Raw genomic sequence first — 71559 nt, forward strand, 5'->3', positions numbered from 1 at the left:
CATGGGAATCATTTCTTGCACAAACACTTTTATACGAGTATAATACTTGATCATGTTTGGTTTCTAGTAGCAATATTTGAAATTACTATAAGTTTTGGGGTTTATAGGTGGTTTTGCACCTAGGTTCCAAAAAATCCAGTTCCTGATGTTGGTCGCTAGAACATGCCATTTTTGATGTCAGAATTTATTTTAGATTATTTTGAATAATATGGATGTGTGCATTCACGATATATGGCTTCATGCAAAGCTTGAGTCATGTCGACAAACTTCCCATCTAACATTGTGTGCGCGCCCTTCTAATTTGTGACGCTACTTTTGGATTCCTTGCCGCAATATGATATGAAATGGAAAAATAATGCAAAATTTGGGCGTAGTGGACGGATCTAGAATCTGCTGGATTTCCACATCAAGTAAAAGCTGGTCCGAAAATGATTTTCAGCAGTACACAAACGAAGAATGCGGCTTGAATCTTGATTGCTTCAATCGGGCGGACCAACAAAAGTATTTATGCAATATACCAGTGGCCCCACTGACCAGCGACTGGAGGCCAGACAGACAGGGCACTACGTGGCGAGGACCTTTCAAATCTTTGTGCCGGAGACCATTCGCCCAAATGGGCACGCGCGCGCGCACGAGCTCTTAAGTGCGCACGAGCTGACGAGCCAGCGGCGGCGGGCGGCAACCGAACTCACCATCGCCGAACCTTCTCTCCCACAGGAAGCTCACCGGAAAGCCCGCGAAAATCCGCCGAGGAATTACGAGCTCGCAACAAACCAGCGCCCTGGTGCCAGTACAAATCCACCAGCCAAATCCCCACTCCCCCAGCATCCATGCAGCGGCACCGCACCGGCGATTTGGGGACACTTATAAATACGCAGCGCGCGCGGCGGTCTTGCACCCAGTCATGGCGGCAGTCGGAGCTGCACCACTGCTCTACCAACAGTCGGCGCCGGTGGCGGGCGACGCCTCCTGCTTCTTCTCCTCCCCTTCGATGTCATCCTACTTCTCGCATGGGGGCAGCTCCAGCACGTCCAGCCCTGCGTCAAGCTTCTCCGCCGCGCTCGACACCGCCCCGGTGCAGCCAGCGGCTCCGCTGCTCCAGCCAGCGATCCCGGATGCCGCGCCGCACTTCGACATCTCCGAGTACTTCCTCGACGACGGAGCCTTCGGCGCGCAGCCGTCGGTAGTCGCTGTGCCGGATGGCGGCGCTGCCGGTGCGAGAGCGGCGACCAACACTCAAGCTAGGAGCGCGGCCGAGCCAGCGGCGATGGAGCGCCCGCGGACGGAGCGAATCGCGTTCCGGACGAAGACGGAGACCGAGATCCTGGACGACGGGTACAAGTGGCGGAAGTACGGCAAGAAGTCCGTCAAGAACAGCCCCAACCCAAGGTAAGCAGAGCTCCCTCCTCAGTACAATCACCGCCGCAAAATTAAGCAAGATTCGACCCAAATTTATGGAAATTCATCACAAAATGTTAATGAAGAATCTCTAGCAATCACACAGACACATTGCGATTGGGCGATCCGACGAGACAGAGGGAGATTCAGAACTGAATTGTGTTCCTCTGTGCAGGAACTACTACAGGTGTTCGACGGAAGGGTGCAACGTGAAGAAGAGGGTGGAGCGGGACAAGGACGACCCGGCGTACGTGGTGACGACATACGAGGGGACGCACACCCACGTCAGCCCCAGCACCGTCTACTACGCCACCCAGGACGCCGCCTCCGGCCGCTTCTTCGTCGCCGGCACGCACCCGCCGCCAGGCTCGCTCGACTAGCCGTCAGCACCGGCGACGGGGCACGCACGTCGAGATCAGCACGGGGCTTCTCGGTAGCGTACGTCCAAGCTTAGCTAGGCAGCCACTTGTTGGTAATGGTACTAGTGTACTAGTGGATGGATCATCAGGTTCAGGATCGGTTTCTCGAGACGCAAGGGAGTTTTTTGGGATCTTGTTCGATCTTTTATCCTCTCCTCGTCTTGTAGTGATCGATCATGTGTTGTACTGCAGTGTCGGCTTGATCACGAGGTTTGATTCGGATTATTGATGTTAGGATGATCTCCTCGCGTCCGAGCCCAACGGCTCGAACTCGAACCCTTGACCTCGTCCGCGCCCTGATCGGGGGCGCCCAACCGCATCTGGTTGGTGGGCCCCTGTCGCCTGTGCTATAAATACAGTGGTGGGGGCGGTGGCACAAATCACGAGGTGATCTGGAGCTGCCACTCGCCCCACTTACAGACCCACCGATTAGGGTTTTGCGCAGTGCCGACGGGAAGCTCCGCCACCACAACCTCCTCACGGATCCGCCGCCGTCACCACGTCAACGTCGACGGGTTCGTCTTCCTCCAAGGGATAAGGTAAATGCTCACGACCCACAGTACATCTTTCTACCGGCACAGATCCTACACCTATCGATCTAGCTATATTAACATTGGTATCAGAGCAAGGTAGTGTGTAGATCTTGTGTTTTTCGGGTAGAAAAGTATGAACAGTATAGATCTTGTGAAGATCCCCGCAACCAAACCCTAACCCCAATAGTGAGAAGGGAAAGGCAGAGAAAAGAAAAGTCACCGGCACCTTGCCGGTAGAGCTGCGCCGCCATCTGGCCGCCAAAGAAAGGAAATTGATACCGGCCGAGGCCCTCAGGGCACGCTGGCAAAGCTAACCCTACGGGGTAAAAGACGTGTTGTCCGTCGCCGCTGGTGCCGCTGCTGCGGCAGCTGCTGCTGGCCACCGACGAATGGCGCCGCCACTGAGCCGCTCGACGGCGGTGCGTTCACCCGTGAGTGCACGCACGCGCCGGCGAGAGGGCCAGAGGGGCGCCGCTGCTTCTCCACATGGTCGTGGCCGTCGTGTTTTTGGTGGTAGAACAGGCAGAGCACAAAGAAAAGGGGAGGAGCTCATCGCCGGCCACCTGCTGGGCGTGCGCGCGAACGGCTATCTCCCAGGCGCCAGAGAGTAAAGAGAGGCGCGGGAGAGCCCCGCAGCCGCCGGACCCGAGCGCGCGGGCGGGAGGTGAAGCCTCCGCGCCGCCGCCGGCTCTGTCCCCGGCCAGCTATCGCGGGCGCGGGCGAGCGACCGCCTCCCGGCCGCCGAGAGAAGAACAGAGAAAGCTACCGGGGGAAAATGGCCCTAGGGTTAGGTTTTGGCCGTTGGCCACCGTTTTTATACCGCCCGAAAGAGAAGGCCAGCCGTCGGATGGATCCGACGGCCGAAAGCGTTGCCGCGTGGGCACCGGTGGCCGGGCCGCGTCGGCGCCTGTGCACCCCGCGTGGGCTCCGCTGGCCAGGCCGCAGGCGGGCCGTCGGCAGGCCACTGACGGGTCGTAGGCCGCGTCCGACACGCCGAAAGGTACCGCGTCCCGAGCGGCGCGCAAGGTTTTCTCGCTCGCGTGGGCTGTGGGCTGCGCAGTGAGTTTTGAGCCTAAACAGTCTGCACAGGTTTTACAATTTTTTCTGTTTATTATTATTTACACAGGCATTTAGGCAGTTTTGGGTCATTTGTTTGGCCAAATTCTGTCTAGTTTTTTCTGAATAAATAGGACCAACGAAATATTTGTTCAGAAATTAAAAAGTAAAGGATATGCCTCTGAAAAGTTCAAAAGATAAATAGTGTAAATTCACAGTTTTCGCTGCATATAGTAAAAGAAGCATTTTTGTCAAGTTTTTTCCTGAGCAAATTGAACCAACGAGATATTTGTTTTTTTGGAAATTAAAAAGTAACAGAGATGCTTCTGAAAAGTTTAAAGTTTAAAGTTTGACTTCAAAGTTTCCGCTGCAAATAGTTAAGATGCATTTTCAATTTGGAAAAATGCAAAAGTGATGATTAAAATTTAAAAAGTTGCTTAAAAGTGATTGTTGAAACAATTATGATATGTCATTTTATGACCAACGTTATTGATGGCATGATCATGTTTTTGTTGCAATAATATGTGCAAAAGTGACAGTTAAAATGTTAAAGAGATGATTAAAGTGATTATCGTGACAATTATGATTCTGTTATTTTTTAACCAACGTTATTAATGACATGATCATGATTTGTTGCAATAAGGTGTGCATTTATCTCTATTTTCTGCCCAACGGTGATATAGATTTAATTGCACAAACAGTTGTATGCTCTAATTTTGACCAACGTTGGATTATTGCATGCAATTGTTGTTATGATCTCATTTCATTATGGTTTAAAGGAAGGTACTACTTGATGAGCTGCATCAAGGATGTTCCAACCCTCAAAGGTGACAACTACACTGAATGGAGAAAAGAAGGTCGCGATTTGTGCTGAGGTGGACTGGGTTCCCACAGCCGGTCAGACCAAAAGATCCAGTCAGAAATGACAAGGATGATGCTGCATGGCAGTATAAAAGGTGGCTAAGTGCCATTTGTAAAGAATACAATTGAGAACGCTATTGTGGGCTCAATTGCAGAGTGTGCTTCCGTAGGGGAGTATCTTGAAAGAATAAAGAGCTAGTTCACTGGTTCTTCAAAGATATGTGCGACCCAGCTGCTGAAGCAACTGGTGACAGAAAAGTACACATGGACAGGAAGGACATGGCAAGTGTGCCATATGTTGTAATAATGCTTATATGGGTGTTGTCTGTGTGTAATTTGAGTGAAAGAATGTTGTCCGCGTCAGACAAAGAACAAAAGAAAAGAAAAAGAACTGATGAATCATCGAAATTATGGCATTGTCGCTTAGGCCATATTTCGAGGGGGAGAATAGAAAGACTCGTTAAAAATGATATTCTTCCTCCATTAGAATTCTCAGACATAGAACAGTGCATCGATTGCATTAAAAGAGAATTTGTAAAGCAAATTAAAAAGGGTGCAAATCGAAGCACATCAACAGTAGAAATAATTCACACCGATATATGTGGACCATTTCCTGTGAAAAGTGTGGATGGCTATGATTCGTTCGTAGCATTCACGGATGATTACTCCCGATATGGTTATATTTATCCAATAAAAGAAAGAACAGAAGTGTTGGATAAATTCAATATTCAAAGCTGAAGTTGAAAATCAGCATGATATAAGAATAAAGATAGTCAGGTATGATCGTGGAGGGGAGTACTACGGTCGACATACTCCATATGGCCAAGTCCCTGGACCTTTTGCAAGGTTCCTACAGGAGACTGGAATAGTCGCCTAGTACTCGATGTCGGGCGAACCTCAGCAGAATGGGGTAGCTGAAAGGCGCAACCGTACCCTTATGGATATGGTGCGCAGTATGATGAGATATTCCACCCTACCATTGGGATTGTGGATTGAGGCGTTAAAAACCGCTATTCACATTCTAAACAGAGTAACAAGCAAATCGGTGCCCAAAACGCCGTATGAGCTATGGACAGGGAGAGTGCCTTCTCTAAACCACCTGAAAGTGTGGGGGAGCCCTGCTGAGGCCAAAGTATTCAATCCAAATATCGCAAAGTTAGATACCAAAACAGTCAGCTGTCATTTTATTGGCTAGCCTGAAAAGTCAAAAGGTTATCGTTTCTACTATCTAGAGAAATACACAAAGTTTGTGGAAACGAGACATGTTGTCTTCTTAGAAGACGAAATGATGAGGGGGAGCATGGTAGCTCGGAAAATTGATCTTGAGGAGAAGAGGGTGCATGCACCAAATCCGATGACTCAGGAGCCATTTTTTGCGCTACCATGTGCACCTGTACCGACGATCCCTGCGATTGTGGTGCAAGCGCCTGTTGTGACTCCACCCATGACTACGATGAGTGAAAGTTCGGAACCTATCCGTCAGGAGCCGAATGAACCATTTGTTGAGCATGAAAGGGAGCAACAACAGCCATCTCCTGAAAAGTACAAAGCACGACTTGTGGCGAAAGGATTTACACGAAGAGAAGGGATAGATTACAATGAGACATTTTCTTCGGTCTCATGTAAGGATTCCTTCAGAATCATAATGGCACTAGTTGCACATTTTGATTTAGAGTTGCATCAAATGGATGTAAAGACGACATTTCTAAATGGGGATTTAGAAGAAAATATCTACATGAAACAACCTAAGGGTTTTATCATGGAAGGTAAGGAAGAAATGGGATGCCTCCTAAAGAAATACATTTATGGATTAAAGCAAGCCTCCAGACAGTGGTATCTAAAGTTCAATGAGACAATTAAGAGATTTGGATTTAAAGAAAATATTGAGGACAATTGCGTTTATGCAAAGTTTAAAAGTGGGAAATATATTTTCCTAATCTTGTATGTGGATGATATTACGCTTGCAGCCAGTGATGTTAGTCTACTGCAAGAGACAAAGAAGTTCTTGTCCTCAAATTTTGATATGAAAGATCTTGGTGAAGCGTCATATGTTTTGGGCATAGAAATTCACCGAGATAGGAACAATGGAGTATTAGGACTATCGCAAAAGGATTATTTAGAAAAGATTCTAAGTAAGTATAATATACATAAGTGCAGTGCCACACCTGCCCCTATAGTAAAGGCGACAGTTTTGGGAAACATCAAAGTCCCCAAAATCAATACGAGCTCGATCAAATGAAAGCGGTTCCATATGCTTCGGCCATTGGAAGCCTACAGTATGCACAAGTGTGCACTCGCCCTGACTTAGCATTTATCACCGGAGTACTCGGTAGATATCAAGAAAATCCAGGTTTTGAACACTGGAAAATGGTAAAGAAGGCATTGCGTTATGTGAAAGGCACAAAGAATTACATGCTAACATATAGAAGATCTGATTCCCTAGAAATAAAAGGTATTCAGATGCAGATTTTGCGGGGGATAAAGATGATAGAAAATCCACATCTATACATGTATTCACCCTCGCAGGGGGAGCTATTTCGTGGAGAAGCTCCAAACAGACGATAGTTGCATCATCCACGATGTATGCAGAATTTATAGGGGGAGCTATTTCGTGGAGAAGCTCCAAACAGACGATAGTTGCATCATCCACGATGTATGCAGAATTTATAGCATGTTATGAAGCCACGGGGCAGGCATTATGGTTAAAGAAATTTATACCCGACTTGAAAGTGGTAGATTGTATTGACAAACCACTAAAGATGTACTGCGACAATGAGCCTGCAGTATTTTATGCTCACAACAACAAGTCGAGTACAGGTACGAAACCAATTGAGGTTAAGTATTATGTTGTGAAACACAAGGTCCAGGATCAAACTATAAGTCTCGAGCATATAAGGACAAAAGATATGCTTGCGGATCCGCTAACGAAAGGCTTACCACCTAGCGTGTTCAAGGAGCACGTAGCCGGCATGGGTTTAAGGGAAAGTCTTACCTATCCTGGATCATAAGAGGCCCAAAAGTAAAAGAATTTGTTTCAAAACAGAGAAGTGCATTGTGGCTGTCCGATTCTATCGGCAATAGAGCTGTGACGAAGAAACATGCCCCATGTACTGATCTAAAATGAAACGAATAAAATGAAAGTATAAAGTTAAAAGAAAAGTTGAGATCAAGGGGGAGAATGTTAGGATGATCTCCTCGCGTCCGAGCCCAACGGCTCGAACTCGAACCCTTGACCTCGTCCGCGCCCTGATCGGGGGCGCCCAACCGCATCTGGTTGGTGGGCCCCTGTCGCCTGTGCTATAAATACAGTGGTGGGGGCGGTGGCACAAATCACGAGGTGATCTGGAGCTGCCACTCGCCCCACTTACAGACCCACCGATTAGGGTTTTGCGCAGTGCCGACGGGAAGCTCCGCCACCACAACCTCCTCACGGATCCGCCGCCGTCACCACGTCAACGTCGACGGGTTCGTCTTCCTCCAAGGGATAAGGTAAATGCTCACGACCCACAGTACATCTTTCTACCGGCACAGATCCTACACCTATCGATCTAGCTATATTAACAATTGAACCTCGAGCTTAATTGGCTGAAAGAGCCCGGCCGGGGGAAGTGTAACATACAGATACATCACTAGTACTACTACTACATGACCGTGCAATAAAAATGTACAGGGCACTGCCGTTTCTTCAGTCCGTCCATCCGTCCCAAGGGGTCGATCTCTTGAGGGCACCACGATCCTGATTGACAGTCCCTCGAGCGGTCGCATCGCGTGAAAATTTATAGGAGGCGTCCCTTTCGCGGAACTTGAACATGGCAGCTTGCAAAACGTCCCAACAGTTCAGAGCCCCGCGTGTAAATGTTTGTCAGAAAGTGTGAGATTATCATCGTCTTGTTTGCTGCTTAACATGGGCAGTCTTAACTTTAGAGCACCTCCGGCCATCTCTCCGACGAGGCAGACCCCCGGTAGCTCTTTTTTTAAGGAGAATGATTCGTATCCTTCGGAGGTTGCGTTGCTAGCAACCTCCGACTCCTGCGCCGTACGATCGATTCCACGCGAGTGAACCATCCACCTGAGACAGCTCCACATGTGTGGGCCCCACACCATGTGTTTTTTCTCTCTCTTCTATCCCAATCTTATCTTCTCTACGGGAGTTCCTCCGTTGCCGGCCGGCTACCGCCGCGCCCTCGTCGCCGGCCGTCTCCCCTGTAGCTCCCGCGCCCTAGTCCGCTACAACGCAAAGCTCCGCCTCCCCTTGCTCAGCCGTTGTCTCCCCTGACCTTCTCCTGCAGTAGTCGCCAAGCCTCTCGACGTCCCCAAATCACCATTGCTCCTGCGCGGCCAAGCTTCGTCGCCCCCAAGCTCGGCTCTATCTGCGCGCCCCCGTGGCCCCGCTGCTTAGCCTCGCCACCGGCCGACAACCGCCGCCGCCAGCACCTCCCGCCGTTGTAGTGCTTGCACAACACCGTCGTTAACAAACTACGCGGGGGAACCGGCATGCTCCTCCCTGCGATGGAAGGTCGGCACTGCTCGGGCGGCAGGAGCAAGTGCTACAAGGGGCGGGCGGCCGTGCTACTAGGAGTGGGCGATGGAGCTGCAAGTGAGGGGTACTACTGCAAGCCGGAGTCGACATCGCCGACGACATGGTAGTGTTGCTACAAGGATGTTGGCCTGTAGGCGGGCGGTGATGCTGCAAAGGTGCGTCGGCATAGCTACCAATGGCGGACGATGTCGCTACAAAGGTTTGGCGGCGATGCTACCGGAGTGTTGAAAGGTGGGTGCTGCCACAACACTGCAGTCTTTGCTACCAAGGTGGCATGGTGGTGCTGTCATGGCACGGTGATGATGGTGGCACGGTGATGATGCTCCAAGGTGGCACGGCGGTGCTGCTGGCGGCGCTGCAAACTATTGGGACTCAATCAGAGACTGATACACCACACGCCCGTATTCGTTAGCACGCCGTCGAACACCACACATCTAAGCCGGATGCGCCCCTTCTGCCGCACACCACTCATCGGCGCCACCGCACCCTCGTCCGCCCAGCGCGAGCTCCATCGGCGCGTCGAGCTCCGCAACACCCTCCTCTGTGGTGATGGTGCGCCGCCGCCACGCTAGCCACCCGCCACCGCTGCCGACGCCATGGATGTCGGCCTTGTTTCTAGCGGCCGACTAGCCTCGTTCCCCGCACACCGCCGGCCCAAGCCTACCCACGGTGCGGAGCGCTCGTCTAGATAGAGCTCGGCAACGCTGCTCCCACTGAGCCATACCGTCGTTGGAAGCCATGATAGGGAGTGGCTGAAGCAGGGCGTTTTGGAGTGGCGGTTACTGGTGCTAGGCCTCGACGGGAAGTACCAGGGCTACCGCCTAACAACCTCCACTGCAGCATGCTTCCGTTGGTGGTTGCCGATGCTCCCATAAGTGACCGATGATGCTCCCATGAGTGTTGCAAGGAACAACTTCACCAACGGTGCTTCGTCGCATTTAGCACGATGGCGTTGTGTCGAGCGCCAGTCGTCGGTGCAAAGGCACGGTGGGAAAAGATGCAAAGGCTGGCCGCCAGAGCTGCAAAGGCCGGTATCGGGTGCTGCAAAGGCCACTCATGAATGCTGCTTGCGAGGGCGATGATGTTGCCCGTGAAGCGGTGCTGCCATAGGTGGATGATGGAGCTTCTACCGGTACGCGGCAGTGCTGCCATAGGCGGACGATGGCGCATCCACCGGTGCGCAGTGGTGCTACTAGCCATGGCCGGCGGTGCTGCTATGGTCTAGCAGAGATGCTTCCATAGGTGGGTGTTGGTGCTACCATGGGCGTTCGACGGCGCTGCAAGGAGCGCGGCGGTCATGGTGGACGGAGTAGACATGCTATTTGGTGCTGCTACAATTGCTACGAGGTCTCTGGCAATGTCTCCGGCGAGGTCCATGTCTACCGAGTCTCTAGCGAGTACTCGGTGAAGTCTGTCGCCGGCAAGTTTTTTCTTTTTTATTCTAAACGAACCATTTTTTTGCTTCAATGATGGTATGCCATCCTACCACCGGAGTTGCAAGGCATCGACGGCGGAGCTGCAACCGGTCAACACGGGAGCTGCAAGCCGCCGCCACTGGAGCTGCAAGGAGCATCGTCGATTGCTGCGAGGGCCCAGCGCCGGGGCTGCAAAGGGCAGGAGCTGCAAGGCCTTGGAGGCGGAGCTGCAACCAATCAGCACGGGAGCTACAAGCCGCCGTCAGCGCTGCTGGAAGGCGGATGCTGCGATCGGCGACGGCGGTGCTGCAAAGCGGCGCGACAGGAGGCGACGTTGTGACCGGCGGCAGTGGTGCTGCAAGGCTGCGCGACCGGTAATGGCGTTGCTGCAAGGCGGCGTGCCCGACCGCGGCGGTGGTGCTGCAAGGCGGCGCGACCGGCGACGGTGCTGCCGTAGGAAAGCAACGACGCTACTATCAGGTGGAGGCGGTGCCGCTATGGTTAGCGCGATGGTGCTACCACCAGTCACTGGCGGAGCTGCAAGAAAGTGATGGTGCTACCATCCGGAGTTAGAATATTGCTGGTGGTGCGCCGGCGAGGAGTTTCACGGTGCTATAGTTGTTTATTTTTGTGATACAAATGTTACGTGGTACTGATACTTTCATATAATTTTTTGCTACGAGGGTCTCCTGTAGGGTATGTCTCTGGCTAGTTTTCTTTTTTATTTCTAAACGAATCGTTTTTTGCTTCAATGATGCAAGCGAAAGGTTTTTGCTGCAACGAAGCAAAGTCTGAACAAGTCTTCGGTTTTTAGTCGAACCGTTTTTTGCTTCAATGAAGCAAAAGCGGGGTTTTTTTTTGCTTCAATGAAGCAAAAGTGGGATTTTGAGACAAAACTGAGCTCTTCTTCTATTTTTAGTCGAACCGTAAGCGGGACTTTTTTTGCTTCAATGAAGCAAAAGTGGGATTTTGAGACAAAACTAAACACAGAAGTTGATCTAACGGTTCAAATTTGTTTGATCCAATGGTGGAGGATCCGGAGGCTAGGGAGTTTGCAGCCTCCGGAGGATCCTCAGCACTCTCCTTTTTTTAATCTGAACGGCGAAAAATGGCAAGTCGCCCTCTTGGATCTTCGTTTTCGTCTAGATTTGGACTTTCATCCATCCGGCGAGCCCATGTCGTCCCTGGCCCTCGGGGCACGCTCAGGAAGTCCGGAGGAAACAAAAGAGCGGGAAACGTCGAGGAAAGTTCCCGCGCGCCAGGTGACCCCAACTTGTCGGCGAGAAAGACCGATCGTCGTCCTTGTCGCATCGTCTTCCGCACGCTGTAAAAGCCTTCCACCGATCAGTCTTCGTCGCGACGCGTAGCTTCCATGCGGCGTGTGCCGTCTCCTCGAATTCACGCGCTGCTTCCCACTATTTATCGCGGAGCTACCGCGTCTGGCCGCATTCACCACCGTCGTCCCCCTTCTCTCCACTCTTCTCTCCCCGAAAACTCCTCCAACAATGGCGGACTGCTTCCTAGGCGATGATGCGATGAACAACGGCTTCGGCCGGCGGTCTCTGCACCAGTGGGAGGCGAGGTTGCTGCACATGGCGGGCTACCCGCCGCCCGGAGGCTGGCGCCTGAGAGCGGTGGGGGGGGGGGGGCGTCCGATTTCGCTGCCGCCAGTGGGAGGCGATGCCCTCGACGCCGAGATCGACACGGTGATCGCCACTCTCAGCGAATAGCAGCGCGCCGAGCCGCGCTTCTTCCCCGACAACTACGTTGTGTGGAACGATTTCTTCCGACGAAGGTGCTAGCGTGAACTCGCCACCTACGATGGCCCTCCCCTCCTCCCGCGCGCAACAACGCCACCGATCGCCACCGCTGGTGGAGTTCGCCGGGCCGCACCCTCAAGAACGTGCTCGTGCACATCGAGGGCGGCAACTACCCCGTACTGGGGATGCCGCCGGCGGCGGCGGTGCCTTCCGTGTCCCGCTGATGCGGAAACTCGTGGATGCCACGGCGGATGGCATCGTCGTCGTCGTCTGGGTCGGCGTCGAGGTAGGCATCCCTCTCATGTGGGCCAGCTCCTCCACCAGCGATGCCGAGGACGGTGAAGAAGGAGCCAGCATCGCCACCGTCGACCAGAGGGCGCAGCAGCGGCGCCCTAGTCATCTGCGAGGGGGCACACGCCTCATAATCTCCGTCGCATGGCCACAAGAGGAAGCCAAGAAGGAGGATGTAGCGGACGCATCTGCGTCTGACCTCGCCGCCGAGGAGGTCGCGCGTGCCGAGGATGCGGCGGTCCGCGAGGCCATCGCGAGGTTGCTCGACAACCTCGTCCCCGCCGAGAACGCCCTGCCGATGGACGCGACGCTCGCCTGGTCTAGGCAGGACTGGGAGAGGGAGGAGGCGAGCAGCAACGGCGGCTCCTGGAACTAGCGGCCACGTGGCGTCGCCCGCGCCGCACCCGCCAGTGGCGCGAGCTGGAGGACTCCAGCGAGGATGAGTGGTACCGGCCGACGCCGTCGCCGCCACGCCTCGGCGACCCTGGGCAGGGCAGCAGCCAGCAGGCACCGCCACCCCAGGACGGCGGCTACTCCAGCGACGACGATGACGGTGGCGACTACACGACGTTCTACCACCATTTCGGCATTTAGAACACCGTGTTTAGTTTAGTTTAGTTTATATTTCTCTCTGGTGAATTTAAATATATTACGAATTTGGCCTATATATGTACGAACTCGCATATATATACTAAATATCTCTAAATTTTGTCCATACAGCGGTAAATAGCACCAAATTTCGGCCTTGGGAGCCCAACACCTGAGATGCTCTTAGATGAGAATTTGCAGGTGACTATAATACTCCCTTACCTACCTCCATACCACTTCTAGCAAGTGATTAAGGCCGAGCTTCTAGAGTTGTTTGGTCATATGCACCTCTGCACGCCGGACACTTGGAGTTGTTTATACTAAAATTTCGCATAGACTATATTATTTCTTTTGCGGGAAATGGACTATATTGTTGTTACCTAAGGGCATCTGTAGCGACCCGCCCGATAGAAACAGGCCAAAAGTATTTGTTTTGGTCAGGCGTATAGAATTAGGAAAACCCAATTTCTATTTCATGTCAGGGCACTCACGTGTCTTCCACGGTGCCCACGGGTCGCGCGCGTTAGATCACGATCCAGCGGCCTAGAACTACCGCATGCGTACATGTGTGACGTAATGGTTTTTTTGCAGGGACCACAAGGACGTGGCGACCGCAACCGCACAAATGCGAGCCGTCGCTTATCCATCTCGATTCTCCTCTCCTCTCGTTCCCATCCCCATACCCAACTCGATGAAATTGAGCACCCCATCGAGAGGATCCCCATGCCAGCACCTCTGCGGGCTCCGTCTTGACCGCCTCCCGGCCTGCCTTCGCCGTCGCGGCGACGACACCTCCCTGCTACCCCTACCTCGCCCCAATCGCCGACCAGCTCGGCGCGCTGCAGCGGTACCTCGGCCCCGTCGCCGAGAGGCTCAGGGTGGTCCCCGTCCTTCACGGCGCCGGCGCGGACGCCCTCGTCAAGTTCCCCGGCGGCGAGGCGTTGACGGCGGCCTCCATGCTTGAGGCGTCTGGGGAGGCACGGCCGAGGCACCCTGCTGCCCTACCGCGCGACATTCGCCGACCAGCTCGGCGCGCTGCAGCTGTACCTCGGCCCATCGCCGAGCGTCTCGGGGTGGTCTCCATCTCTCATGGCGCCGGCGTGGACGCGCTTGTCAAGTTCCCCGGCGGCGAGGCGTTGACGGTGGCCGCCATGCTCAAGGCGCCTGTGGAGGCGGTGGCCAAGTCCTCGCACAGCACACTGCGCCGCGATGCGCTCCGGGGAGGCAGCCGCGATGCTCAGGTTTGGAATCCCCTCTTCAGTTATCTATCACACATCAAGTAGCCCCCAGTTCTGGTAGTAATTTTTGCAGCAAAGGATGTATTTCTTTCCTTTTTCTACATCTAGTATCTTGATTATTAGGTTCCTGGAGGATTTTAGATGTAAGAAATAATATGTTATTCTCAATCTGAATGTATTTTTTTCATTTTTTACATTTAGGATCCTGATTAGTAGGTTTCTGAACGACTTTGGATGTAACAAATGGTGAATGTAATTTTGCTTCCTTTCTACATCCAATCTGGTTCAGGCTAGTTTTGGATGTAAAAATATTAGGTTCACCCTAATTTTTTTACATCTGGAACGATGACAATTTAAGATGTTTTCTTGTTTCTTTTTTCTACAAATCCTGAACCATTACTTGTTTTCATCTTGGAGTAGAAAAAACAAGTAGATGACAAATGCGGTTTTTTGGCGTGAGTTTGCGAACGATTTAGTATGTTTTTTGTCATGGATTTGGGACGGAACCCACTGATTTGCACGTCCCATGATTCGTGCCGCAGCCATCCCAGTATCCCACACGGAAAGAAGAAACGTGTAGGATTAAAACTTTATATTTTTAAAAGAAGAAAGTCCAATTTTCATCCTTGAACTCTTGGGAAAGTTTACTTTCAGTCCCAAAATTTATTTTTAGTCTAGAATGAACCTTGAACTCTCATAATAATTCATTTTTCATCCCTTTGCAGTTAAGTTGAGCAAATTACTGGCGTGGAAAGAAAAAAATAGGGAACCAACCAAATTGGTTTAGAACCAGATCAAGCCCAAACTAGCTGAGATGTTAAACCAAACGACACAATGCAAAAAGAAAAAATGAAATCTTTGGGTCCCTGAACCAGTCTCTCGCTTGATTTCTCTCCCTCTAATTCACGTAAAGAGTTGCGCCACAAAGGTCTCCTTGTTTTCTTATCAACATCGTTCCATCTCTCTACCCTTGCACCGTTACCTTGAGTTTTGGGCACCTATGGAAGATATTTGCCTATCTCAATCGGGGTAAGGACTAAAAGTGAATGATTCTGAAAGTTCAAGGTTCATTTTAAACCAGACAGAAGTTCTAGGACCAAAAGTGAACTTTCACTAGAATTCAAGGATCAAAAGTGGACTTTCTTCTTTTTAGAACTAGAGAGATGTTAGATTAGTTTATTTCTATTTTTTGGGTGGGGCACTTCCTAAGACTAATCGGTGCTAGGGCACTGTGTAGCAACATCCTTAGGAAAAACCCCAGCCTAGAGGGTCAACTCAAAATGATCACTATGTCCACGCTGCTGCATTCACGGTCCAAATTTTAGGAGAGAATGCATTGACACGGACATCAAACGAGTCGGTGTGCGGCCTCCTCTGGTCCATGTTGGCCCGCTCGCCAGGGAAAGCAAACCCATGTCGCCCATTCGCATCCCTTCGCTCCCTCTTGCAACCCTACAACTAGGCCGTTACGGGCATTACCGCTCGCCATTGCACGTACCATTTTTGTTCCACCCGCACCTTGCAGGAAGAATTTTTGGGGTGGTGGCGTGGAGTGCCATTGCAGGACTCGTCATAGCGTCGACTCGTCGCCATCTTGGTCAGAACCGGATGCTATTCACGGCGCCCACGACCCGTTCAGCCAATTTTCCAGTAAAAATCTTGGACTATTTTTTAGCCGTTTGCTTGAAGATGGCCTGCCACTTACCTCTAATTGTTGCTCTGCAGATGGATCTGATCTTAGGTAGTCGATCAACTTCTTCATCAAGGGCATCCTCGATAGCTCGTCAGAAGAAGAATCGGACGCCTCTTCAGGGCTCATGGTTGCTACGGCCGCCCTCATCCACGAGCACACTAAGACACATGTATTTGAAACGTTGTTCGGTGTAATAAATTATACTTAACATTATTGTATTGCAAGACTATTATTATTTAGTACATGTGTTGAGGGTACTCCTCGGCAATGCTCTCCGATTGGGGCTTAGGGTTGATGGAATTCTGTAGGCTGACACGAGACATCGGTGAATAGGGCTGGACAAAAAGCTCAAAGCTCGGCGAGTTAAATGAGTGCTCGTTTGCTCGACTCGTTTGAGCTCGGCTCGTTTTGTTAACAAGCCGAGCTGAGCATCAGATTTTGCTCGTTAACGAGCTAAACAATCGAGCCGACTATGTTCATGAGCTACTCGTTAAGATCGGTAACAAGCTAGGATTCACCAATTTTGACTGCAAGTCACTTTAGTCATCTTAAATATTTGGCAGGAAGGGGCCAAGCTTTAACCATGCTTGAAACTCCTACATTAGGATCTAAAAACCTATTGTTCCTCCCTTCCTCACCAGGCAATGCACACATGTTTGTTTTCCATTACCTTCTTAACGATCCTTAACGAGCTGCTCGCGAGCGCTCGCAAGAACATAACGAGTCGAGCCGAACAATGATTTCAGCTCGTTATTCTTAACGAGCTTAATGATTCGAGCCTTAACGATCACGAGCTTAACGAGTCGAGCCTTAACGATCCAAGCAGCTCGTTAGTCCACCCCTATCGGTGAACAGACAAGCGGGGAAAGCGATTTACCCAGGTTCGGGGCCCTCGATGAGGTAAAACCCTTACGTCCTGCCTGTTTGATCTTAATTATGAGAATATCGGGTTACAATGGGGTGCCAAAGGTTTCGGCTATGATCTCGTCGAGAAGCTAAGTGCTGCGGCGACCTAGCTCTAGACTTCTGGTGGCTAAAGTTGTCTAGATTGATTGTGCCCTCGGCAGCCCCTCTCCTGGCCTTTATATAGGAGGCCAGGTCTCGAGAGATCTGTCCGGGTACAACTAGTTTTACAAAAGGTCTAGCTCTAAACTTTCCTTGTCCGGCTTCCCTCTTGCCTTGTTCTTCAAGGGATCTTCTCATGCACCGTCCTAGTGGCCCACCTTGTCGTCGAGTATCTTCATGGGCCTCCAGTTGGGCCGCACAGGATAGGGCAATATCGGTTACCCGAAGGGTAATGCCCACGTCAGTAGTTCCCGAGTGTCTAGCCGAAGATTTTTCGGGTAGAGACTAAAGCATGCCTCCTCCTAATGATCTTCTCCTTGGTTGTTCTTGTCCATCTTGTAACAGCATCATCTTCTTCTATCGGGTGCGCGTCCAGCGCTCCCGATGGGAGTAGCCCCCGAGTCTAGGTACGGATGCTTGCAATCCGTGCGTAGACTCAAGTTGTGCCACTCGAACATCTTCTTCTACCGAAATCTTTCGGCAAGTCTTCATGGGTCATCCGATAAGTTTGCGCCTGGGCTCGTATTCTTCAGTAAGGTTTCAACGCGTAAGGGATAATGAGTAACGTGCCCAGCTTTGCTGGTTAACTGCCGATGGCAAAACAACGTTACCCTACGTAGAATCAAGTCCCCGGGCATGATCCTGGAGTGCAAAAAAGTTTTTATCGGGTGCGCGCTCAGCGCTCCCGATGGGAGTAGCCCCCGAGTCTGGGCGCGGGTGCTTGCGGCCGGGTGCAGATTCGAGCTGAACATTCCACCTTTTGGTTTCTTCAAATATTTCTTCAAAGAGGCATCTTTGATATCACGTTTTATCGGGTGCGCACTTAATGCTTCTGATGTTTTCGTGTTTCATCGGATGCTTCTGGAAGGCTTCATGACGTCATTGATGACGTTACCACTGCTGCGGTCTGATTGACAAGACTTGACCTGGCGGACCCACCCTAGTTCTGCGCGGGCAGTTTTTAGGAAATGACCGGTGCGTGCATGCTGACCGAGGCGTCCCCTCGATTTCCGCACATCGTGGGAATACTGGGCCGCCGATTTCGTTCTCTTCTTGGGTGACACGTGTACGACCGATCTGATCCTTCCCCCACGATGTTTATGGAGTTATGGCAAGGATTTCCCATAAATCCTGTGGTATAAATAGGGAGCCTTCCCATTGTTTTTTTACTTTTTACCTTTCCACACTGCTCATCTTCTTCCCCAACCTTTCGTTTCACCCCTGTTCTCCTCTCTCGAGACTCCATGGGCAAGAAGAAGAGCACCAGTGCCTCAAACGCGGCCAAAGTCAGCCGTGACTGGAGCGCATCCGCCATATCCAACCGTGATGTGAACAAGCTGCGAGCTCTCGGTCTCATCTCCTCATCTGAGGACGACATTCGTCTCCTAGGTCCAATTTCTCGCCCAAAGCCCCCGAAGGGCTTTACTGTTATGTTTGTCGCCTTTCTATTTCATGGCCTCTCTCTTCCTGCCCACAAGTTTCTCCACTCCCTTCTTTTCTTCTACGGGATTCAGCTCTGGCAGCTGACCCCAAACTCCATTCTCCATCTCTCCATCTCTCCATCTTCATCACCGTCTGTGAAGCCTTCCTCGGCATTGATCCCCACTGGGTTCTTTGGAGGAAAATCTTCTATGTCAAGCGCGACAATGACAACAATGGCCCCCCCGTCGTTGGTGGCATTGGCTTCGTTGTCAGGAAAGAGGTTGATTACTTCGACTACCCGATGAAGGAGTCCGTCCAAGGCTGGCGCAACAAATGGTTTTATCTGCGGGATACTCCGGTGTCTGGGAGGCGCTCCAACCTCCCTCCATTCGAGGACGTTCTGTAGCTCAGCCGAAGAAGTCCTGGCGAAACGCCCTTTCTCCCGAAGAGAAGGTGACTGCCGACAAGCTGTTCGACCAGGTCGTAGATCTGAAGAACACGGGAGGCTTGACGATGTGCGGCACCGAGGTAGTCTCAGTGTTCTTACAATGTCGGGTGCAACCGCTGATGTCCCGGCCCCACCAGTTGTGACTATATTCTGGCAAGAACGACAAGTCGAGGGTCAGCTCAGCCGACCTGTCGGCCGATGAACTTCGCGAAGAGGTGCGTTGATAACGCGTGAAGCACACGTCCGTTGGGAACCCCAAGAGGAAGGTGTGATGCGTACAACAGCAAGTTTTCCCTCAGTAAGAAACCAAGGTTATCGAACCAGTAGAAGATGAAGGCCACGTGAAGGTTGTTGGTGAAGGAGTGTAGTGCGGCGCAACACCAGGGATTCCAGCGCCAACGTGGAACCTGCACAACACAATCAAAATACTTTGCCCCAACTTAACAATGAGGTTGTCAATCTCACCGGCTTGCTGTAAACAAAGGATTAAACGTATGGTGTGGAAAATGATGTTTGTTTGCAAAGAACAGCAGAGAACAATGATTGCAGTAGATTGTATTCAGATGTAAAAGAATGGACCGGGGTCCACAGTTCACTAGTGGTGTCTCCCCAATAAGATAAATAGCATGTTGGGTGAACAAATTACAGTTGGGCAATTGAAAAATAGAGAGGGCATAACAATGCACATACATATCATGATGACTAATATGAGATTTACTTAGGGCATTACAACAAATTACATAGACCGCTATCCAGCATGCATCTATGGCTAAAAAGTCCACCTTCGGGTTAGCATCCGCACCCCTTCCAGTATTAAGTTGCAAACAACAGACAATTGCATTAAGTATGGTGCGTAATGTAATCAACACAAATATCCTTAGACAAAGCATTGATGTTTTATCCCTAGTGGCAACAGCACATCCACAACCTTAGAACTTTCTGCCACTGTCCCAGGTTCAATGGAGGCATGAACCCACTATCGAGCATAAATACTCCCTCTTGGAGTCACAAGTATCAACTTGGCCAGAGCCTCTACTAGCAACGGAGAGCATGCAAGATCATAAACAACACATATATGATAGATTGATAATCAACTTGACATAGTATTCCATATTCATCGGATCCCAACAAACACAACATGTAGCATTACAAATAAATGATCTTGATCATGATAGGCAACTCACAAGATCTAAACATGATAGCACATGAGGAGAAGACAACCATCTAGCTACTGCTATGGACCCATAGTCCAAGGATGAACTACTCACACATCAGTCCGGAGGCGATCATGGTGATGTAGAGTCCTCCGGGTAATGATTCCCCTCTCCGGCAGGGTGCCGGAGGCGATCTCCTGAATCCCCCGAGATGGGATTGGCGGCGGCGGCGTCACAGTATGTTTTCTCGTATCGTGGCTCTCGGTAATAGGGTTTTCGCGACGGAGAGTATAAGTAGGCGGAAGGGCAGAGTCGAGGGAGGCACGAGGGCCCCACCCCATAGGCCGACGCGGGCCCCTCCTTGGCCGCGCCGCCCTATGGTGTCGGCGCCTCGTGGCCCCACTTCGTATCTCCTTCGGTCTTCTGGAAACTCCGTGGAAAAATAAGACCGTGGGCTTTTGTTTCGTCCAATTCCGAAGATATTTCCTATGTAGGATTTCTGAAACCAAAAACAGCAGAAAACAGGAACTGGCGCTTCGGCATCTTGTTAATAGGTTAGTGCCGGAAAATGCGTAATAATGACACAAAGTGTATATAAAACATGTGAGTATTGTCATAAAACTAGCATGGAACATAAGAAATTATAGATACGTTTGAGACGTATCAAGCATCCCCAAGCTTAGTTCCTACTCGCCCTCGAGTAGGTAAACGATAACAAGGATAATTTCTGAAGTGACATGCTATCATAATCTTGATCAATACTATTTTAAAGCATATGAGATGAATGAAGTGATTCGAAGCAATGGTAAAGACAATGACTAAACAACTGAAACATATAGCAAAGACTTTTCATGAATAATACTTTCAAGACAAGCATCAATAAGACTTGCATAGGAGTTAACTCATAAAGCAATAAATTTAGAAAGTTTTGAAGCAACACAAAGGAAGATATAAGTTTCAGCAGTTGCTTTCAACTTCAACATGTATATCTCATGGATGTATATCTCATGGATGACTGTTAACACACAGTAATATGATGAATGCAAATAAGCAAGTATGTAGGAATCAATGCACGCAGTTGACACAAGTGTTTGCTTCTAAGATAGAAATAAGTAGGTAAACTGACTCAACATAAAGTAAAAAGAAAGGCCCTTCGCAGAGGGAAGCATGGATTACTATTTTTGTGCTAGAGCTTTTATTTTGAAAACATAGAAACAATTTTGTCAACGGTAGTAATAATTCATATGTGTTATGCATAAGACATCCTATAAGTTGCAAGCCTCATGCATAGAATACCAATAGTGCTCGCACCTTGTCCTAATTAGCTTGGATTTACATGGATTATCATTGCATTACATATGTTTCAACCAAGTGCCACAAAGGGGTACCTCTATGCCGCCTGTACAAAGGTCCAAGGAGATAGATCGCATTTGATTTCTCGTTTTTGATAGATCTCAACTAAGGACATCCATATCGGGACAACATAGAAAACAGATAATGGACTCCTCTTTAATGCATAAGCATTCAACAACAGATAATACTCTCATAAGAGATTGAGGATTGATGTCCAAACTGAAACTTCCACCATGATACATGGCTTTAGTTGGCGGCTCAAAGTTCTTCTCTAACAATATGCATACTCAAACCATTTGATCATAACAAATCACCCTTACTTCAGACAAGACGAACATGCATAGCAACTCACATGATATTCAACAAAGGTGTAATAGTTGATGGCGTCCCCAGAAACATGGTTACCGCTCAACAAGCAACTTATAAGAAATAAGATATATACATAAGCTACATATACTTTACCACAATAGTTTTTAAGGCTATTTTCCCATGAGCTATATATTGCAAAGACAAGGAATTAAATTTTAAAGGTAGCACTCAAGCAATTTACTTTGGAATGGCAGACAAATACCACATAGTAAGTAGGTATGGTGGACACAAATGGCATAGATTTTGGCTCAAGGATTTGGATGCACGAGAAGTATTCCCTCTCAGTACAAGGCTTTGGCTAGCAAGGTTGTTTGAAGCAAACACAAGTATGAACCGGTACAGCAAAACTTACATAAGAACATATTGCAAGAATTATAAGACTCTACACTGTCTTCCTTGTTGTTCAAACACTTCACCAGAAAATATCTAGACTTAAGAGAGACCAATCATGCAAACCAAATCTTAATAAGCTCTATGGTAGTTCTTCATTAATGGGTGTAAAGTACATGATGCAAGAGCTTAAACATGATCTATTTGAGCAAAACAATTGCCAAGTATCAAATTATTCAAGACAATCTACCAATTACCACATGAAGCATTTTCTGTTTCCAACCAAATAACAATGAACGAAGCAGTTTCAACCTTCGCCATGAACATTAAAAGTAAAGCTAAGAACACCAGTGTTCATATGAACGAGCGGAGCGTGTCTCTCTCCCACACAAAGAATGCTTGGATCCGATTTTATTCAAATAAAAACAAAAATAAAAACATACAGACGCTCCAAGTAAAGCACATAAGATGTGACGGAATAAAAATATAGTTTCACTAGAGGTGACCTGATAAGTTGTCGATGAAGAAGGGGATGCCTTGGGCATCCCCAAGCTTAGATGCTTGAGTCTTCTTCAAATATGCAGGGATGAACCACGGGGGTATCCCCAAGCTTAGACTTTTCACTCTTCTTGATCATATTGTATCATCCTCCTCTCTTGACCCTTGAAAACTTCCTCCACACCAAACTCAAAACAAACTCATTAGAGGGTTAGTACATAATCAAAAATTCACATGTTCAGAGGTGACACAATCATTTTTAACACTTCTGAACATTGCTCAAAGCTACTGAAAGTTAATGGAACAAAGAAATCCATTCAACATAGCAAAAGAGGCAATGTGAAATAAAAGGCAGAATCTGTCAAAACAGAACAGTCCGTAAAGATGAATTTTTTAGAGACACTTAACATGCTCAGATAAAGAAGCTCATATTGAATGAAAGTTGCGTACATATCTGAGGATCACTCATGAATTGTCGCTGATTTTTCTGAGTTTCCTACAGAGAGACCTACTCAAATTCGTAACAGCAAGAAATCTGTTTCTGCGCAGTAATCCAAATCTAGTATCAACCTTACTATCAAAGACTTTACTTGGCACAACAATGCAATAAAATAAAGATAAGGAGAGGTTGCTACAATAGTAACAACTTCCAAGACACAAATATAAAACAAAATTGCAGTAGTAAAATAATGGGTTGTCTCCCATAAGCGCTTTTCTTTAACGCCTTTCAGCTAGGCGCAGAAAGTGTAAATCAAGTATTATCAAGAGATGAATCATTACCATTATTACCAGGGGCTTTGCGCCTCCCCTTCTTACTCTTATTCTTACTCTTTGGTTTAGGGAATATATGACCGCATCCCGGTGTAGAGGTAAAATTTAATGTGCCTTTCCCCACATCTATGATTGCTCCTACGAGTTTCAGTAGGGATCTTCCAAGTGTGATTTGTCCTGTCCCTACACATTCAATAACGAGATAATCAGTGGATACCGTCCTTCCAAGAAAGGTTGTGAACACACCTTCAGCTATTCCCTTAGGAATTATAACAGAGTTATCAGTGAGGGTTACTCCTTCTCCTCCTTCAGTAAGTCCCCAAAGTGGCAAAGATTCATAAATACTTTTAGGCATAAGGCAAAAATCAGACATAATATCACGACAGGCATAAAAATTTTCACCACAAATAGCAACCTTAATAGTAGGTACCCACATTGAAGGTTCAAAGCTTACTAGAACATAATCGTAATATTCACGAATCTGGTTGTACCCTTCTTTTAAACAAGATATATTTGTTTCAAGAGTGTTTAATCTATTCTGAATGCTAGCAAGAGATGAATCAAAACTATTAGCGGAGCTAGATTATGTAACCAATTTTTTTACGGCATTAAAAGCTTGATCTCCATCACAGTGAAGGAAATCTCCTCCCACTACAGCATCCAAGGCATATCTATAGCGAAGAATAAGCCCAAAATAAAAGTTACTAAGAAGCAAACTTAGAGTCATTTTAGGTTCGGTTTTACCATAAGAATCAAAAAATTTAGACCAAGCTTCTTTAAAACTCTCCTCACCCCTTTCTTTAAAAGTAAAGATCAATTCCTCAGGTGACAGAGTAACAACTACAGGACTAGTCATTTTTAACAATAGTAAATAAAGCAAAGCAAACTAAATAAAGCAAAGTAAAAGCAAGTAATTAATTTTTTTGTGTTTTTAATATAGAGAACGTAAACAAGACAGTAAATAAAGTAAAGCAAGTAACTAATTTTTCTGTGTTTTTGATATAAAGAAAGCAAACAAAACGGAAAATAAAATAAAGTAAAGCAAGACAATAACAAAGTAAAGAGATTGGATGTGAGAGACTCCCCTTGCAGTGTGTCTTGATCTCCCCGGCAACGGTGCCAGAAAAAGAGCTTGATAACGCGTGAAGCACACGTCCGTTGGGAACCCCAAGAGGAAGGTGTGATGCGTACAGCAGCAAGTTTTCCCTCAGTAAGAAACCAAGGTTATCGAACCAGTAGAAGATGAAGGCCACGTGAAGGTTGTTGGTGAAGGAGTGTAGTGCGGCGCAACACCAGGTATTCCGACGCCAACGTGGAACCTGCACAACACAATCAAAATACTTTGCCCCAACTTAACAGTGAGGTTGTCAATCTCACCGGCTTACTGTAAACAAAGGATTAAACGTATGGTGTGGAAAATGATGTTTATTTGCAAAGAACAGCAGAGAACAATGATTGCAGTAGATTGTATTCAGATGTAAAAGAATGGACCGGGGTCCACAGTTCACTAGTGGTGTCTCTCCAATAAGATAAATAGCATGTTAGGTGAACAAATTACAGTTGGGCAATTGACAAATAGAGAGGGCATAACAATGCACATACATATCATGATGACTAATATGAGATTTACTTAGGGCATTACGACAAATTACATAGACCGCTATCCAGCATGCATCTATGCCTAAAAAGTCCACCTTCGGATTAACATCCGCACCTCTTCCAGTATTAAGTTGCAAACAACAGACAATTGCATTAAGTATGGTGCGTAATGTAATCAACACAAATATCTTTAGACAAAGCATTGATGTTTTATCCATAGTGGCAACAACACATCCACAACCTTAGAACTTTATGTCACTGTCCCAGGTTCAATGGAGGCATGAACCCACTATCGAGCATAAATACTCCCTCTTGGAGTCACAAGTATCAACTTGGCCAGAGCCTCTACTAGCAACGGAGAGCATGCAAGATCATAAACAACAATCTTGCATGCGCTGCACTACACTCCTTCACCAACAACCTTCACGTGGCCTTCATCTCCTACTGGTTCGATAAACTTTGGTTTCTTACTGAGAAAAACTTGCTGCTATACGCATCACACCTTCCACTTGGGGTTCCCAACGAACGTGTGCTTCACGCGTCATCACGCGCCACCTGGTCTCCTTTGGGCCTCAAGACTCTCCAGGTCTGGTCCAAGTGCCCATGCTGCTTCTCTTGATGAAAAAATAACGTCCCTGGAAATCTTGCTCAATTTAAATCCGTATAGTTCTCTGAAAGTGAAAAATACACAAAACATGGGTTTACTGTTCTGATGAGTTATAACCCAAATAAAGAGAATCCTTGGTAAATTACTATAAATCAATATAAAACATGGAAATAACATCATCTATGTTGCAAATATGTGAGAAAATGTGTTAATAAAGTACAAGTTTCATGTATGCACTTTACATGCGTCATACATGCAGAGCAAAACTTGAATTAATGGAACCATGTAGAGAGATGTGATGATGTCTGGCGATAATGACATGTGTGGGACAGTTCGACTATGATGATCTTCATGGACACGATTCTTGCATATCTCCTCCTCGAAGCTCGTCATCAGAATTAAAAGTTGTCAGTCTTCTGCACGAAAGATCGATTGTTTGGCATGGATCAACATGAGCTTCATGAGACCACCATGGAAGCGGCCGTGTTCCATGATGGATGGTGAGTGAGGGTGTGTATAGATTTTAGACCTGTTTTTCAGCTAATTTGACATATGTGTGTCTCGTAAAGGCGGAGTATTCATTCAGTGGGAGGCGACGTTTCCGTCGACAGCGAGGTACCTGTGGTGACTTCGTCAATTTCAAGATCCAATCCGCTGGCTGGGTCTTCCGAGGTGCTCAGGGCATCTCCAACGGGGCAACGCAAATCGGATGCCAAAATCGACCGACTGAGTCCGTTTGCGTCGGTCCGCGGACACCGAAATGGTCGTCAGGCCAAGATTGTCCGTTTGCATCGGGGAGCAGCCCTAGCGGGCCGACGCATTTCGTCCGGCGAGGCCGGCATGTTCTCTATTTCTAGGTACAGAGAAAAAAATGTTCACCATGGTATTTCTAGGTAGAATCGGAGGTTTATACGGGTGAGTGTATAAGCGTCTACGTTTATACTGTGTTTTTTTTAAATTAAAACTAAATAAAAGGATGCGATATAGCCTTCCAGTTTTGTGAAGAAAAAAATCAATTGGAAAAGCGTGGTCGCTCGTGCATCGATATTTCAAATTTGGTGCGTCCCGTTCGTTGTCCACACAGTACACGCACCCTACATGCTCGCACGGCCGCACACACCATCAGCGCCGCTCCCCTCCCCGTACTCCCACCACCGTGGCTTTTGGCGAAGGCGCCGGTGATGGCGGTGCGGGTGGCGGGCGCTCGCTCGCTCCTCCTCCTCCTCCTCCTCCTCCCCCCACACTCCATGCCCCCACTGCCAAAAATAGATGGGATTCGCCTCGCCTCTGGTTCGCGCTCCACCACGCTCCCCCCTCCGGCTCCGGCTCGCCGCCCTCAGCCCGCGCGCTGGCTTCTGGTGCCGGCATTGCGCGCCTCCCAGCACGCGCGCGCGCGCACCGTAGATCGAGGCGTAACGCGCCGGGCTCGGGCAGTTCCCCGCTGCCGCGAGGCGATCGGCGAGCGGCCCAAGGCAAGGAGACGCCGCCCGCCGCCCCGCCTCCGGCCGCCGCCGACACCGGAGAGGACGATTCGGCTCTTCCCCACCGATCGTGCATGATCCGGCTCTCCCGTGCGTGACCCCATGGTGAGATTGTATATGCCCTGTTGTTGTAGGATTGTTGCAAAATTTATTTCATGGAAATGTGAAAATGTAGTTACAGGGCTGCATTCCCCTGTTTTGTTGGGAAATTTGTTGGTTGGTTTGGTGCTATGTGCGGTGCACGCGCCTCGCTATCCGCACTTTTCCTCGTCGTACATGTTTATTGGGCTGGAATTCAGGAATTGTGTGGTGTTGGTGCGTGGAAAGCTAAGGTGCACGCTGATCAGTTCGGGGCGTGTGCCAGACAAGAGGGGCAAAGGGTTCCGGTTCCCAGCTTTGCCTAGTGTACGAGTGTGTACTCGGTGAATGGACCGGTTTTGTGTTGTTGCTTAGGATAACTAAAGTGTTTGATATGCGGGGAACAGTTCAAAGCTGCAGGAAGCAGAGTTGTTTGCTGAAATGCACTTCTAGTTGATCAACGCTCAGTTCCTTTTGCTCGTACAGAATGTGTATTCGAGAAGAATCTCTTGCTATTCTGGTTCCGTTTGGCGAGATAAATTCTGATTTCTAGGTATAGTATTATGTTGCCAGGCTCGACTTAAGCACGTTGATCAGAGTTTTAGCTGAAATCCAGTTTGGTAAATTGATGACATGGTTCGTATGATCTTGCAAACAAGTAGTACCACAAATAATTAAAGAACTCAGTGCTACTGTCTTCTGTTGCTGACTATGCTGTTAGTGTTAGTGTACTGGACAGTTCCAGATTGAATGCGTTGGTTCAGTCTCATCATTTGACAGGCCATTGTTAGGTTTACTGCACAAAGGATGCCAATTCAATAATGACCCATGCCTCATGCTATTTTGTTTTTCATATGCAATCCGTGTCTCTAATGGTGTTTTGAGATTTTCTTTTGCAATGCCAACTTAGACAAATACACATCCATCTTACCTTTGAACTAGTTGATTTTTTTCTGACCCTACCTGCCACATGTGCAGGCTGGCGCATTAAACATTGTTGTAGGTTCCCATATATGGCTGGAGGATAAAGATTTAGCTTGGATTGCTGGCGAGGTCTTCCGAATTGAAGGTCGAAATGCCCATGTCCGCACTACCAACGGAAAGACGGTATGTGTGAGCGTGAGGTTGATGTCAGTTATTACCTATCTTCTCCAGTAATGATTCTCTCTCTGTGCTGCCCAAATGTACCCTTTTCTTGTTCATAATGGGCTACATTTCTAGTTTTTTTCTTTTTTTTACCTCAGGCACTCATCATTTTTATGTATTATAGATTTTAGCCTTTTAGGTATCCTTATACAACACTTATATACCTGTGGTGTATATTTGCCCACAGCCTATGTACAGATATCTATCGTAACTATTATAGCAGCTACAACACATACCTAAAATACTTAATGCATATCTATAATGTGCCCTTTGTATTGCGGTTTCATATTATGATCTATATTGATATGCTTCTAGTCCTGAAAGCTTCAATTTTCTGAGACCAGGTTACCGCGAACATATCAGACATTCATCCAAAGGACACAGAAGTTGTATCTGATGGAATTGATGACATGACACGACTATCATACTTGCATGAGCCTGGTGTTTTAGACAATCTCGCTGTGCGATATGCCAAAAATATAATTTATGTGAGTGTTTGCTATTCATCACTTGTATAACCAGAGAAATGTTCAAATTGAAAACGGGTTTACTTTTTCTAATGCAATATTTTTTTGAGTTCCAGACCTATACTGGTAATATTTTGATTGCAATAAATCCATTCCAAAGGCTGCCTCATATTGCTGAACCCCGTACTATGGAGAAATACAAAGGTGCAAATTTTGGTGAGCTTGATCCTCATGTATTTGCAATTGCGGATGTTTCTTACAGGTGAATGCCTATAACAATATTGATGGATAGTTTCTTTACATAAATACTGCACGGGCAGTACCAATATTGATGGTACCTCTTGTGACATTGTTTTGAATAAGGAAACAGGCAGATGATTAATGAAGGAAAGAGCAACTCCATTTTGGTGAGTGGTGAAAGTGGTGCTGGTAAAACTGAAACCACAAAGTTGCTTATGAGATATCTTGCATTTTTGGGTGGACGATCTAAAACTGGAGCGAGGACAGTTGAACAACAAGTTCTAGAAGTAAGTTACATATCATAATATTCCTTACAGTTCTTTTTTTTTTTGTTCACGGAAAAATTATGTCTGTTCAAAAATGCAGTGAAGGGAGTAAAGTTATATGCCATATGTAGTACTTTCACCTGCAACTAATCTCTTGCATCTAATTTTGCCTTATTGCAGTCTAATCCAGTCCTTGAAGCATTTGGCAATGCAAAAACTGTTCGGAACAACAACTCAAGGTATTTTTTATACACAGACAGTTCATTAAGAGCTATCCAGGTAGCATATTTAAGTCTATAAGCAAGGAATATAGCTAATTCTTCCTTATTTCCTCCTCAACATTTCTCATGGACATAAATGGAATGTAACCAATGCATCATTTTTGCCCCTTTTCACTCATACTATATGCTTACTGACCTGTTTACATTTTTTATAACATGGTAAAGTCGATTTGGAAAATTTGTTGAAATCCAATTCGACAAGAGCGGGAAGATATCTGGTGCAGCCATTAGGACATATTTGCTTGAGAGATCTCGCGTTTGCCAAATCAATAGCCCGGAGAGAAATTATCATTGTTTTTACTTCCTATGTTCAGCACCATCAGAGGTATTTTTCCTAACTCAATGTGATTGATCAGCTGAGTCTCCACATCATTTCTTGATAAACAAACCCTAATGACAGGATATTAAAAGGTATAAGCTGAGTGATCCTTCATCATTTCACTATCTCAACCAATCCGCTTGCATTAAAGTTGACGGAATTAGTGATGCTGAGGAGTATCTTGCGACAAGAAGTGCCATGAATACAGTTGGCATAACTGAGCAGGAACAGGTTTTTGGCCTTCAGTTTATAAACCTTTCAATTATTGATATTCTATGTGGATATCTATGTAACATTTTCGTGTAACATATAACGCAGGAGGCTACATTTCGGGTTGTTGCTGTTGTACTTCACCTTGGCAACATAAATTTTGTTAAAGGGAGAGATGTGGATTCATCTGTATTAAAGGATGAGAAAGCTAGGTTCCATCTGAATGCAGCAGCAGAGCTCTTGATGTATGCTTAATGTCTGCCCTGCTGTTTTTTATAATTATTATTCCCAATATTCTGTTTGAATGTTCATACTGTATACATTGTGGAATTCTTACTGCAGGTGTGACTGTGAGAAGCTGGAGAATGCACTGATAAAGAGGAAAATAAATACACCGGAAGGAGTGATTACCACAACAGTTGATCCTAATTCTGCTACTGTTAGTAGGGATGGCTTAGCAAAACAAATATACTGTAGACTATTTGACTGGTAATGAATATGGCGCCTGTATTTCATTCCCCAGTTACATGTCGGTCTTTGTAAGTATATATGGTTGTACCTTGTGCAGGCTTGTAAACAGGCTAAATGCATCAATAGGACAAGATGCAAGCTCAGAACATTTAATTGGGGTGCTTGACATATATGGTTTTGAAAGTTTCAAGACTAACAGGTAAAGTTCTTAAAGTAAAATCCAATATCCATTGAACACCGTTTATAGAAGTTTCATACTCTCATGTCTTTATAATAATTCTCTTGATGGAAACAGCTTTGAACAATTATGCATCAATTTCACCAACGAAAAACTACAACAGCATTTTAATCAGGTACATGTGGAACACTTGCTTGGTAGTCTATGATATTGCATTTATCTTTGCTTGTGTTTGGTAAATTAGGTAATGTTATCTTTGCAGAATGTCTTCAAAATGGAGCAGGAAGAGTATAATAGAGAGCAGATCGACTGGAGTTACATAGAATTTGTTGACAACCAAGATGTGCTGGACTTGATCGAGCGGGTATGTGGACATATGGCATTTATTTTATCCAGGGTGCTTAACTAGCCTGTATATGTGTTGCAGTCTTGCAATGGTCGTGTCAGTAAGCCAAAATACTGGGTTTTAAGATTTATTCGTCGCGGTGGTCTGATACTAGTTGACTTATATATTGACCATTTGTTGTTTCTTGAATGTAAAGTGGGAATAAACATATAATTTTCTCACTGAGTGTCAGTCGAAGTACCAAATAGGTGTAGTATAATACATTGTGCACTATTTCTCTTCAAACACTGCTACTGCACTTTGATTTTGAGGCTGCTAATGTGCTCTGATTTCAAGGCTTGGAGCTGCTGCTGGTTGTAGTATGTCAGAGTTTCTAACTTATTATGATCAGCTTCTTATCATAAGCACCAGTAGTCTTGTGCAAGATAAGTGGTTTAGGAATAGCCGTGGTGCCTAGAGTCACTGGGCAACGTATTTGTGTATGCTTGATAGTTGTGTGTCATCATCTTTTTTCAATTAACTCAATGATATTTTATTTTCAGAAACCTGGTGGGATTATTGCACTTCTTGATGAAGCTTGGTGAGTTTGATGTATTCTTTATTGCACTACATGCAACCAGAAGCTTGTAAATAGTTGATTTCTTGTTATGATCAACATTACTTGTTTCTATATCTGATTTATGCAAATAAATATCTGAATTGATGCTTCTAACAATGGTTCTTTTGTTTCTCTATCCTGTATGCATCAGTATGTTCCCGAAATGCACGCATGAATCATTTTGTCAGAAGCTGTATGAGAAGTTCAAGAACAACAAAAGGTTTAGCAAACCAAAGCTTTCTCGTACTGCATTTACAATCCAACATTACGCGGGAGATGTAAGCATTTGTTGGAATGAATCATTCTTTGCTTCTGCATTAATTTGAATAAACTCCTTTCAACCTTATGGTTTTCTTTACAGGTAACATATCAGTCTGATCATTTCCTGGACAAAAACAGAGATTATGTGGTGGTAGAACATGAAGAATTGCTTAATGCTTCCAAGTGTTCCTTTGTGTCAGGGTTATTCCCATCAGTACCAGAGGAGAACACAAAATCCTCAAAGTCATCAATTGCTAATCGCTTTAAGGTATCATTCTGCTAGCTGTTTCTTGTGTATATGTTTCCTCATTGTTCTTTAGACACCAAGTTTAGCTAAATTCCTATTTTAGTCCTTGAGGTTTTATGCACGTAACTTTTTGATAGATTTTTACACTCCCTATGCAGAATGTACAATTGGGGCATACTAGCGCAAATTCATAGCTAGGGCAATCATGTAACTACCTTGGTTCTCTTCGCGCATTAAATCAACATGCAAATATTGACTTGATTATGATTTAGCCGCAGGTAGAAAGAATATTCATGTCATCTGAGTTTTTGCAACAAGTTGAATAACCAATGTATTGAGTATAATGGCAAACACATACATGTCTCCAAAAAGGATGAAGTACATTTTAGGTGTGAACGAATATTACTTGATACATAATGAAGTGATCATGACCATTGCTCGATCATGCTTCTATCTTTATGTAAATATTTGGTATGATTGCAATGTGTAATTATTCCATTTAATTCTCAGGGGCAACTCCACGAACTAATGGAGACTTTGAGTTCTACAGAACCTCACTACATTAGATGTGTTAAGCCCAATAATCTTCTCAAGCCTGCTACTTTTGAGAACATCAACGTTCTGCAGCAACTTCGATGTTCGGTAAGGAACATGATTCATCACAAAGTTTCACAGAAGCTCGGTACCACTGTATATCCCTAACGATCCTTCACCCTTTCAGGGTGTTCTTGAAGCTATCAGAATCAGCTGTGCTGGATACCCTACACGAAAATTATTTCGTGATTTTCTTCACCGGTTTCACATCCTTGCGCCTGAACTTTCGAAAGGAAGGTGTGTAAGCTATTTGATATAAAAAAAAAGCCATAATGCCTGCTAACTATCACCTTTGACCTGCGTCTATAACTGTTTTCATGATATATGATAGAACCGATGAAAAAGTAATCTGCCAAAAGATTTTGGACAAAATGGGACTCCAGGGTTATCAGGTGAAGCATGTTTTTACCAGAATGAATCCTTATTTATGTATGCGGTGCATCACATTTGTATTTATTCTGCATCTTGTAAAATAGACAGGGAACTGAAAAAGAGATGCTTGTTCTTATTGAATAGTTTAGCATTTGTGACCGAGGAGATAAATGATGGGGGAATGTCGGTGAAAACATACCATCATGTATTAAACTTAAAACCTTTTTTAAATATGAGAGCATAACTCAGCTTTCTGGGAAAAAACATGTAGATCTAGACCATTTGGCACTCAAACTTATGAATTACTCGATTTGTTTTTAGATTTTCACTAGATTACTTCCATGCATGGCGAGAATAAACAGATACAACATAAACGACTATTTTTCACATTCTTTTGGATCATGATCTGTTTTCCTCATATTGCATGGAAAGATTATATGCATGCATCATACCGAGAGAATATTTCAGACACTGTTTAGTCATGATCTTTGCCAAAATATTTCAAATAATTTCTGTTTGGCAGATAGGAAGAACTAAGGTTTTCTTGAGAGCTGGTCAGATGGCTGAACTGGATGCTAGAAGAACTGAAGTCCGAAGCAAAGCAGCTAGAGCTGTTCAGAGTAGATTTCGCACTCATGTTGCTCGTCAGAGATTCCTTATAGTGCGCAACAAATCTGTAGATATGCAATCTATTGTTAGAGGTAAGATCGCACTATATGATGTCTCTATTGGGAGACAGTGCTTGCAGCAGTATAGCACTGGTGAATATGTGGAGCACTACTTACAAAGAGTTCCATTCTCGTTTGCAGCATTATTGGCTTTTAAGCAACGTGTATTCCTGAGAAAGCAAGCTTCGGCCTTGACAATACAGAAAAGTGTCCGCTGCTATTTTGCTTTGAAGTCTTATTCTGAATTGCGACGTTCAGCCATTACGTTGCAGACAGGATTGAGGGCTTTTGGTGCTTACAAGGAATATGTTCTCAAAAAACAGGAGAAAGCTTCTATCAATATCCAGGTAGACTATTGATTCATTCTCTTTCTGTTTTACTTAATCTGTCCCACAATCTGAGGGAGAATCATTTATGCATTTTTACACATCTATCTTATGATGGATGATTTCATAATCAGTCCTTAGTAAGGAAAAAAAAATTAAAAAATCAGTCTTCTGAAACTCTATAAGCTTTTTCTGTTTGTCTTTTGGCTGTAATAACATCACTCTGTACACTGAAATTGCTGTCTGCAGGCTCGATGGCGTTGTCACAGAGATAATTCAAATTATCTTAAACTGAAGAGATCAGTATTGATTTATCAGTGTGCATGGCGAAGACGCGTCGCTAGAGCAGAACTCAGAAAGCTCAAAATGGTACATAAGCATTCATGCTACTTTTGTTAATTTATGTTGGTTATTACTTATGCGGCCTTTTATTTGCTGTTGCATCTTTTTCGTAGGCTGCAAGAGATACAGAAGCTCTGAAGGTGGAGAAGGAGAAACTTGAGGAACAGGTGGAAGAGCTAACAAACCGTTTAGGTTTGGAAAAGAAACTACGGGTAAATAGCGTCTCTTGAATTAAGGCATATTTAGATAAGAAAATATGATGCTGACTTGCTGAGTTATCTGGTCACGCTTTATTGATGCACATATGTCTATTTTCAGACTGATTTAGAGAAGAACAAAGCAGGAGAAATTGCCAAATTACAGGCTGCCCTGTGTGAGATGGAGCATCGAGTAGAAGAAGCCACCTCAATGCAGGAAAGAGAATCGGCCAAAAGGGCTGTTGAAGAAGCTCTAGCTCAAGAAAGAGAAAAAATCAGTATATTGACTAATGAAGTTGAAGAGATGAAGGTACGTCCCCCATGCTCAACTTATGTATCATTGGAAGTTTGGAACAGAACAAAATTGGATGGGTTTAAGGATTGCATCATTCATTGTTTACGTTAAATAAAATACGTATGGCTATAAAAAAATTAATCTTGCTCAAAAAAAAGTTGTTAACAAAGTATGACCAAAGTATTTCCCTTTTTTTTGCGGGGAAGTTTTTACCTGATTCAACAGAGACTGTTATAATTAACTTATTTTTTGCGGGTAATAATTAACTTATTTAGTTATGTCATGATATTTGATTGGCCGATGGTTGGGCCTTTGACAGGGACTACTATCAAGAGAGCGAGAAGAAAACATTGCAACAAAGAGTGAACTTTCCATCGCTCAGGAAAGATGTGAAGACCTGAATAGGAAAATCGAGGTTGCGGATGAAAACATCAAGCAGCTTCGAGATACTGGCAAAAGGTTAGTTGCTGGGTGACTAGATCTTAGTAGACTAAGTTCCAGGTGCTTTTGGTTCCAACCAAAGCTGGTTGAAACGGAAAGCAACGTGCATATGATCGATACCCATGGATGGATGGTGATGCCCTAATATGCTTCATGGAGCTGTAAAAGACATTTTTCTCCCACAATTATTATTATTTTTACGCGCTGGCATTTGATACCTTTTTTAATGTACAAAATTATATTTCATGGCACAGTAAGTCTAATCAAGTAAATCCACTTACATTCAGTCCTATTGTTTGGAATAAGAGCTTACTCCCTTTCTGTTCCATACAGATTTGAAGAGAATGTGATAGAACTGGAGTCATCACTGATGATGGAGAAGCAACATATCGAAGCAACCAGAAGGGAACTTGGTGAAGCACACCAGAGAATTGAAGAACTACTGGGACAAGTTGTAGATGCTAATGGAAAATCCGCAGTGCTTCAGACTACCGTGCAAAGGTCATTTTCGTTTTGCAAGACATAACAATCCTCGTCCAACAGACAATCTTATAACTGGCCAACTTTTTAGTACTCCCTCTACCCCGAAAACGATGTCGCAGATTGTTCTAAATTTGGATGTATTTATACACTAAATCGTGTCTAGATACATCCAAATTTAGACAAATCTGCGACATCCTTTTCAGGACGGAACGAGTACTATTATTGGTGTGATATTTCTTGGCTACCAGGTTGTTAATTTATTTCATTATCTTATTGTTGTGGTATTTTCTTCTTCATGGGCACAGGCTGGAAGAAAGTCTAACTGAGAGAGAGGGCACTCTGCTTTTGGAAAGGCAAGAAAGCGAGGCAATCAAGAAATTACTTACCGAAGCTCGTGGAGAAAATGAGGAATTGGTCCATAATATTGAAGTTGCTGAAAGGGACATTGCTAAGTTTCAAAACAATATTGAAAGGTCTATTGCCGGATGCCCTGCATTGGCTTTTGCTATGCTTCGATGACATTGCTAGTCATCCAAGTTTTCACCCATTATTGGCTATCGTAATCTTAGGGATGGAAAATGCTGATTATTCTTCTCAACTGGCAATTTGACAGATTTGAAGAAACTACAAGAACATTGGAGACTTCATTGCTAGCTGAAAAGCAACATAGTACTGGAATCATGTCCCAATTAGCTGAAACAAAGGAGGAAATTGGAGAACTGCAAACGAAGTTTACAGATGCCAGTAGGACAAATGATATGCTTCAAGATTCTTTGAAGAGGTTTAGCTCTCATGCCGCATTAATTACTCAATGTAATCATACTTCTACTACTGATATGAGTATCATTTTGATGTTCCAGTTAGCAAAATATATATCACCCACATCCATCCAAGCTCTAATCTTTATGTTTCTTTCTGCCAATATATGTTCTTTTGGGCGAACATTATGGTGTTCTTCGTTTCATTCCAATTAACATCGGGTGTTATTTGTGTATAAACTACCAATGACTTTCATCTGCAATACCTCTTTGGGAATAAATGCATAAAATTAAGACATGGTTGTAAAGATGCAAAAGAATAGTCATGGCACTGAATCCTTGGTTTGTACATGTTTGTTTAGGACATCCGTCGGATTGGTCATTGCTTGGGATAGGGTGCTATGTCTATGCAACTTTTTTTCTTATCAGCTCTTTAGCAATGTGGCATCAGTCATTGTTTATACCTTTACTCCTGTCCTCAATACTCGAGCTAACCAGTGTTAACATTTTCTTCACTGGATATAGATTTGAAGAAAATGCAACCACAAAGGATGCCTTGTACGTAGCAGAAAAGCAAGAGCATGATCAAACCAAACAGGCACTTTCTAACTATCAGGAGAAAAACTGGGAATTGCTTAAGAAAGTCGACGAATCTGAGAAAAGTATAAATAAGCTGCTGGAGAATGTTCAGAGGTTCTGGTCTCACTTCCATCATTAGCTTTCTGAAAACTCTAGAGCCACTCGCCTTTTCAAATTTATGAGCTAACACACATATTTCTTTTCTTCAATCAATTTAGACTTGAGAAACATGCAACATCAAGGGAGTCATTGCTACTGAAGACCAAGCAAAATCAGGACTGCACCACAAAAGCACTAGCTGAAGCTGAAAAGAGAAACCGAGAGTTAATGAAAAGCTTTGAAGATTCAGATAAGAAAATTAGTCTGCTTGAGGATTCAGTTAACAGGTTTGATTTTATTGCCTTACAAATGTTTATAACCTTTAAACAGCTTAGCAACTATTTTTTCTCCAACTGGAGTTTTCTGCCCATTTCTCCGACTACCTCTTATTGAGTGACTCCGACGATAATGTTTCTTTTTCTTATGCATAGACTAGAAGAATGCACCGCAGAGAAAGACTCTCAATTGATAATAGAAAGACAAGAAAACAGCTCTACCAAGGAAGAACTAGCCAATGCCCAGAAAAGGATAAAAGAATTAGTAAACGAGTTACAACATTGCCAAGAAACCAGAAAACAACTCGAAGATATCATTAAGAGGTCTGACACTTCTCAGTGGATACAGTGTCCCATGTTTTCTCAACGTTTTATTACAATGTGATATTGAATTCTCATTTAATGATCTTAGACTTGAACAAGATGCTACTACCAGAGATGCTTTATTGGTATCAGAAAAACAAACACATGAGGCGACCAAGAACACTCTGACTGAAACTTTGGGGAGAAATGAAGAGTTAATCAAGAAAATTCAGGATTCTGATAAGCATAATCTTCAGCTTCAGCTAACTGTTGAGAGGTTGATAATCATTCTTGGCAGTATGTTCTTATTTAAGAAACTTTCTGAGATCCTATCAAGTAAATCATTCATATGCTCTATCCCTCTTTATCAACTTTCTCTGCCATGATTACAGACTTCAAGAAAATGCATCTACAAAGGAAGCTTTACTGTTGAGGGAACGAGAGCAAAACAATGCAACAGTGAAGGCACAAGAAGAAAGTCAAGAAAGAAATTCTCAGTTAATAAAGAAATTTGAGGACGTTGACAAGAAAATTGATCTTCTTCAAGGCACCATACAAAGGTACTTTATGCACCCATGTGTCTGTTTGCATGTGTTCATGCTTAATACATCTTCGCATCTGTAGATGCAAATTCTAATAATGACATTTCTTTCTTATTTTAATTCAGGCTTGGTGATCATACAGAGAAAGACACTTTGCTGCTATCTGAGAGACGAGAGAAGGATGAATTGAAGAAAGCACTCACTGAGACTGAACACAAAAACGAAGATTTAATGATAAAGATTGGTGAAACCAACAAAAAGATTGAGCATCTGCAAAACACTATACATATGTATGTACCTTTGACAAAGGGTTTGCGATACAAGCTCATTATCTCTTATGTTTACGTTCCAGTTTGATTTCTTTTCATTTCTTGAAGAAAACATAAATGCGGAGTTCTGCAATACATTGTGACCTTAAATGCAGTTCTGCAGAATTATTTCTTAATTATTTAGTCTGCCATAGTTTATTGTACAACATGTGTATATTTTTTAATTTAACTCTATTGGTTGTTAAACCCATGAAATTTAACAGTTGTCTCTGTCAAAAAAAAAAAACAGGCTTGAACAAGACATAGCAGCAAAAGTTGCTTCTTTGGAAGCTGAAAAACAAGAAAATGATTCAATTAGGAAATCTCTTGTTGAAGCTCAGGAGAGAAATGATGAGCTATTTAAGAAAGTTAGAGACAGTGAATACAAGGCCCACCAGCTTCAAGATACTGTGCAAAAGTTGGTATTTTAACTTCCTTTCCGGCTTTGTATAGTTTTTTGCACTAAGTACAATACCATTGTTATCTATCATCATTTTCTCCTTTTGGAGACTAACGCCTTCACCAATTAGGCTTCAAGTAGATGCCATATCAAGACTGTCTTCCTTTGTACTGGAGAAACAAGAAAGTGATGCTGTGAAGAAAGCGCTCAATGAGGCTCGTGGAAGAAATGAAGATCTAATAAGGAGAAATGAAGACCTCCTCGATAGAAATGATGACCTTATCACAAAAATGGAAGATTCCGCTAGAACTGTTACTCAGCTTCAGGAGACCGTACAAAGGTATTCATTTAGAATAATCCAGCTTTATTAATTCATCTGTCCAAATCATGCCCTTTATCGTGCTTAACTGTTCATTGAACAACTGTAACTCAACACAGGTTAGAAGGAAAAGCAGCTAACTTAGAGGCTGAAAATCACGCTCTTCGTCAGCAATCGATTGCGACGACTCCATCTACTGCCAAATCTCAAGCTGCATACTCAGCCGCGACTCCATCTACCGCCAAATCTCAAGCTGCATACTCAAAAATCAGTATGATCCATGTAATGTGTCTTCAATAGAGCTTACATTTGCATGACTATTGAATGTTCTCATCTGAATTATTAGATGCATTTCAACAGAGAAGTCCAGAAAATGGTCATATTTCAAATGGCACCATACCATATGCTGAAACCAAGTCGTCGATTGGTCCAGCAGAATCAAGACCCTATATGGTAGTTTAACCAAGCATATGGCTGCATATCAATTCTTATTTTCGTATATAGTTTGATCAAGCTTTCATGACTTTGACCAAAACAATTGGCAGGGCTCTGCCCCTGATTTGACTACCTACAAGGACTATGATAATGGGGAGAAAATGCAAAGGGTACTCAGTGAAGCATATCAGGTAGGCTGGTTGATACTTGCTTAATTTACGTACCACTCCCTCCATATTAGCTGAAATGTTTTCTAACTCTTCTCAGCGTCAGCAGCCCCAGGATGATCAGAAGTTATTACTTAAGTACATTACCCAACATCTTGGGTTCTCCGGGAGCAAACCTGTTGCTGCTCTTCTTATATACCAATATCTTCTTCAGTCGAGATCGTTTGAAGTTGCAAAAACAGGTGTCTTTGACAGTATCCTACAAGCTATAAACTCAGCAACAGAGGTTTGTAGCACTCTGTTGATTTGTTTTTCCTTTTTAAACTTTATATTGTCGTGGACTCGTGGTACTTGAGAAGCATATTTCCCGAACCTTGTAACATGATAGATGACAGCTTTATGCAGCCAACTTTTCAATAGCTGAAATCCAAAATCACTGCATTGTTCTTATATTAACTCACATTCTTCTTTACTTCAAGGTTCAACATGATACAAGAAGCTTGGCCTATTGGTTATCAAACTTGTCAACGTTATCAGTTCTCCTGCAGCGCTCTTTCAGAACCACTAGGGCGGCAACCTCAACTCCATACAGACGGAAAATTTCGTACGACAGGATTTTTCAAGCTAGTCAAGCGTCAAATAGTGGGCTTGCTTATTTCAGTGGTCAATCGTTGGATGAACCTAGTGGAGCTCATCAAATTGATGCAAAATATCCGGCTCTGCTCTTCAAGCAGCAGCTCGTGGATCTGATTGAAAAGGTGTATGGCTTGATAAGTGACAAACTGAAGAAGGAACTAAATCCATTACTTGAGCTGTGCATTCAGGTAAATCCTCTCTCAACGAAAAGTAATCATCAGATGTGAAACTTACCCTGTAAATGTCGTAATATTTAGGATCCAAGAACTTCCCAAGCAAAGGCCTCAACTGCTAGTGGCTTGGGCCAACACAACCAACTTACACATTGGCTGGGCATCGTGAAAATCCTCAACAACTACTTGTATCTGCTAATAGCCAACCATGTAAGTACTGCATGAATACAACCATCAGTACATTATCCACTTGCAAAGTTATGAAATTTGAGTGCAAGTCCAATCTGTAAATTTGAAGGTCCCAACAATTTTGGTCCACAAGTTGCTAACCCAAATATTTTCTATGGTGAACGTGCAGTTATTTAACAGGTAAACATATTTGTGCCCTCTACTGGCATTTTTTCAAACTTCTAAGTGTATGATGTTCTAATTTATTTTTCTCTTATTTTGGAAACAGACTCCTTTTACGACGTGAGTGCTGTTCATTTACCAACGGTGAACATATAAGAGCTGGATTAGCTCAATTAAAACATTGGTGCAATGATGTTGCTCAAGAGGTTGTCCATTGTCCTTTTCTTATTATGGAAGCTATTTTCAGATTCTATCAGCTTATGTTTTAGTACAGCTTGCAGATTCAGCCTGGGAAGCACTGAGGCATATAAGACAAGCGGCTGATTTCCTGGTTCGTATTTCCATCTTTCCCATTAGAAAAAGCAACCTTGGTGGCCCTTATAGAGAAATTAAATCGCAGGTAACTTAATTTTCTGACATTTTTGTTTGTTCTTTTCATTCATCAGGTCATTTCCCTCAAACCAATAAGGACATGGAGAGAGATACGCAATGATGTTTGTCCGGTAAGTGTTGTTTGCTCTGTCCAAGGATCTTGTTTTGCTAATGCTCGATTTTGTGTCCCTAACCGTTTTACCATATGTTCAGGCTCTTAGCTTACAGCAGCTAGAAAGAATAGTTGGTATGTACTGGGACGACATGAACGGCACAAACATAATCTCGGCAGAGGTGTGTTGATAGGCTGAAACGGTGTAACCAATACTGTTTACACACTTACATAATTTGATTTGCTGCTCCCGTCTGAAGTGTAAATTTCAGCGTTATTTCCTTAATGTTTGTAGTTCACATCAAGCATGAGAGCAACGATGCATGAAGAATCTAAAAGCCTCTCCAGCTTTTCAGTCCTGCTGGATGATGATTCCAGGTCTGTACCATGCCAAAGAAAGGAAAATGTGCATCCATTGTTCCTGCCTCATTTGAACAACAGTTGCTCCTTTTCTCACCTCTTGTTTCATTTCTCTTTGCAGCATACCCTTTTCGCTTGATGACATCGCTAAGTCGATGCCGAACATTGAGGAGACGGTGGAGAGTGATCTGCTGCCCTTTATTCATGAAAACCAAATCCTTTCATTTATATTGCAAAGGAGGGAATGAGTAGCTCTCTCGCCGTCAAGCCTTACCGGGAATGAGTAGTTCTCTCTTTGTGGAGCTCCTCCGGAAATGAGTAGGAGTGTATCTGCTGTAGGCTGTACATATTCTTTGTATATTCTAGTTGTATAGTAGATAGGAAGCTATGCAATGTAAGAGAATTCTCACCTCTAAAGTTGGTTAAGCAATTGCGCTTCTCCTCCCTAGGTATCTTTGCCTACACCAATCACTTTTGCATTCTTTGAGTGGTATAAGCTAATATAGACAGTTTGTTAGGTAGCAACAATTGATACGTTATGCAACAATTTGAGTAGAAGGTTTAATTCAGGGATACGAGTACGTTAATCTTAGTGCCATACTAGGAAACTTTAAGCACTTGTCACTTGGCTCTTTACAGGTCAGCTTCACTTCTTGTACAGGCAAAGCACTGTACATGTCAGGGCTGAAGACTGAAGCCGTCTAGAGAATATTTTGACCACATGAATGCAAAATGGGGATACAATTAATCATAACCCCTAGGTTGAAAATACATCTAGCATATACATGTACAATTCTTGGAACCCAACAAAAAAATGTGGGTCAAGTCTCTAGACAAAGATAAGGGTCCAGGTGTATTTAAGCAATGTTAGGAATTGTTCTTGGCTTTTCTCCGTGGTTTCAAGTCAACCACAATTACACTGATATTATCCTGACTTCCTTTCTTCAGTGCAAGCCTTGCAAGGTAATCAGCAGCTGCTTGCGCAGCAGGATCAGTAGATCCATCACCTCCATCTGATGATGATGTCGTAACACTGTTATTTTTGTGCCACTGCTGGATTTGCCGACGTGCAACTTTGCATGCCTCTTCATTCGACACGACATCCCACAGCCCATCACTGGCCAGAATGAGACAGTCATCATCTTTTGCCCGAGCAACAACTGCAACCTCTGGTTTTGGGATGATGTACGGCTTCAAGTATCGGTCACCTGCAGCATCAGCAAGTTTTGGTTCAAGTTAGCACGGATCGCAACTGGTTTGGACAAATGTTTACCCAATTGACAGAGAAAACTGCTGAAATATCATTGGTTCAACAAAAATTTCAGGTGATATTGGAGGAAAAATGTTATCCAAGTGTTTATTATGCATCAGATTTGAATGCCACAAGAGATGTGAACAGATACAACTAAGACCCAATGTTAGCCATGGTCCAAGCTGCAAGCACCACTTGCATTAAGGTACCTGTGTTGCTTCGATAAAAGATGGCTTTTCTACGTTGGCAGACGACTTGTTTTCTTAATCACATCTAGGCATCTTCTTTTCTTAATCACATCTTCATACTTGATTCTATCACAGCTACATCTAACCTCATTTTGCAAGTTTAACAGCAAGATTAGTGGAAACATCCAGTCAGTCAACAAGTAACATGATTGCATAAGAGTTAAGCCTGGCATGCTTTATATCCAGATACTGTCAAACTAAAACTGCCGATGAATTGAAGTGATCTTTTTTTCATACATACATAACCTAATAAGAACAGAAAATGGAAATATCTAAAACACACCGTCGAACTAAAACTGTCAATACTTTGAAGTGAGCATTTTTTTTCCATAAATAACCTAATAAAACGAGAAAAAGGAAATATCTAAAACACACCGTCGAACTAAAACTGTCAATACTTTGAAGTGAGCATTTTTTTTCCATATATAACCTAATAAAACGAGAAAAAGGAAATATCTACCGTACAAACACAGCACACGATAATATAGCATTAAAAATAACCTAGTACAGAATTTCAAGAATAATACAAGGTCTTTTGGGGCATGGCAACATAAACAGTGAAACGTTTGCTTCTCGTGGTCGATATGAGATTCTTTAGGTCTATATGAGACAGCCATTTGACTTCCATATGCTTTCCTAAATGATCGAAACTACGACAAGCTACACCCAAGAAAAGGGGACGGCAGGCTCCATAAATGAGGAATCTAAAAAATGGTAATAACGGTATCGAGAATCAGATCCCAAGACACACTACGGTTTTCCTGGATTTCGAAAGGAAGCACAAACACGCCAGGACATTTGCCTCTAGCACGCCGTTGGGCCAATTAATTTTGCATCATGTTGTGCGGTTGCTACCACCGCGATTTCAACCTCCGAGAAGCATAGGTGTTCGTATGGCACGTGTCGTATAATTCATTCTACAGAATAACAAAACAGCAGCATGTGCTTCAAGATAAACCACGTACCAATTGATCGTGACATGGCAAGTATGCCGGACACCCGGTGACCGTTCCACTGGATGACCTTGCCCCCCGCGGCCTCAATCCTCGCGCGCTCATCCTTCCTATCAGGCTGAAACAACAAGGCATACTAAGATTAACCCCAAATGATCAGATCATGCACCATGAAGCTCATAAGAACCTTGTATATATACCTTCTGATCAATGGAGAGCGGCACGGGCTCCTTCCCGCGCGAGAGCACGATGCGCGAGTCCCCGCAGTTGGCCACTATGACGTGGGAGGAGCACACGACGACGGCGACCGCCGTGGAGCCCACGTTCTCGGCCGCGATGGGTTCTAGCCGGGCCTCCCCGTCGACGAGCCTGGCGGAGAGCCCTGACACCTCGTCGTCGACGAGCTGGAAGCACCGGGTGAAGAGGTCCTCCCAGTGCTCCTTCATGTCCACGTCGCTCATCTCGCCGAGTTGCTTGGCGGGGCTCCTCAGCTCCTTGCTCAGGATGACGTGGAGCCTCTCCCGGCAGTAGTTGGACACCTGCAAGACAGGTCAAAAATGGTCAGATCGTGCTAGAATTCTGACGGTGGTTTTGGTCCCGAGATCCCCGCGTGGGTAGAAGCGTACCTCAGCGCCGCCGTGTCCGTCGAATACGGCGAAGAGGTGGGAGGGCAGGCGTAGCGCGTCGGCGTCGATGCCGAGGCCGTCGAGGTCGCGGCGCCTGGCGAGGAGGCGCACGGGCACGTCGGCGAAGCGCGGCAGCGCGGCGCAGGCGTCCTCCATCTCGCCGCCGCGGCCGGGCGTGGCGACGCAGCCCCAGACGGGCTCGCAGTCCATGAGGTAGACGCTCCGCTTCCCGCCCGCCACCAGCGCCGCCCGCCCGTCGCCGAGATCCAGCCGCTCGATCCCGCCGCCCGCCGCGCATTCGGCCGCCGGGTCCCCGCGCGGCGCCGGCTCGTCCTCGCCGCAGATCGCCTCCGCCGCCGCCATCGAGAGGAGAAGAAAGAACAGCTCCGCCCGCCCGCCGGTCCCGGAACGGCTCGTCGGCCCAAGAAACAGCAGCACGGAAGCACGGCGCACAGGAGTAGCTGCGGCGTGGAGCTAAGGGGCTAGGTAGGGGAGGAGTGGTGGGTGGGGGAAGGGAAGAAGGAAGGAAGAGGAAGAGGATGATGGCGCGCGTGTCCGGGAGGGGAAAGGAGGAGGGAGCCCCGGTGGGGGGAGGGGATTGGAGGGGCGCGCCGTATGGGACAGGTCTTGTTCCTCTTCCCCGTCTCTCTCTGCTGTGCTGCCGGAGGGGTCCGCGTGGCCACCCTTGTGATTTATTTCTTTCTCCTTCTTGTCGTCCCGGCGATGGTTTCTGCTACCCTCACGCCACCCCCAGCCGGTGTACACTTGCTGAGCGGCGGTGGTCTCCGTGGCACGCTCCTGCTGATTTGTTGTCACTTGGTTTTTGGTGGTCGAGATATTGTCATATTGGTGGTTTTATTATGGAAGAGAAATGCATGGCGTACGAGTAGCCTGGAGAGCTCTCTCCTGGCCCTCCCTATCCTCCTCCCGCACCACCACGCCAAAGACAGCAAAGGGGCGACGGAAAGTCCATGGCTAGGCTGGACCAAGGCGGCACTGAGCAAGAAACTTAGGTTTTGGGGGAGGAGGGGGTTGTCGATACGCGTAGAATAAATTAGGGTTTTGCATGCGAAGGAGGGGTGTTGTCGGTACGCTATTAGGGTTTTGTAGGCGGATGAGGGGTGTTGTCGGTACGCGAAGAAGAAATTAGGGTTTTGGAGGAGAATCGTGGAATGGCGGAAAGGCGAGATGCGCATACATAAAGGCACACGATTCGCTAACGGCGGTTGGCGGGGGAAGGGGCAGATGGGGTCGAGAAATAGACACGGAAGTTCGGGAAAAAGTAGGGTTGGGGAATGGCAACGCCTTTGTCGCTTTGCTGTCTTAAACGGCGTCATGCTCGCCAACTAGCAATCGGCAACAACAGCGCACACATGGAGCGGAGAATGCCTCTACACGCAGTGGCTACACGTGTCATCATAAAATCTCACACCTGGTATGGCGCCGTGCCGCTAACAAGGTAACATGAGCTGGTTATGGAAAGGTGGTAGAATCACCCTCTAGTATCTAGTAGCTGAGACAAAACACAGAAACATTTTTCTAAGTAATCAATCATATTCAAAACTAGCATTTTAATATGTTGCAACTAGTGTTTTTTCTTCTCCTTTTTGCAATTCAAACACAACCTATAGAAAATTTAGCGGACTGATGTGATCAGAGAGACATCCGACTTGCAAAGTTGCTGGCACATAATGGCGTGCAGTGCTTACCCATGCTTCTTCTACACCACCTACATATGGTATCAATCATTCAAACACTACAATAATACATTCCGTATAGATCCTGTTGTAATTTCCTACGTAAACTGAAAAAAAAATCTCAAATCGTATCTTGCGATCGATGCTGATGAGACGACCTTTTCGGGATGGGCGACACGAACACACAAAATAATTCTCCTAGGGCTACCAGACAAGAGGAAAATTAACGAGCAAAGAAGAGTGTGCTGCCGGGAGGGACCATGTGTCGTGTCCATCGAGGGTCCATTCCAACAGGTGTTCGTTGCGTTTTCCTCCCAAACTTGCCATCCTTTCTTCGCTTTCCCTTTCCGGCGGCCCCACCATGAGGGACACGTCGCCGCGTTTGGGTGTCGGAGCTCGTGGCCTTTCTCAAATAGTGGGACCCGGACGTGCGCCAGCCAATGGGATGGCGCCATCTGACGAGCGCAGGACAGAGAGATGTACAGGAGATACCGTCTGCGCGGTCGCGTACGGATTGCTTCCGGGGCCGTGCCAAGTGTCGCGCGCTTTGTGCAAAGCTCCGAGGATAGCATTTGCGTGTCCCAGATCGCACGTCGCCGGTAGCTATCCTAGCCAAGCTACAGACCATATGCGTGCGTTTGGTTTTGGTTTCTCACAAAACGAGGGATGAAATGTGGTCTTCCATTTTCAAGAAAGAGTCAATCTCATTTCCTTACTTCTTCGTTCTTGTACCACATTTTTTTAGCTCCGGTCTTTCTCTCTCGTGCATGTGTTGCTTCCAGCTATTTAGTCAGTCGTCTTTTTTTACGAAGAGCATATATTAATATCGCAAAGATACTAGTTATACTCGGCCTCTGCAACAATGTGTTGCCCTGGCGAACAATACCGTCCATTTAATGATATTGGTTGGTCATAGCTGAGGTGGATGGCCATCACAGGAGAAATTCTTTGGAAAATGTGGATCAACCAATCCGTTTAAATTGGCTAGCCATCTTGTCCAGTTTTGCTAATCGAGTGAACCTCTCGTAATCTCTCGCAAATGAATATGTCGATGACTGTCCTCGCTAGTCGCTGCACCTAGGCAAAAAAAGAAAGCCGCTGCCAAGTTCACCATCCCACCGATGGAGCGTCCATGCCGCTGCATCTTCACCCGTAGACGTCGCCTGCCTTGAGCCCGCCCGACGTCCTCCCCCACCACACATGCACTTTGATCAACATGGCATCGGCAGAGGCTTCGGCTATGCCGCGAGAAGATTGAGCAAGAAACTTGCGGTTTGGAGGGGAGAGGAGGGTTTTTGTCGATACACGTAGAACAAATTAGGGTTTTTTGGGGAGCATGAGGACTGGTGCGATATACACATAGAAGAAATTAGGGTTTTGGAGGAGAAAGGTAGCTTGTGGCACAACGGGGTGGCGAGGTGCGCAGTAGCGAGCCGGCTATTGATAGGGAGGCGGGAGGCCAGCCGTTTGGCCAGCGTGCCTGACGTTGTTCCCATTTTTTATTAAGCTAATTGCAAACTAACATATTTTAACCAACTGCTATTAAAATGTCCCAACCTAAACATGCATGTTTCATTCCATCCCTCAAATCCTTGTAACCATACAAAAGCTGGAATCACCCTACCACGAAGTCTAGACCATCCCATCTCATACACAATTGTGGGTTAATTAGCCGAAGAGATTGTTTAGCTGAGGGCACAACACGTCGTGACTAGTGAGGAGGAGGCGTACAAGCCTACAAGGATCGCGATGGCACGAAAAGTGGCTGCGCGTGTACGTCACAGTCGCTCACAGGTACAATTAACATGGATGTGCTTTTCTGCGTACGCGGGTGGATGGATGAAACCTCTCCGCTCGATTTGATCCAATCCAGTGGAGGGTTTGGAAATTCGTCTCGTTTCTTTTTCTCGGTTCATCGAAGGCTGATTCCATCGTGGAGGTTCAGGCCCGACCGGATCGGCGGACTGGCGTGGCCGCGAGCACATGCGCGGCGCATGGGCGCGTACGTGCGCTGCGCCGGCACGGCACGGCGGGCGCCGGGCAGCGACGTGGCGGGAGATTCATCAAGGCGCTCCAATCTGGAATCTGCTGACAGGGGATGAAATGCAGCAGCAAAAAATAAAAGTACTGAAGCTTCAACATACGAAAGAAATGATACTCGGCAAGTTAATTCTAGATCACAACGCTTATGTCGACTCTCACACAAAATCCCTTGAAACGTGATTGGTAGCATGCATCCTTTTCCCGTCTCCGGCTGACAGTGCTGAGTTGAGCAAGGCAAGATAAAAACGAGAATTTTGCAAAATCTGCATTTCGTTTGGTAGCCTCAATCGTCATAATTTGCATGAGTAGAGAAGCAGATGGAAATTGTTTGGTTGTATGCACTCAATTTTGTTGCCTGTTATTAGAGGCACATAAACCAGCATTAGCGGACAAATAAGCCACTAGTGTGGCTCCTCGGGTGGCGACCACCACGCCGAGCGACGGTGTACTTCACTGGTGTCTCCACCAAAACCGCGGCAAAGCCGCTGCGCTCGCTCGGATGCACACCACCGACAAGGCGGTGGCGCCGTAGAGCGCGCCCACGGTAGCCAGGAATCTAATTTCGTCGTCCTCGGCCACGAGGGTCGGCGGCAGGCCACCTCGTCTTCACGAGTACTCCAGCTGTGTTGTTGCGCTCGCCCGGATGCACACCAACGTCACGACGATGGTGCCGCCGTGCACGCCGAAAGTCGCCAAGAATTGGTGGCCGTTGTCCTCGGCCAAGAGCACCGGTGGCAGGCCACCTCATCTTCACGAGAACCAGACACGGCAGCGCAGCCCAGGCGTAGTCAGGGCCCACCTAATAGTCGTGTCCTCACTTGCCAGGGTAGACTGCTAGTATGGCCATGCTGGTCATCCCGTGTTTGCGCATGTAACAAACAATAGCAACCGCATGTGTTTTAGAGGGTTCTGCTACCAATAAGTTTTGCCCTTATTGTCTTTTCCCTACTAGTGAGTCTGCCATTACTAGACTTGAGACCTCAGCCACCATAACATTCTCCGCCACTGCCTTCTTCATGGAAATATAAAACCATATGTCCCATGATGGCAAAAGATAGCAAAGCTTTGCGTCACTCCCTCCTGAAGCCGCGCGACCAAAATATGGGTGTGCACGACCGAATCACATCCGATCCAGCAATCTATAGGCATCAGGCGCCCAAAGGAGATCATCGGCGAAGCCTTCTAGAACTCGTCACCGCCCAAATCAATGAGGGTCGGCATCAAGCAGAATACCGTCTTGGCGCGAGAAGAACCCAAGCAGCGCCATCTTTATTAGGCATATCAGCAGCCCCCCACACCACCGCCCGCCAGCTTCCAATAGCAGACCGAAGATCTCAGCGGGCACCTCCACCACCACGCAGAGCGACGGTGCACTTCACTGGTGTCTCCACCAAAACCGCGGCAGTTGCCGCGCTCGCTCGGATGCACACCACCGACAAGGCGGTGGGGCCGCAGAGCGCGCTCAAGGTTGCCAAGAATCTGATTTCGTCGTCCTTGGCCACGAGCGCCGGCGGCAGGCCACCTCGTCTTCATGAGAACTTCGGCCGCGTTGTTGCGCTCGCCTAGATGCACACCAATGCGCGGCGCGAGTGCGTCAAGTGCCAAGATGGAAGCCTCGTCAATAAAGAAGAATGAACTCGAAGACGTCGACACCAACATCAAATTCTTCGAGTAGTACAACTTAAGTCTACGCACGGTTGCAAGCACCCGGCCCTAGAATCGGGGGCTACTCCCATCGGGAGCGCTTCGCGCACCTGACAAAATCAACTTCGACTCTACATCAAGCACACGATTCAACATTCAACAGATGATCAAGACATTCGGACGATGACAACTTTAGTCTCTGCCCGAAGCTTCACTTCAGCCAGACACTCGGGGGCTACTGATGTGGGCATAACCCTTCGGGTACCCGGCATTACCATACTCGGTGCAGATTATGAAGATGGACCAACACAAGGACTCGACAAGCTGAACCCACAAGGAATATCAACTTGGATTACAAGAAAGAAGACTTTAATACGAATCCTACTTTGTAAACCCTAGCTTAGCTGATATATAAAGCCAGGCAGGGGCACCCTTAGGACACATATTGAGGCACATAAAACATAGAGGCGATACGCCTAGACATCACAACCAGTAGATTGGAACTAGACTAGATACAACAACTCCGCCTATGGCGGCCCCCTGTACTCATATTATTACATACTGAATTGCTAGCGGGACGTAGCGATCCCGCGGGGACGTGAACCTGGGTACGTCGTGCCTTCTCTCGCTCCCGGAACCTCCATCGTCGCCTTTCTCTAAACCTAAGCCTCTCATGGTGGGCATTGCCGAGGGACCGCCTCGTCACCCACAGTCGCCAAGAATTGGTGGCCGCCATCCTCGGCCAAGAGCGCCGGTGGCAAGCCACCTCGTCTTCACGAGAACCACGGCCGTGCCTTCGCGCTCGCCCGGATTAACACCAGCGACACAACGGTGCAGCCCATGCGTAGTTGGGGCCCACCTAATAGTCGTGTGCCCGCTTGCCAGGGTACACTGCTAGTATGGCCATGCTGGTCGTGCCCTGTTTACGCACACGACAAACAATAGCAACCGCATGTGTTTTAGAGGGTCTGCTGCCAATAAGCTTGCCCCCCCTATTGCCTTTTCCCTACTAGTGAGTCTGCCATTACTAGAATTGAGACCTCAGCCACTATAACATTCACCGGCACAGCCTTCTTCATGGAAATCAAAAACCATATGTCCCATGATGGCAGAAGATAGCGAAGCTTTGTTTCACTCCCTCCTGAAGCCGCACGACCAAAATATGGGTGTCCATGACCAAATCACATCCGATCCAGCAATCTATAGGCATCAGGCACCCAAAGGAGATCGTCGGCGAAGCCTTCCAGAACTCGTCACCGCCCAGATCAATGACGGTCGGCATCAAGCAGAACACCATCTTGGCGCGAGAAGAACCCAAGCAGCGCCACCTTTATTATGCATATCAGCAGCCCCCCATGCCACCACCCGCCAGCTTCCAATAGCAGACCGGAGATCTCAGCGGGCACCTCCACCACCACAAGCTCACCACGCGGAGATGAGGGGCTGAGCCGTATTGAGTCTCGTGATTGCCAAGGTCACCGAAGAAGTGCGAGGCCACCGCCCCGTCGTCCATGTCCGCCGGACTAGCCACGTCATGCAGGGCTGCCGCGAATCTCCGTGCGGAGATCCCACCATGTGAGGAGGAGGAAGCCCTCGCCACCGCTAGGCGCGATCAGAGATGGGAGCCCGCCACCATTGTGATCCGGGAGGGGCTTTGCCCCTGGCTTCCTCCGGTGGCAAGGAGATGCGGTAGACAAGGGATGTGGGTGGAGAGGGATAGGTTTTCGCCCGAGCCGTTCCGTTGGAACGACACGAGCTAGGATGGTGGCGGCTAGGGTTTCGCTCCCAAAAATTTTCACTCTTCTGTCATCTTTGTTATCATAAGTTCAAGCTGACAACACTTGGGCTTCAACCACATGTTCTCACCTTGTTCGGAACTGCTGCAAACGAAGTCTTTCTGTAATTTTGGTTGCCACTTAAACTGCAGAATTGGAGCAAAAAAATTTTTGAACAAGTTGAGGCGTTGGAGTTGTTAAATTTCATTCAACTCATAAGCAATTTACAACGTGTAGTACAAGACCCGGTGACTTAAGCTGAGAAACTGCATATAGGAATTGGAGCATATATGACAATGTCCTACCAAAAAGAAGAAGATGCAGTTGAGTTGATTTCAGAGGTTGCAACGGTTTTGCGCCCCAAACTCTTCCTTCTCCTTTGTCTTTCCGACAGCCTTGATGTGAGAGCAATTCCAATAGTGTAGCCAGCTGCTGGCTATAAGACAAGTGGCATATCATCTATAGCTAACTTAGAGCCAACATATACAATAGTGAGATATACTTTATCAATATATGGCCCAATTTTACTCTCACAAAATGCCTACGAGCATGTGCTAGAGCTGGCTCTTGCATAAGAGTCCACTCTTTTTCTCGATCTCTTCTCCTCTCCAACTAAGCAATAATATACTATATTAATTCTTATAAGCAGAACTTATTGTACTTGCGAGACAGGTTGCCGTGTTTGGTTGTCCGAGCTCGTGGCCTTTCTCGGAAGCTTGGCCCAGACACGCTGCAGCCAATGGGATGGCGCCAATTGACGTCGTCCGGGATGCGGCGCAGGAGAGGAGAAAAGAAAGGACACCGCGTGCATGTGTCGCACTGTCGCTTGCTTTGTGAGAAATTCCGAGGATAGCATTTGCGTGTCCCAGATCGCGCGTAGCTAATTAAAGCTAAACCTAAGCTAGTGAGTAGGATTTTTTTATAGGTTAGCTAACGAGTAAGTTAATCATCGACCGGGTTTGTTTAGCTGAGAGCAGAACACGTCGTGGTAATGGTGAGGTCGACGCGTGCAAGCCTAGCTAGAAGGATGGCGACGTGTTTTTGTTTACGAAAAGGAGTTGCGCGTGTGCGTCCCAGTCGCTCACAGGAGTCACATGTAGTGTAATTGCGATGCGATGGATGTGTTTTTGTTTGTGTACATGGTACGTGGGTGGATGGGCGTTTGTCCAGCGGTGGCGAGCCTCCGCCGCTTGATCCAATCCACAACCAGTCGAGGATACGGGCTTTTCCTGTGTCTGAGTGTCTGTGCATCGAAGCTGATTCGATCCATCGTGGAGGTTGTGCGCCCGACCGGACAGGAGTGGACGCATCGCGTGCACATGCGCGGAGGCGGCGTGGGAGCGGTGCATGCGATGCACCGGCAGCTAGCGACGTGACGGGATCGAGATTCATCTCCAGCGGGCGCGTGGCGACTCCATCCACGTACGTACGCACTGCACGCTTCGGGGGACAGCTCGTGCGTACCGGCAAAAGCTCGACAGCGCGCGCACGCCGGTCCAGGGACCAGGCAGATACAATGCACGCGACGACGGTGCGCGAGCGAGCAGCGGCGGCGCACGGGACGACCTATAGAGGCGTTCGTGTACAGTGTCTCGATGCAGCCCTCCCAGTATGCATGGTAGGTGGTACTACGGCGCTGCTAGCGTGGCCGCTAGTGTTTTGTTCACCGGGGTGACCCAAATGGTACGACATGTCTGAATTGGTCCGCGTGGATTGGTTGGGCAGGCTCTAGATCTAAGACTAGTCACAATGCATAGTATCATATAGAAGTATCATGATATTACTAGATGTTACTATCTCCACAATGCATGGTATCATATAGTAGTATCATAGTCTTCATATATTAATTGTTTTGTAGAATCTCAATGCAAATATATGTACAAGATTGACTTGACATTATTTTTTCTAGTACTATGTGCTATGATACAGTATCTACCTATGATACTAGTATCCTCTCTCTCATCCTTATTTGCACTGCCACATCAGCATTTTGCATGCATGGAATGCATGATACTCCCATTGTGGCTAGTCTAAACGGATGATCTGTCCATCCTGATAATTCTGTTCGTCAAATTTGAAACACTGCACTAGTTAGTGTTGAATATATAAATACACTGCCTAGTTTCTTTCCATCAGTTCGGATTTTTAGTTCAATTGGCTAGTGCAGCAATCTTTCATAGTATCAGAGCCAAGAGGTCTCAAGCTCAAGCCCACACCGAATCCACGCTAAGGATTAAAATAACCTAGATGTGAGGGAGAGTGTTGAATATAAATACACTGCCTAGTCTCTTTTCATTCGTTCGGACTTTTAGTTCAATTGACTAGTGCAACAATCTTTCAGTTAGACAATTCTCCAATAGCATTGGTATAATTGTTCAGAATTGGTAAAATAGCAGTTTGGCCTCAAAACATTGCTCCAACAGCCTTTCTATCCGTGGTCCTCCTACACAAAATTTTACAAAGCTTGGTATATTGGCACCTCCACTTTAGCCAACAGTTATATTGAGTTATGGCCAACCCAACCAACCATGTACACAATAACATAAAGTTGAAATTTCTCTGAGTGACAAATCATATATAGGGTCAAATTGGAAATGTTTGAGGTATGGCTGAGGCCAAACCTTGCCACATTGCTGCCTCCGCCACTGTCCACTTTGTATATTTGCAAAGTCTAGTGCCACTTTGTATATCATGTGGGAGAGCCAAACTGCCAACACAAGGAATATTGACCGTCTCTCCCGCCGGCCACCACCCCGCCGCCTTTCCCACAGCCGTTCGGCCAACGTGTCGTCCATCTACCTTCTATGACCTTCCCCACCGCCGCTAAATCGAGTGTCGGCCGGCCCAGAATCCCGCCGCCCAATTCGGATAGAAGGAGGCCGGTGTCGGCGATTCCAGTAGCGAGGAGCTTCGCCACGCATCCTAGTGCTCCATCTGGGTGTAGGACGCCTCGCCCGCGCCCCTTCGCAGCCATGTGCGGTTGAAGCTCGGCGGCCATCCCACGCCACTGCCTCGGCCTTGCGCGGCCTCCCGTCAGCGCTGGCTTGGCCGGGCGGGCAGCGGCCTCGCGCCAGCCATAGCTTGGTCGGGCGGCGTGCGTGGGCGGGCAGCTAGAGTGCGCGTCCGGTTCCACGGAAAGAAGAAGATAGAGTAGGGAAAAAAGAGGAAAAGAGAGAGAGAAAAGAAGACCTACTGACATGTGGGTCCTAGCTACAGTTTTCCTATTTCACTAGTTTTGGCAATCCAATTATACGAAGGTTATGAAAGCAAAATTTTAGGTGAATTGATATACCTTCTCTTTCTTCTTTGTATACCCACTTTTTAGCAATCCATTATACAAATGCTTTTGGAGATGCTCTTAGGGGCAATTTTGGCCAAACAACACAAGGGCGCGCGTCAGGCGGCACAAGATGGTCCGATTTTCAGTAGATTCCTAATTGTTAAACTGGATTATCATTCGTGCTAGTTATGAGTTGCAACATAATTCCAACTGTACCTTACCATGGACTCCTAGACCCGGCCAAACCATGCCTCCGTGCTGGGCCTAACCTTGAATATTAGGCCCGATAGCCAGGACAGGCCTGTGCCCAAGTTTTTTTTTGTAAAATAGTGGAGAGGGACGGCCCATGGCCCAAAACCAAATGGGCTTTTCAACCGGGCTGATCTTGTTCCCAGCTTTTTAGACCCGACGGCTAGGTCAGGCCTAGGCTCATAATTTCTATGATGGGCTTTGTTCGGCTCGACCCAAGAAATGATTGGGTATAGTTTGAACTGAGATATTTATAATTACATATGTTTTAACTATTAAGCTGGCTATAGATGACATATTCGTTAACATCGGTGATGCTATTTTCCTTGCTCTAATCAGGAACAAACAATTATTGATCGTAAAAATTCTTGATTTGTGTTGTCGCTTTGTTTCAATTTTCCTATCAAGCACTTACACCCATGATGTCTACGGGTGCTTCTATTCTTGTAGACAGTGTTGGGCCTCCAAGAACAGAGGTTTGTAGAACAGCAGCAAGTTTCCCTTAAGTGGATCACCCAATGTTTATCGAACTCAGGGAGGAAGAGGTCAAAGATATCCCTCTCAAGCAACCCTGCAATCACGATACAAGAAGTCTCTTGTGTCCCCAACACACCTAATACACTTGTCAGATGTATAGGTGCACTAGTTCGGCGAATAGATAGTGAAATACAAGTAGTATGAATGAATATGAGCAGTAGTAACTGGCCTTGAAAAAGTGCTTGCTGGCGTGCGCTTGATGGTAGTAATATTGCAGGGAAGTAAAGATGCAAAGAAAACAAGAAACAAGCGATGATTGCAGTATTTGGAAACAAGGCCTAGGGATCATACTTTCACTAGTGGACACTCTCAACATTGATCACATAAATAAATAAGTTCTCTTCCTTTGTGCTACATATACTCTTGTTTGATAATGAACACCATTCGTTGTGTAGGGCTACAAGAGCACCTCAATGCCGGAGTTAACAAGCTCCACAACATTCGGCATTCATATTTAAGTAACCTTTAGAGCATAATAGATCTTTGCAATTTAAACCGAGTACTAACATAGCATACACACTGTCACCTTTACACTATGAAAGGGGGAATAGATCACATCAATACTATCATAGTAATAGTTAACTCCATAATCTACAAGAGATTACAATCATAACCTACGCCAAGAACTACATGATGCACACACCGTCACCTTTACATCATGAAGGAGGAATAGACTACTTTAATAACATCACTAGAGTAGCACATAGATTAATAGTGATACAAAGCTCATCATATGGATCTCAATCGTGCAAGGCAGTTCATGAGATCATTGTATTGAGGTACATGAGAGAGAGATTAACCACATAACTACCGGTACAGCCCTTAGCCTCGATGGAGAACTACTCCCTCCTCATGGGAGACAGCAGCGGTGATGAAGATGGCGGTGGTGTCGATGGAGAAGCCTTCCGGGGGCACTTCCCCGTCCCGGCGGCGTGCCGGAACAGAGACTCCTGTCCCCCAGATCTTGGCTTCGCGATGGCGGCGGCTCTGGAAGGTTTCTCGTATCGTGGCTTTTCCGTATCGAAGATTTAGGTCAGGGAGCTTCTTATAGGCGAAGAGGCGGAGTCGGAGGGGGTACGGAGGCTCCACACAACAGGGTGGCGCGGCCAGGGCCTGGGCCGCGCCGACCACATGTGTGGGCCCCCCAGGGCTCTCCTCTGGTGGCTCTCGGGTTTTCTGGAAGCTTCGTGGAATTCTAAGATGCTGGGCGTTGATTTCGTCCAATTCCGAGAATATTTCCTTACTAGGATTTCTGAAACCAAAAACAGCAGAAAACAGGAACTGGCACTTCGGCATCTCGTCAATAGGTTAGTTCCGGAAAATGCATAATAATGACATAAAGTGTGAACAAAACATGTAGGTATTGTCATAAAACTAGCATGGAACATAAGAAATTATAGATACGTTTGAGACGTATCAAGCATCCCCAAGCTTAGTTCCTACTCGCCCTCGAGTAGGTAAACGATAACAAGGATAATTTCTGAAGTGACATGCTATCATAATCTTGATCAATACTATTGTAAAGCATATGAGATGAATGCAGCAATTCGAGGCAATGATGAAGACAATGAGTAAACAAATGAATCATATAACAAAGACTTTTCATGAATAGTACTTTCAAGACAAGCATCAATAAGTCTTGCATAAGAGTTAACTCATAAAGCAATAGATTCAAAGTAGAAGGCATTAAAGCAACACAAAGGAAGATTAAGTTTCAGCAATTGCTTTCAACTTGTAACATGTATATCTCATGGATAGTTGTCAACATAAAGCAATATAACAAGTGCAAATAGGTAAACATGTAAGAATCAATGCATAGTTGACACAAGCGTTTGCTTCTAAGATAGAAAGAAGTGGGTAAACTGACTCAACATAAAGTAAAAGAATGGTCCTTCGCAAAGGGAAGCATGGATTACTATTTTTGTGCTAGAGCTTTTCATTTTGAAAACATAGAAGCAATTTTGTCAACGGTAATAATAAAGCATATGCGTTATGTATAAGATATCCTATAAGTTGCAAGCCTCATGCATAGAATACTAATAGTGCTCGCACCTTGTCCTAATTAGCTTGGATTAACACGGATTATCATTGCATAACATATGTTTCAACCAAGTGTCACAAAGGGGTACCTCTATGCCGCCTGTACAAAGGTCTAAGGAGAAAGTTCGCATTGGATTTCTCGCTTTTTGATTATTCTCAACTTAGACATCCATACCGGGACGACATAGACAACAGATAATGGACTCCTCTTTAATGCATAAGCATTCAACAACAGATAATATTCTCATAAGAGATTGAGGTTTTGTGTCCAAACTGAAACTTCCACCATGATTCATGGCTTTAGTTAGCGGCCCAATGTTTTTCTCTAACAATATGCATACTCAAACCATTTGATCATGAAAATCGCCCTTACTTCAGACAAGACGAACATGCATAGCAACTCACATGATATTCAACAAAGGTGAAATAGTTGATGGCGTCCCCAGAAACATGGTTACCGCTCAACAAGCAACTTATTAAGAAATAAGACACATAAGTACATATTCTTCACCACAATAGTTTTTAAGGCTATTTTCCCATGAGCTATATATTGTAAAGACAAAGAATAGAAGTTTAAAGGTAGCACTCAAGTAATGTACTTTGGAATGGCATAGAAATACCATGTGGTAGGTAGGTATGGTGGACACAAATGGCATAGTTTTTGGCTCAAGGATTTGGATGCACGAGAAGAATTCCTCTCAATACAAGGCTAGGCTAGCAAGGTTGTTTGAAGAAAACTCAAGTATAAAACGGTGCAGCAAGACTCACATATGAACATATTGTAAGAATTATAAGACTTTACATCGTCTCCTTGTTGTTCAAACACCTCAACCAGAAAATATCTAGACTCTAGAGAAACTAATCATGTAAACCAAATTTTAACAAGCTCTATGTAGTTCTTCATTAATAGGTGCAAAGTACATGATGCAAGAGCTTAAACATGATCTATATGAGCACAACAATTGCCAAGTATCAAATTATTCAAGACATTATACCAATTACCACATGCAGCATTTTCTGTTTCCAACCAAATAGCAATTAACGAAGCAGTTTCAACCTTCGCCATGAACATTAAGAATAAAGCTAAGAACATATGTGTTCATACGAAACAGCGGAGCGTGTCTCTCTCCCACACAAGTATGAATTTATTCAGAGAATGAAAATAACAAAACGAAAATAAAAGCACACAGACGCTCCAAGTAAAGTACATAAGATGTGACCGAATAAAAATATAGTTTCAAGAGAAGAAACCTGATAAATTGTTGATGAAGAAGGGGATGCCTTGGGCATCCCCAAGCTTAGACGCTTGAGTCTTCGTGAAATATGCAGGGATGAACCACGGGGGCATCCCCAAGCTTAGACTTTTCACTCTTCTTGATCATAGTATATCATCCTCCTCTCTTGACCCTTGAAAACTTCCTCCACACCAAACTCGAAACAAACTCATTAGAGGGTTAGTGCATAATCAAAATTTCACATGTTCAGAGGTAACACAATCATTCTTAACACTTCTGGACATTGCCCAAAGCTACTGGAAGTCAATGGAACAAAGAAATCCATCCAACACAGCAAAAGAGGCAATGCGAAATAAAAGGCAGAATCTGTCAAAACAGAACAGTCCGTAAAGACGAATTTTTTAGAGGCACTGGACTTGCTCAGATGAAAAAGCTCAAATTGAATGAAAGTTGCGTACATATCTGAGGATCACGCACGTAAATTGGCAGATTTTTCTGAGTTACCTACAGAGAACCCTGCCCAAATTCGTGACAGCAAGAAATCTGTTTCTGCGCAGTAATTCAAATCTAGTATCAACCCTACTATCAAAGACTTTACTTAGCACAACAATGCAATAAAATAAGATAAGAAGAGGTTGCTACAGTAGTAACAACTTCCAAGACTCAAATATAAAACAAAAGTACTGTAGCAAAATAAAAACATGGGTTATCTCCCAAGAAGTTCTTTCTTTATAGCCATTAAGATGGGCTCAGCAATTTTAATGATGCTCGCAAGAAATAAGAGTTGAAGCAAAAGAGAGCATCAAGAAGCAAATTCAAAACAAATTTAAGCCTAACCCACTTCCTATGAAAAGGAATCTTGTAAATAAACAAGTCATGTAGGCATAATGCAACAAGCATAGGAAGATAAAACAAGTGTAACTTCAAAAATTTCAGCATATAGAGAGGTGTTTTAGTAACATGAAAATTTCTACAACCATATTTTCCTCTCTCATAATAACTTTCAGAGGCATCATGAACAAACTCAACAATATATGTATCACATAAAGCATTCTTATTCACATGCATAAAAGTATCATTACTCTCCACATAAGCATAATCAATTTTATTAGTTGTAGTGGGAGCAAATTCAACAAAGTAGCTATCATTATTATTCTCATCATCAAATATAGGAGGCATATTGTAATCATAATTAAACTTATCCTCCATAGTAGGCGGCACCAGAAGACCACTATCATTATAATCATCATATATGGGAGGCATATCATAATCAACATAAACTTTCTCCTCAATACCCGGAGGGCTAAAGAGATCATTTTCATCAAAACCGACCTCCCCAAGCTTAGAATTTTCTATATCATTAGCAACAATGGTGTTCAAAGCGTTCATACTAATATCATTGCTGCTAGCATGCAAATAAGGTTCCATAGGTTTTTTAATTTTCGCATTAAACCATTCATGTCTTGACTCAGGAAATAGTATAAAAGGCTCACAGATGTTTTCCATTATGCCTTACTAGTGGTTAACAAGAAACAAAAAGATGCAATTGCAGGATCTAAAGGAAATAGCTTCGAGCACACACACAACGGCAGCAGAAAAGTACTTAGTTACCTGGGACCGGAGTATGAGTGCCTTTTACCTTTCCTCCCCGGCAACGGCGCCAGAAAAGTGCTTGATGTCTACGGGTGCTTCTGTTCTTGTAGATAGTGTTGGGCCTCCAAGAGCAGAGGTTTGTAGAACAGCAGCAAGTTTCCCTTAAGTGGATCACCCAAGGTTTATCGAACTCAGGGAGGAAGAGGTCAAAGATATCCCTCTCAAGCAACCCTGCAATCACGATACAAGAAGTCTCTTGTGTCCCCAACACACCTAATACACTTGTCAGATGTATAGGTGCACTAGTTCGGCGAAGAGATAGTGAAATACAAGTAGTATGAATGAATATGAGCAGTAGTAACGGCGCCAGAAAAGTGCTTGCTGGCGTGCAGTTGATGGTAGTAATATTGCAGGAAGTAAAGATGCAGTAAAACAGTAAACAAGCGATGATTGCAGTATTTGGAAACAAGGCCTAGGGATCATACTTTCACTAGTGGACACTCTCAACATTGATCACATAAATAAATAAGTTCTCTTCCTTTGTGCTACATATACTCTTGTTTGATAATGAACACCATTCGTTGTGTAGGGCTACAAGAGCACCTCAATGCCGGAGTTAACAAGCTCCACAACATTCGGCATTCATATTTAAGTAACCTTTAGAGCATAATAGATCTTTGCAATTTAAACCGAGTACTAACATAGCATACACACTGTCACCTTTACACTATGAAAGGGGGAATAGATCACATCAATACTATCATAGTAATAGTTAACTCTATAATCTACAAGAGATTACAATCATAACCTACGCCAAGAACTACATGATGCACACACCGTCACCTTTACATCATGAAGGAGGAATAGACTACTTTAATAACATCACTAGAGTAGCACATAGATTAATAGTGATACAAAGCTCATCATATGGATCTCAATCGTGCAAGGCAGTTCATGAGATCATTGTATTGAGGTACATGAGAGAGAGATTAACCACATAGCTACCGGTACAGCCCTTAGCCTCGATGGAGAACTACTCCCTCCTCATGGGAGACAGCAGCGGTGATGAAGATGGCGGTGGTGTCGATGGAGAAGCCTTCCGGGGGCACTTCCCCGTCCCGGCGGCGTGCCGGAACAGAGACTCCTGTCCCCCAGATCTTGGCTTCGCGATGGCGGCGGCTCTGGAAGGTTTCTCGTATCGTGGCTTTTTCGTATCGAAGATTTAGGTCAGGGAGCTTCTTATAGGCGAAGAGGCGGAGTCGGAGGGGGTACGGAGGCTCCACACAACAGGGTGGCGCGGCCAGGGCCTGGGCCGCACCGACCACATGTGTGGGCCCCCCAGGGCTCTCCTCTGGTGGCTCTCGGGTGTTCTGGAAGCTTCGTGGAATTCTAAGATGCTGGGCGTTGATTTCGTCCAATTCCGAGAATATTTCCTTACTAGGATTTCTGAAACCAAAAACAGCAGAAAACAGGAACTGGCACTTCGGCATCTCGTCAATAGGTTAGTTTCGGAAAATGCATAATAATGACATAAAGTGTGAACAAAACATGTAGGTATTGTCATAAAACTAGCATGGAACATAAGAAATTATAGATACGTTTGAGACGTATCAACCCACACACGAGCAATATGTGCGACCTCCAGCTTATGTGACTCCTTATGGGTAAGAATGGAAGAAGTCACACTAATCAGGATCTCGAATGGAATGTTACGTGGATATTTTCTTTCAGGACATGCATCCATACTAACCTGTGATATCCATTGCTCATGGCAAACGATGGATGGACTTGTCGATCGTTGATGGGTGCCCCGAATATCTTGGGCTTTTCAACCGGGCTGATCTTGTTCCCAGCTTTTTAGACCCGACGGCTAGGTCAGGCTTGGGCTCATAATTTCTATGATGGGCTTTGTTCGGCCCGACCCAAGAAATGATTGGGTATAGTTTGAACTGAGATATTTATAGTTACATATGTTTTAACTATTAAGCTGGCTATAGATGACATATTCGTTAACATCGGTGATGCTATTTTCCTTGCTCTAATCAATAACAAACAATTATTGATCGTAAAAATTCTTGATTTGTGTTGTCGCTTTGTTTCAATTTTCCTATCAAGCACTTACACCCACACACGAGCAATATGTGCGACCTCCAGCTTATGTGACTCCTTATGGGTAAGAATGGAAGAAGTCACACTAATCAGGATCTCGAATGTTACGTGGATATTTTCTTTCAGGACATGCATCCATGCTAACCTGTGATATCCATTGCTCATGGTAAACGATGGATGGACTCGTCGATCGTTGATGGGTGCCTCGAATGTCTTGGCATGTCTTTGTTGACGCACTGTTGGAGTGTTGTGTTTGAGTGTTTATTCATGTCGTTTTGTGGTTTTTTGTGTTGGCTAAAGTGGATACATCTATGTTGTTTGGGTTTTTGTTATGCTTGGTTGTGGGTGTGTTGCTGTTTGTCTGAGCTTTGCCATGTTTTTTTTGTAGATTTTCGTCTGGTCTAGGACACTCTGAGAACCAACCTGAGGTTGGGTCGTTAGGAGGGTGGTTGTACCCCTCAGCACACCAGAGTTCAAACCTCAGGTTTGATATCTGTGTGTCTCATAAAGGCGGAATATTCATTTAGTGGAGGCGATGTTCCTGTCGATAGCGAGGCGCCTGTGGTGACTTCGTCAATTTCAAGATTCAATCCACCGGCTCAGTCTGTCAACACCCGGATTTTTAGGTCCGGATGCCTATTATGCCATTCATCGCAATCCCAGGAATATTGTTGTTGCGAGACATAACAGTTGATATCATAAGTCATCATTCATTACAAACCATATTCGTCTTACAAACGTAGATCACATGATCTGAATATTACAATCATAGTTGATCTATTGATCAACGAACATCACAAATACATAGCGGAAGCGTAGTAGTAGTAGTGGACTATCTAATCCACAGGCTAACGCTTGACGTTAGAAGAACTCCTAGTTGTGGTAGACGTCCTGCTGGCCGTCATCCTCGTACTGCTGCTCCTCTTCATAGTCTGGCCATTGGAATAGCCAGGGACACAGCCGTGAGTACTTTTTAAAGTACTCGCAAACTAACTCTAAGATAATTATTTATCAATTTTATTCAAGGGTTCTATTGCTCTAGGTTCATTTGCATAAAGCCAATTTTAGTTCATAAGCATTTAGTAAGAGACTCATCATTTGCTAACTAACTCAAGTGGGAACATTAGTGTCATTCCCACAAATCAGTTGTGTTTCAAAATTCAAGTTCACCATTCATGTCACCGTTCAGTTCATAAAATATCTGACAACGGAACAGTATGACCTTTCCAATCGTCCGTAACCGTGGACATGACTATTCGAATAGATTTACACTCTGCAGAGGTTGCACACTTGTGCCACAACATTTGATTACATCCGTCAGAGATAACTCTGAATAATCATAACTCAGTACACGGATCATCAAGCATAACCTTTCACTTACATATCCTAGTATAGGCACCTCTCCCCATGAGCTTGACCTCCCAGTGAAGACAAACCGTCAACCTGGGAACTGCACAGGGCTTGGGCCGGACATTCACCTCATTCCACGTCATTTCTCATCAGTTCACTTTTAACAGAGGCAGCCTCGGCATAACCCCTATGACGCTTGTTTAGAGGGAACCCATACTAAGACACATAAATTTCCAGTTAAGCCCTACCCATAATCAGGTATTGTGGGGGTACTTGTAAATTGGAAAGGTATCGCATCCTAACCCATCCATCAGTTTTTATCAAGTTCATCATGTCATTCAAGTCATATTCACCTTCAAAATCATTCAATGTCAATTCATTTCACCATGTTCCCATCTAGAGTAGTCAGTTTTATTTGTTAGCACTAGCAATCTAGTCATGAGGGGTGCTATCTAGCTTTCATGGCTTTTAGGCTAATTTTGGTGAGCTTGTCTACTCTAGACCAAGTGAATCATGAATCAAAAGTAAACTTTGATAAATAAAAATCAGTAAAGCTTGTAAAGTAAAACTTGGGATAGAATCATTAAGCATGAAATAAAAGTTGGTGGTGCTTTGCTCTTGGGGAGCTTTGCACTTTGCAAGTTTATTAGCTTGCCTTGGTTGGTGCACTGATCAAAATGGTCCTCCTCCTCCTGGTAGTAGACTTCTTCCTCCTGGTACTCCTCCGTACTAGCGTCTAAAAACGGATACGAGGTAACAATCACCAAACAAGGTTCAAGAGCTATGCTAAGCACACAATGGGTTCACACAACTATCCTAGCATTTCACACTTAATAGTATGTGAGTTGGCTTTGTTTTCTTGTTAAGAGAAAAATAATTTCCTCTCATTATACTATGTAGATTATAGTTTCTATTTAGTTCTTGGAGGAAATAATTTCCTCTCATTGAATCTTATTAAGATTTAAGCTTCTCCAAAAATCATGCATGAATCCATGTTGACCCAAGTCAACCATTCATCATCATCATTTGGGGAAAAATAATTTAAATGAGGTGGAATACCTCATACCATTTATCAATACCACTTATTATTTAATATCACCAAGTAATTTCATGTGAGAGTGATTAGACCAGGGTCACAACTTCATATGAAAGTATTTGGGACAAGATTTAAATGAGAGCAAGCCTCTCATACAATTTACATAATAGTTTTGGACAATATCATTTGACTAACAATAGCCATATAGTCATTTATTGAAACTAGGCCATGATCACTCAAAGTAACCATGCCATATTTTTGCAGAAACAATTAGTGCATGTGAAATGTGAGCTATGAGAGTTGAAATCAACTTAATATCACTTCTGGTTGATTTTTAATAATTATTTGAAAGTGCAAAAGTCCCTGCCTTATTCTTTTTGTCACATTATTGCTACAAAGAATCTCGCAGTGAGACCGGTGGGGTTGTGTAGATATTTTTATTAGCTTTCCAAAGATATAAAATTCATCAAATTTGGTTAAGCCAATTTGAATCTATTGAATTTTGAAAACAGGGTCAGTGTTGATTTTGAATTAATCTGGAAATTCGAATTTGAACTGAAATGGGCCGGCGGGAAAACTAACGGGCCCAAATCATTTAAACGGACAAAGTCCAGCCCACCACGCGCCCATGCACGCGTGGGCTGTCTGACGGTGGGCTCCACCCGTCAGTGGGCGTTAAACGCCGAATCGGTACGGGGGACTGAGAGATGCACGATTAGATCGAGATCGGACGGACGAGCGACGTCGTCGTCTCCGGCGAGAACAGGCTACTAGCGTGGCGGCGCTAGGGGGTCGGAGAGCTCACCGTGGCTCCAGCAAAGGTGGGCAGTATGCTTGACGAAGGTGTAGAAGACGGCGGTTCTCCAGGTACTGGCGGCGTCTCCGGGGAGGGCTCCAATCGACGGCGAGCTTCCGCGGAGGCGCACGGCAGTGAGGTTGCAATTGAGCGGCGGTGGTGGCTAATGTCGATGGTGGAGTGGCTCAGGAGGTCGAGGGAGAAGAGAGGAGTGCTGCGGTGTGAAGAGATCGTCGCGAGGGGGTCTCCTTTTATAGGCGCGGGGGTGGCCGTGGGTGCTGCGGCGAAGTCGACAATGGCGCGGCTTCTCCGGCGAGCTACTGGGCTAGGCGAGGGCGGCGTCCTATTCCTCTCGTCATGGCTGTCCTCCTGACGTCAACGGCGTGGCGAGGCGAGACGTATATCTGTCAGGCGCGCGCGTGTACTGGCGCGGCCGTGGCGGGCGGATTCGTCCTCTCCGGCGACGGCGGGCGCGGGTTGGCGACGTAAGCATGTCCTGCGTGTTCCTCGTGTTGTGGCGAGGCTCAGGGCGAGAGAGGGGGTCTGGGGAGGCAGTAGCGCGGCAAGGCGACGCGTGCCCGTGTCGCGCGCGGCCGTGCACACGTGACGTGGCCATGCCGCCTGCGTCGTACCAGGGCTTCGTGGGCGCGCGCCGGCCGGTGCGTGTCATCGTCCTTTCGACCAACAGCGAGTACCGACGTGCTCAGGAGATCAAGGAGGATCGGGATGACATGGTTGGCCAGGGTAGGGGTGAGAGAAAAAGGGGGAAGCATGTCGATGGAGAACATGGCCGGCATGGCCATGGCCATGCCATGTTTGGCCTCCTCCTAGGGTTTCAATGATGGGGTTGGCATTAGAGGAGACCAGGGAACATTATTGGGTCAAGTGGTGCTCAAGAAAGAAATGGTTTTGCAAAGATTTCAAAATTTGGTGATCTTGCATTTGTTTCAAAGTTCTCACTTGGCTTGATCATAACTTTTGATCCAAGATGATTTTGTACTGGTGGTCTTTACCAAAGTTGTTCACTTTGATGTGTACTTGGATGAGGTGCAAAGAGTTGGTTTGGGTTAGTTTGAAAATCTCAAAATCCAGGGGCTCAAAGTAGTGATCAGATTATAAAAGGCAGATTTGACCATTATTGTATATGAGAAAAATTTGACTTCAAATTTGATTTAATTTGAGTTTCTTTGATGCCAAAAGTGTTTATAAGTGTTTAGAAACATAGTACAACTATTGGTGCAAGCCAAAAAGATCTAGGTTAAAGATTTGTAAAAATGGCATAAACCATATGTGAGGGTTTGGGGGATTTTCTAATTTATTCTTTTTCTTTTTCTTTGGATTTGTTTGATGATCTTCTCATGATCAATTTAGGGTTTTGAGTTGGAATCACCATAGCACATAAGCACACATCATAGTAATAACACACAATATGCACAACTCCTATGCATGGTACTATATGCAAAAGAAAGTTTTTGTTGGTTCTAAATTTTGGAACTCTTCTTCTTCATTGCTTAGAATTTTGGGATGTTACAAACCCTTCCCCCTTACAAAAGATCTCATCCCGAGATCTTAAAGAAAAAAATCAGGTAGTAAAGAGATCTGGGTATTCCTTCTTCATATCTTCTTCTCGCTCCCAAGTGGCTTCTTCTTCGGTATGGTTGCTCCATTGAATCTTCAGGAATTTGATACTCTTGGTGCGAGTGGTTCTGAAAGCTTCTTCTAGTATGTGAATAGGCACTTCGCGATACGTCAAGTCCGTGTTGATATCCACCGATCTGTGATCGGTATTCTTGAACACTTCGGTCTTCTCTGGCACTTCCAAGCATTTCTGGAGCAGTGAGATGTGAAACACGTTGTGTACAGCCGACATTTCTTCCGGTAGTTCCAGTTGATAAGATACTTCTCCTCGGCGACTCAGAACTTTGAAGGGTCCGACATATCGGGGTGCAAGCTTTCCTTTGAGCTGGAATCTCTGCATTCCTTTGAGGGGGGATACTTTAAGATAGACAAAATCTCCGATCTCGAAGGTCATCTCTCGGCGTCTCTTGTCGGCGTAACTCTTCTGCCTTGATTGCGCCGTCTTGAGGTATTCGCGGATCTTGTGCACCTTCTCTTCAGCTTCTCGAAGAACATCTGGTCCAAAGACTTGGCTCTCTCCGACTTCCGACCAATTCAGGGGGGTACGGCACTGATACGTCTCAAACGTATCTATAATTTCTTATGTTCCATGCTACTTTTTATGATGATACTTACATGTTTTATACACACTTTACATCATTTTGATGCGTTTTCCGGAACTAACCTATTGACGAGATGCCGAAGGGCCAGTTCCTGTTTTTTGCTATTTTTGGTTTCAGAAATCCTAGTAAGGAAATATTCTCGGAATCGGACGAAATCAATGCCCAGCATCCTATTTTTCCACGAAGCTTCCAGAACACCCGAGAGCCACCAGAGGGGAGCCTTGGTGGGCCCAGATGATAGGGCGGTGCGGCCAGGGCCTGGGCCGCGCCCCCCTGTTGTGTCATCGCCTCGTCGACCTTCCGACTCCGCCTCTTCGCCTATATAAAGGTCCCTGACCTAAAACACGATACGGAAAAGCCACGGTACGAGAAACCTTCCAGAGCCGCCGCCATCGCGAAGCCAAGATCTGGGGGACAGGAGTCTCTGTTCCGGCACGCCGCCGGGACGGGGAAGTGCCCCCGGAAGGCTTCTCCATCGACACCACCGCCATCTTCATCAACGCTGCTATCTCCCATGAGGAGGGAGTAGTTCTCCATCGAGGCTCGGGGCTGTACTGGTAGCTATGTGGTTCATCTCTCTCCTATGTGCTTCAATACAATAATCTCATGAGCTGCCTTACATGATTGAGATTCATATGATGATGCTTGTAATCTAGATGTCATTATGCTAGTCAAGTGGATTTTACTTATGTGATCTCCGGAGACTCCTTGTCCCACGTGTGTAAAGGTGACAAAGGTGTGCACCGTGTGGGTCTCTTAGGCTATATTTCACAGAATACTTATTCACTGTTATGAATGACATAGTGAAGTGCTTATTTATATCCCTTTATGATTGCAATGTGTTTTGTATCACAATTTATCTGTGTGCTACTCTAGTGATGTTATTAAAGTAGTTTATTCCTCCTGCACGGTGTAATGGTGACAGTGTGTGCATCGTGTAGTACTTGGCGTAGGCTATGATTGTGATCTCTTGTAGATTATGAAGTTAACTATTGCTATGATAGTATTGATGTGATCTATTCCTCCTTTCGTAGTGTGAAGGTGACAGTGTGCATGCTATGTTAGTACTTGGTTTGGTTATGTTGATCTGTCATGCACTCTAAGGTTATTTAAATATGAACATTGAATATTGTGGAGCTTGTTAACTCCGGCATTGAGGGTTCGTGTAATCCTACACAGTTAGTGGTGTTCATCATCTAACAAGAGGGTGTAGAGTCTAGCATCTATTTATTTATTCTGTTATGTGATCAATGTTGAGAGTGTCCACTAGTGAAAGTATGATCCCTAGGCCTTGTTCCTAAATACTGCTATCGCTGCTTGTTTACTGTTTTACTGCTTGGTTACTTCCTGCAATATTACTACCATCAACTGCACACCGGCAAGCACTTTTCTGGCGCCGTTACTACTGCTCATATTCATTCATACCACTTGTATTTCACTATCTCTTCGCCGAACTAGTGCACCTATTAGGTGTGTTGGGGACACAAGAGACTTCTTGCTTTGTGGTTGCAGGGTTGCATGAGAGGGATATCTTTGACCTCTTCCTCCCTGAGTTCGATAAACCTTGGGTGATCCACTTAAGGGAAACTTGCTGCTGTTCTACAAACCTCTTCTCTTGGAGGCCCAACACTGTCTACAAGAATAGAAGCACCCGTAGACATCAAGCACTTTTCTGACGCCGTTGCCGGGGAGGAAAGGTAAAAGGCACTCATACTTCGGTCCCAGGTAACTAAGTACTTTTCTGTTGCCGTTGTGTGTGCGCTCGAAGCTATTTCCTTTAGATCCTGCAATTGCATCTTTTTGTCTCTTGTTTTTATTTTCACTAGTAAGGCTTAATGGAAGACAACAACAAAATGAGAGATCTTTATGAACTTTATCTTGAATTAGGACATGATGTGTTTGAAGAGAAAATTAAAAAACCCATGGAACTTATGCATGCTAATGGGAATGTTATTAGTATGAATGCTTTAAACACCATTGTTGCTAATGCTATGGAAGAATTTAAGCTTTGGGAGGTCGGTTTTGATGAAAATGATCTCTTTAGCCCTCCGGGTATTGAGGAGAAAGTTTATTTTGATTATGATATGCCTCCTATTTATGATGATTATAATGATAGTGGTCTTTTGGTGCCGCCTACTATGGAGGATAAGTTTAATTATGATTACAATATGCCTCCTATATTTGATGATGAGAATAATAATGATAGCTACTTTGTTGAATTTGCTCCCACTACAACTAATAAAATTGATTATGCTTATGTGGAGAGTAATAATTTTATGCATGTGGCTCATGATAAGAATGCTTTATGTGATACTTATATTGTTGAGTTTGTTCACGATGCCTCTGAAAATTATTATGAGAGAGGAAAATATGGTTGTAGAAATTTTCATGTTACTAAAACACCTCTCTATATGCTGAAATTTTTGAAGTTACTCTTGTTTTATCTTCCTATGCTTGTTACTTTGCTCTTCATGAACTTGTTTATTTACAAGATTCCTATGCATAGGAAGCATGTTAGACTTAAATTTGTTTTGAATTTGCTTCTTGATGCTCTCTTTTGCTTCAACTCTTATTTCTTGCGCGAGCATCATTAAAATTGCTGAGCCTATCTTAATGGCTATAAAGAAAGAACTTCTTGGGAGATAACCCATGTGTTTTTTTTACTACAGTACTTTGTTTTATATTTGAGTCTTGGAAGTTGTTACTACTGTAGCAACCTCTCCTTATCTTTATTTTATTGCATTGTTGTGCCAAGTAAAGTCTTTGATAGTAATGTTGATACTAGATTTGGATTACTGCGCAGAAACAGATTTCTGTCTGTCGCGAATCTGGGCGGAATTCTCTATAGGTAACTCAGAAAAATCTGCTAATTTACGTGCGTGATCCTCAGATATGTACGCAACTTTCATTAAATTTGGGCATTTTCATCTGAGCAAGTCTGGTGCCACTTTA

General features: G+C 45.3%; 3 protein-coding genes across 4 annotated transcripts; 2 read left to right on the top strand and 1 right to left on the bottom strand.

Annotated features, from left to right (window-relative positions):
• Positions 1-698: 698 nt before the first annotated feature.
• LOC127325148 (uncharacterized) lies at positions 699-2042 on the top strand. Its single transcript, XM_051352281.2, has 2 exons — positions 699-1389; positions 1574-2042. Exons 1-2 carry the CDS (start codon positions 905-907, stop codon positions 1776-1778), a joined length of 690 nt encoding a protein of 229 aa, XP_051208241.1. The 5' UTR covers positions 699-904; the 3' UTR covers positions 1779-2042.
• A 24463-nt stretch (positions 2043-26505) lies between these two features.
• On the top strand, positions 26506-42385 carry LOC127325106 (myosin-11). Of its 2 annotated transcripts, none has more exons than XM_051352279.2 (49): positions 26506-26994; positions 27946-28074; positions 28458-28601; positions 28697-28842; positions 28951-29107; positions 29267-29325; positions 29533-29692; positions 29768-29917; positions 30005-30141; positions 30239-30385; positions 30465-30566; positions 30663-30720; positions 30808-30909; positions 31434-31471; positions 31641-31767; positions 31851-32018; positions 32508-32639; positions 32719-32828; positions 32923-32983; positions 33487-33664; positions 33773-33978; positions 34207-34326; positions 34413-34511; positions 34618-34806; positions 35111-35250; positions 35566-35733; positions 36021-36188; positions 36329-36496; positions 36999-37166; positions 37271-37438; positions 37583-37750; positions 37839-38006; positions 38122-38289; positions 38397-38561; positions 38830-38997; positions 39110-39319; positions 39418-39580; positions 39659-39751; positions 39844-39924; positions 40001-40186; positions 40380-40724; positions 40794-40919; positions 41008-41078; positions 41167-41266; positions 41335-41391; positions 41507-41563; positions 41646-41726; positions 41840-41922; positions 42026-42385. In XM_051352279.2, the coding sequence occupies exons 1-49, from the start codon at positions 26992-26994 to the stop codon at positions 42150-42152; spliced, it is 6519 nt and encodes a 2172-aa protein (XP_051208239.1). In that variant the 5' UTR covers positions 26506-26991; the 3' UTR covers positions 42153-42385. The 2 variants fall into 2 exon arrangements, with proteins under 2 accessions (XP_051208239.1, XP_051208238.1); XM_051352278.2 differs by having other exon boundaries at positions 39418-39569; positions 39645-39751.
• A 245-nt stretch (positions 42386-42630) lies between these two features.
• On the bottom strand, positions 42631-45379 carry LOC127325132 (protein phosphatase 2C 50). The gene is made up of 4 exons (XM_051352280.2): positions 44984-45379; positions 44558-44896; positions 44370-44475; positions 42631-43112 (listed from the first exon to the last, which is right to left on the bottom strand). The coding sequence occupies exons 1-4, from the start codon at positions 45344-45346 to the stop codon at positions 42772-42774; spliced, it is 1149 nt and encodes a 382-aa protein (XP_051208240.1). The 5' UTR covers positions 45347-45379; the 3' UTR covers positions 42631-42771.
• Positions 45380-71559: the final 26180 nt, after the last annotated feature.

Source organism: Lolium perenne, chromosome 1, assembly GCF_019359855.2.
Source record: "Lolium perenne isolate Kyuss_39 chromosome 1, Kyuss_2.0, whole genome shotgun sequence".
Classification (NCBI taxonomy): Eukaryota; Viridiplantae; Streptophyta; class Magnoliopsida; order Poales; family Poaceae; genus Lolium; species Lolium perenne.

Bases quoted from the DNA above. Each gene is read 5' to 3' on its own strand.
- LOC127325148 (XM_051352281.2), top strand. From the start codon at position 905: ATGGCGGCAGTCGGAGCTGCACCACTGCTCTACCAACAGTCGGCGCCG. The intron at 1,390-1,573 runs GTAAGCAGAGCT...TCCTCTGTGCAG, and splicing joins AAGAACAGCCCCAACCCAAG to GAACTACTACAGGTGTTCGA.
- LOC127325106 (XM_051352278.2), top strand. The intron at 29,108-29,266 runs GTAAGTTACATA...GCCTTATTGCAG, and splicing joins TTGAACAACAAGTTCTAGAA to TCTAATCCAGTCCTTGAAGC. The intron at 30,142-30,238 runs GTATGCTTAATG...TTCTTACTGCAG, and splicing joins GCAGCAGCAGAGCTCTTGAT to GTGTGACTGTGAGAAGCTGG.
- LOC127325132 (XM_051352280.2), bottom strand. From the start codon at position 45,346: ATGGCGGCGGCGGAGGCGATCTGCGGCGAGGACGAGCCGGCGCCGCGC. The intron at 44,897-44,983 runs GTACGCTTCTAC...CCTGTCTTGCAG, and splicing joins ACGGACACGGCGGCGCTGAG to GTGTCCAACTACTGCCGGGA. The intron at 44,476-44,557 runs GTATATATACAA...TTGTTGTTTCAG, and splicing joins CGCTCTCCATTGATCAGAAG to CCTGATAGGAAGGATGAGCG.